This window comes from Cornus florida, unplaced genomic scaffold (assembly GCF_030987335.1).
Source record: "Cornus florida cultivar Cherokee Brave unplaced genomic scaffold, ASM3098733v1 CherokeeBrave_3.0.0_Hap2_Chr11, whole genome shotgun sequence".
Classification (NCBI taxonomy): domain Eukaryota; kingdom Viridiplantae; phylum Streptophyta; class Magnoliopsida; order Cornales; family Cornaceae; genus Cornus; species Cornus florida.
The window spans coordinates 28,941,300-29,013,388 of record NW_026775581.1 but is presented as its reverse complement, the minus strand read 5'-3'; the positions used below and the strand labels follow the sequence as shown (position 1 = coordinate 29,013,388).

The following is a 72,089-nucleotide window of genomic DNA, read 5'->3' as shown; positions in this document are numbered from 1 at the left end:
GTTGGATTATGTTTAACCTATAAATACATAAGATGGTCTGTAATAGGGTTTGAAAACCCTTATAGCAGCAGAGAGAGGGACGTGCGAATACAGAGAGTTCTAGAGAGAAACTGAGAGAGGGAGAATTAGGGTTTTGGCCAAAAAAAATTGGCTGAACCAAGGAGAGGTTATTGAAGCTTGCTCGTGGGTTGAACTAAGGGCAACAGAGGAGTTAAAAAACAGTCAAGGATTGCCGAAAAATTTAGGAAGACGACGTTGAGATTTTAGTCCGAAATCTTAAAGGCAAGTTCTTTCTCTTACTCCTTCCCTTAGACTTGTGTTCTTTACATGCGTAGATAATCTTCAGGCCCTCAAAAGAAGAAGCCTAACCCCAAAATGGCCTCCTCAAACCCCTAATCCTCAACTGATCTTTGTCCTCTACCTCTACTAGTATAGCTCGCTGAACAACATCTTTGTAAGTCCTCAAATCCAAAAGTGAAACCCGTGGCCTGATATCAAGATGCAAACCACCTTGAAACTCCATAGCCCTGGTCTAATCCGCCATCACTATATCCTCGGCGTAACGAGAAAAAGAAGTAAACTGAGTCTTGTAATCAATGACACTCATAGTGCCCTGATAGAGAGTGGCAAACTGAAACATCATCTCTCACTTCATAGGCCTTATAAAGAAACGGTCAAAGAAAATTCCTCTGAACTAAGCCCGTGTCATCATCCCTGGATCATGCGTATGGAAATTGAAGGTTGACTGGCGTGAGGCAGAAGCTGTGGGTAATGAGGCCTGATGTGTCCTAGCTGCTGGTGATGGTGACACACCAATCCTTGGGCAGGTTCAGAAAATAATGGAACCTTAGGTGCAAAACGAATTTGCTGCTGTGGTCCTTATGAGTGAGTATTGTCTCCGCCTCTAGCCCTCTTCGACTGACCCTCAAAAGAAGAAGCCTAACCCCAAAATGGCCTCCTCAAACCCCTGATCCTCAACTGATCTTTGTCCTCTACCTCTACTAGTATAGCTCGCTGAACAACATCTTTGTAAGTCCTCAAATCTAAAAGTGAAACCCGTGGCCTGATATCAAGATGCAAACCACTTTGAAACTTCGTAGCCCTGGTCTAATCCGCCATCACTATATCCTCGGCGTAACGAGAAAGAGAAGTAAACTGAGTCTCGTAGTCAATGACACTCATATGCCCTGATAGAGAGTGGCAAACTGAAGCCTCATCTCTCGCTTCATAGGCCTTGGAAAGAAACGGTCAAAGAAAATTCCTCTGAACTAAGCCCATGTCATCATCCCTGGATCATGCATATTGGTGATAGACCTCTACCAAATCTCTGTGTCACCCATGAACATGGAAGAGGTCAAAGAGATCCTCAACTTGTCCATAGGCACTACCATACTGTCTAGCATGCTGACCATAAGGTCGAGCCAAGCCTCCGAAACTAATAGATCCGATGCCTCATTGACTACTACAGGTATTGGATTCCGTATCCCCGCAAACTCTCTGCGAATCAACTCCTGAAGAGATATAGCAATCTCCTGAGTTACTCCTCGTGCAATCTGCTCTTCACCCATATGTGCCCGTAATGAATTAGCGTCCACACCCCGAGCACTAGCGCTAGTCCTCCTAGGAATGCCCCTGATGAGCTCAGTGTCGTCAACTTGCTCATCTCCAACGTGACGTGAAGACTCCCCATATGTTATAACCATGATCCTATAAGCACTAAGGGAATATATTAGCACAGATGTAAGTCACTAATCATCCCGTGCACATAAGACCACATGTAATTCACTTAATGAAGGCATAAAACAAAAGGCATGATAATGTAAACGAACATAGATGTAATGCTAAGGAAATAAGTAATGTTTCCAAACACTTAGTCACATAAACATGTAAACATGTGAGCACATTGAAGCATGTCAACAAGAATCATGTAATAAACCCAAAACTCGTCGTCCTAAGGTATTCAAACCCAGATGCTTTGATACCATGCTATGACGCCCCAAATTCATGGAATCTGGTGCATTAACTGAAGTAATGTGAAACCCGACCCAATAACAGATCTTAAATGCAGAAGCTAAGGTCATAAAGGTTCAAGCGGTACTTTTCGGCACCAATGACACTCAAAGAATAAGTACTAGGTCCAAATTAGGTCACACATGCCATGAAACAATCTATACTAGGTCAAAAGCATGAAATGAAAGTGATACAAGGATCCTACATGCAAAGCAAGTGACCAAACAAGGCTAGACAACCTGCAGACAAACCGGTCGACCAAAATCTATATCGGTCGACCAAAATGGGACTTTGACTACTGGTGGACCGAAAGTCTATAACAGTTTGCCAAATGTGGTCCCAACAATAAAATGGCTACTACCTGAACTTTGTAAATGGCACAAAAAGATACCGGTCAATCGAAATGGCTTGAAAACCTGCAGACACTCTACAGAAAACTAAAAAATGCAATGGTTCATGCATAAACCTCAAACCCTAACATAAAATGGTCTAACATGAATTTTAAAGGTACAGAGGTGTGTGAATACATACATGAGTGTTAAATACATACGAGAATGACATAAACAAGTGGCTCGAAAGCCTCATTACATATAATGATCCAAAGTACACACCATACATCCATGGTTACAAAATTATACAAAAAGATATGTTAAACACTTTGCATATGTACAAAACAAGGATGTCCATGACACCATATCCATAATAAGCGAAGAAAAGTGACCATCCATAAAGAGCATCTCTTTACCTAAAAAATATATAATCAACGGGTGTGAGCAATTTGAATTACTCTGTAGGAAAATGCATTATGAGGATAACCTAAGGTTTCATTGGCTTTGCAAGTAGAACAAAAATCATCACATGTGGAATATACCGCTTAACATCTAGTTAAAAGGTGAAACTAAGGGATCATCCTAGAACTAACATTGAAGCATCGTAAACCATATCCACATTCAAAATGCACTTTAACAATATTGGAATATCCAATAACAAAATCACAAGCTACAACTACATAAGACTGTCGACTTGGAATTGAATTACGAAATCACATAGTAGGAATATCTTAGACAACAACATCCAGTTATGTATCACAACCAAGACAAAATTAGCTCTTCCGGGATACTAACCAGCCGGGAACTACCCAAGTGGCCACTATAATTGGGGAAACCTCATACCTCCCTCACTAGAGCCAAACTATAGCTATCAATGTAACAATGTCCCAAGTGTTTCCCAAAATCAACAACATTTCCACAATATAATTATATGTATATAATGCATAAGTTTCACCTTCCATGCACACATAAGATGTGAAGATCAAACACTCCCTGTCCTAAGTCTTCAAAACTAGTATGACATGATATCAAGCAAATCATCTATATACCTATGCTAACATTGGAATATCAACATAAAAGATTAATTCATGCTAGCACTTTAAGTCTCAAATACATAACTACACATTTATACAAGTCTTTAGCAATTTATAATGGCAAGAAGAATATAAGAGTATAACAATTATATTTCAAGTAAATTAGTAATAATATAATCTTATACTAATTTAATAATGAGCTTACAAGAGAACATATATACTTGCTTTAAAAAAATATAAAAGCCTAAGTCATGAAGCAATTCACAATAAACCTCCCTACAACTCACACAACATGCATACAACATATTGTAAACTCCAAAACACAAGGAAATTCTAAGGTTACAACCATACTACACCCCCTACCTCAGTAGAGAAATCCTCTCTAGAATCCAAAGGAAAAGTGAGCAAAGAGGAAATCCAAAATAGTCCAAGGTGCAAGGAAATTTTTCTTCTTCTATTGTGAAGCCAAAAGGTGAGAGGAAGGTAGGTAGAACTAAGCTCTAAGGTTTGGTAACAATAAAGGTTGGAGAGAGAAACTGAGAGCAAGAAGATGAAGTTTAGTAGAAAAATGGAAAACTAAAGGTGTATATATCACTTAAAAAAGCTTAGCACTACCTCTCACACACACAAAACCATCCTAGCCCTCCACTTATCCTCATCACACTCCTCCACATATCCCACTTAAAGGCTAACACATGATCCAATCAAAAGATGACATTTTGCATATCTTCTCTAATTTGCACAAAAAGTCCCTCTAGTAAATATCTCTCAAAAATATTTTCACCAGGTCCCTGAACAAAAATATCTCCAAAAGATAATCGCACAAAGAACCCTAGAAATAAAAATGTCCCCGAAGAAATAAAGCACATATACCCCCATGAAAGCATAATACAATAATCATGCATCGTTACACAATTAAATTATACATTAATGATAAAATAAACTAAATTAAATACGTGAAGCGTCAGAAATCAATCCCAGACACCAAACCCTACCTCGGGTCCTCTAAAACCCTAAGGTAACAAGAAACGAAATAAAAATTAAATAATAAAATACAATAAATAATAATAATATAATAATAATGAATTAATAGTAATAAATAATAATAATGATTATTAAATAATAAATTTTTTAAAATAATTGTAATAAATAATAAAAATAAATAAAAATTTAAAATGTCTGAAAAAGAAAAGATGACGGGGTCATCACAACATTACTTCATGCATAGCATCAATTTACACCAAAAGCTATGACATGTTAGTATACACAAGACAAATCGAATTCCAAGCTTCACATGGCAACTTCAAGGATGAGATTAAAGAAACTTTCCCTCCATTTGTTCATCACCTGAAATGGTGTCAACGGGTGAGCTTAAATTTGCTCAATAGAGAGTGGCTAAATAACACTTCCTAAATTCTTGTAAGTCATGCTCACATAACACACAGTGAAACAAAGAAAAAGAGTTCATACTTTTGGGATAGAAATAAGAGTAGATATATAAGTTACCACAAATTCCAAAGAGTATCATAACGTTGGCATGCTGGTACTACAACATAATTCAAACAAAATAGCTTTAGGAACACCATTCAAACCATATACTAATGCACACTTATGCATCATAAAGTCCCCCCCCCCCCAGCCCCCCTCTCCCAATGTACTCACACACACAACACAACCTTGTGATTAAAAAACCAACACAAACACATGGATTGGTTCGCAACCGAATATGGGGTACCTTCCTATATCCCTACCATCGCTTCATGGGTTACTAGCCTGTCGGTAACAACACCCGCTTGGCCAAGTTTTGGGATTTTCAACCCTAGGGCCATGCCCTTCCTATTTCAACCACAACCAATCCCATTGTTCAAACCATTTTTCACAAACTTAGGGAAATCAGTATTATAAACTTATAGAAATTCAATAATCATGCTTGTATTCCACCACATGCACACTCTATGGAAAGTAATGTGATTAATAATTAAGGGATTATGCTAATACATGCTTCCAAAATAGGAAGCTAGTGAGAATGAATTCCTTGTAGATATTTTGATAAACACATAGCATGCTAACACATAACTACAACAATTGTACATGTTGAATCTAATTATAATGTTAAGATAGACCAATTCATCCATTCACATAATTCCCAAAACCTTCCTATAATTTTCAACACTTAAATATAACTTTTAGCACTTTATATAATTTCTAGTGCCTATATATAAAATATCCAGCACCTAAATAGGATTTTCCAGCAACTAATCTTAATTTCCAGTAATAAATCTTAATTTCCAGAATTTCTACGAACTAATATATATAATTTCCAGCTTGGATTTATAAGTTTAAGTCCTTAAACATCAATATGTATACATTTATATATATCTACCCTAGAATTTACAACATATGAGTATAGTATACAAATTAACTTACCAATCATGCTAGAACTCAAATAGGAAAGCTAATATACCAACTACATCACAATTAACATGAATTACAAGTATGATAATAAACCCATCAACATTATATGCTATAAATTGTCGACACTAGCATGCTAGGTAAGGAGAAAACATACAATCACTTGCATAAACCAAGGAAAATTGGTAGTTAGACACCCATACCTCACTTAGAAGAAAAAGCCCCAATCTTTCCCTAGCTAAAAATACTCCGAAATGAAATTCAAGACCATGAAAAGGTAGCTTAGGACTTGGTTTTCCTTTTTGTCAACTAGAGCTTATTCAAATTTTGAGTAGAACTAGATCAAACCCTAAGCTAATCTTTGCAAATATGGTAAAGAAAAGAAAATGAAAGAAAAAGAAGAAGAGGTGGGGGTTCGGCTGGCTGCAAATGAGGACTAAATGACATTTAATTAGTTCCCTTCTTAGTCTTATCTATATGTGTAGTACACAACACATAGATAGACACAAATGAATGGAGGATGGGTCCCTCCACTAAACACATAAAAATTCCATTTGTGCCTGCAAAATCTCTACACTATGCGCCAACATATATGTTTACAACATATAAAATTTAAATAACCAAACATGAAAATAAAATAATATAACAAAGTCAAAAAAATTCCCAAACTCTAAAATTAACCTGGGCTATATGGTGCCCACCCGACCCCACAGACCTGAAATATATAAAATGACATAAAATGCAATTTTAAGAGTTCGTGACTCGAAGAAATGTTCAAAAGAAATTTTGAAACCCTCGTAGCATGTACCCACACACAAAAGATATGCAATGCATGAAAAAAGAAAAAGATGCGATAAGACAGGAAAAAAAATAAAATAAAACTCGGTCCTCACAACTTCCCCAACTTAAAGGGATTTCGTCCCTGAAATCAAGTCGTACCTAAAGTCGAGAACAAATCTGGGTACTTAAAATGAACCTTCTGCTCCTGTTCTGAAGTGGTTTCCTCCATTCCGTGGTGCCTCTACAAAACCTTGATTAACAGAATAGTCTTACCCCGCAACACCTGCTCCCGAGTGTTAAGGATCTGTACTGTCCTCTCCTTGTAGGTAGTATCCTCATCCACCTCAATGTCAACCCAACTCAAGACGTGAGAAAGATCCGGCTCATACTTTCGCAACATAGAAACATGGAATACATTATGTGTTGTGTACTACACATATAAATAAGACTAAGAATGGAACTAAAGGCCATTTAGTCCTCATTTGCTGCCAGTCGAACCCCCACTTCTTCTTCTTCTTCTTTCCTTTTCTTTTCTTCACCATATTTGCAAGGATTAGTTTAGAGTTTCATCTAGTTTCACTCAAAATTTAATGAAGCTCTAGTTGAAAAAAAGGAAGACCAAGTCCTAAGCTACCTTTCTTTGGTCTTGAATTTCATTTTGGAGTATTTTCAGCTTGGAAAAGATTGGGGTTTTATCTTCTAAGTGAGGTAGGGGTGTTTAACTACCAATTTTCCTTGATTTATGTAAGTGATTGTATGTTTTCTCCTTACCTAGCATGCTAGTGTAGGCAATTTATAGCATATAATGTTGATTGGTTTATTATCATGCTTGCAATTCATGTTAATTGTGATGTAGTTGGTGTATCAGCTTTCCTATTTGAGTTCAAGGATGATTGGTAAGTTAATTTGTATACTAGTATACTCTTATTTTGTAAATTCTAGTGTAGACATATAAAAATGTATACATGTTGATGTTTAAGTGCTTAAACTTATAAATCCATGCTGGAAATTATATAGAGTAGTTACTCGAAATTCTGGAAATTAAGATTTATTGCTGAAAATTAAGATTAATTGTTGGAAAATCCCATTTAGGTGTTGGAAATTATATGTATAGGTGCTGGAAATTATATTAAAAGTGCTGAAAGTTATATTTAAGTGCTGGAAATTATAAGAAGGTGCTGGAAAATATAGGAAGGTTCTGGGTATTATGTAAATGGATGAATTGTTCTATCTTGACATTGTAATTGGATTCAATATGTACAATTGTTATAGTTATGTGCTAGCATGTTATGTGTTCGTCAAAATATCTATATAGAAGTCATTCTTACTGGTTGCCCATTTTGGATGCATGTATTAGCACAATCCCTTGATTATTACTCATATTGCATTGCATAGAGTGTGTGTGTGGTGGAATACAAGTGTAAGTATTGAATTTCCATAAGTTTATGGTGCTGATTTTCCTAAGTTTATGGAAAATGGTTTGAAAATGGGATTGGTTGTGGTAGAAATAGGAAGGTCATGACCCTAGGGTTGAAAACCTCAAAACTTGGCCAAGCGGGTGTCGTTACCGATGGGCTAGTAACCCGTGAAGCAAGGGTAGGGATATGGGAAGGTACCCCATCTTCGGTTGTAAACCAATCCATGTGTTTGTGTTAGTTTTTGGATCACAAGGTTATGTTATGGGTGTGAGTCTATGGGGGCGAACTTTATGATGCATAAGTGTGCATTAGTGTATGATTTGGATGGTGTTCCTGAAGCTATTTTGTTTGAATTATGTTGCAGTACCAGAATGCCAATGTTATGATACTTTTTGGAATTTGTGGTAACTTGTACATCTACTCTTACTTTTATCCCTAAAATATGAACCCTTTTTCTTTGTTTCACTGTGTGCTATGTGATCATGACTTACGAGACTTTATGAAGTGTTATTTAGCCACTCTCTACTAAGTAATTTTAAGCTCACCTGTTGACAACGTTTCAAGTGAAGAACAAGTGGACGGAAAGATTCCTCAATCTCATCTTGAAGTTGCCATGTAAAGCTTGGAATCCGTTTTGTCTTGTGCATACTAGCATATCATAGCTTTTGGTGTAAATTGATGTTATGCATGAACTAATGTCTATATATATTTTGTTGTGAGCATGTAATCTAATGATATAATTATGCTACAAGAGGAACGTGTACCACCTTTGATGTAAGACGTGTATGATATGTAACTAAGGCTATGGTTATCCAACTTGGTGCTTGTGCATATATGAAGTATGTATGATTTTGAAGCTCTAGCATTATAAATGGTGTTATGAGGACTTAAAATAGGTTTTGGGATATTTTAGGTAACCGCCATACTTATGTTCAATTAGGTGCCTAAGGACTGGGTTTATTTCTTTCATATTCACAGACCGGGTCCTATGGATTTAGGTCGTGACAAAGTTTATCATGTATTTTAGGTGTTGAATTATGTATCATTGAGGTTGTATTGTATGATACTGGAAGATTTTTTTATGTAATTGAGATTATTAATGTAATTATTGCTTTATGATATTTCAGGTCGTGACTCCGGATTTGCCATTATAGCTGTATATGTTGACGATCTAAATGTTCTGGGAACTCCTGAAGAGTTTACCACGATTGTTCATTATTTAAAGAAAGAATTTAAAATGGAAGATCTTGGTAAAACAAAATTTTGTCTCGGCATATAGATCGAGCATTTACCAAGTGGAATTCTTATCCATCAATCAACATACATTGAAAAAAGTTCTATGGACAAATCTCATCCCATGAGTTCTCCAATGATTTTCCGGTCGCTTTATGTTAAGAAAGATAAATTTTTTCCTCCAGAAGAAGTCAAAGAACTCCTTGGTTGTGATACCCCTCGGATCCGAGACACGGGTTGATCAGGCCCAGGCCCAAACCCGAGGGAATATCAAACAATTAATATTTTAAAACGAACACAGATGACAAAATGAATTTAATAAATAAAAGTTTAAAAGCTGAATAGAATACTAAAACATAATTCTTGAAATTAAATACTTAAAATCCCAAATAATAAGGTTATAATAATTCAACTCAAAAACCTCCAAGGGTACAACTCGGGAATCCATCCAATGGACCCCTAATAAGAAACCAAACTGAAATAAAACTAGAAGAAATCCATAATTAAATTATGGAGAGATTTCCTACGTCGTCAGAAGAATGAGTGACCGTCTCTGCTCAGCACGAACAAGCTCAAGCCTGGAACTGACGTACACTTGAAAAATAGGAGTGGGTCGGGCCCACGAACAAGTTATATCCTACTACAATCCAAGCAAAGACTTGATACGCATATACATTCTAACCAACTCAACAATAACTAAATAGTCCATAGATATATATATATATATATATTCACACTACAGGACTTTCACTAGACTACAGGCCCGTCTCAACCTGACTAGTAGGCACCATGCAAAGCACACCTGAGGTGGGCATGACTACCTAGACCTAGCAGGGTACACATCAAACCATCATAGCCAGCTATGCATCATAATGCATATACGCTCCCTTACCAACGACTCTGAGACTCAGGCTCATATCGTGGCACCATAAAAATATACTTAAATTCCATTCCAAAACAAAATGTCACTCAACTATTTAGTGATCTGACACAAAATACAGGTAGGACTTAACTTTTGTAATTAATCCATCCCTTAATCCAGAGTAGGTAGGAGTTAGCGTTTTTAAGCTAATCCCCCTAGTATGTCACCGTCCCAGACCGGTGCATACAATCCATCCATCCAGTGTTGATAATAAAAATGATAGTAAACATTTCCAATACCAACATATCCAATATAAGTATAACAAGAAGGTATAAATAGCATACTTGTTCAATACTACCAGTATATGATTCTCTACAATTTAAAATGCAAAGATATAACTACAACCATTCTGTAACCCACAATAAGCATAAATAGAAATATAGACTAACATGCTTACTCCAGTAACTGATAAGTCTAATTAATAAGACATATCAATTAATCCCATGATGAACATAAAATAAATAGATAAACTATCATGTTCATCCCATATCTCCGTTACAAATTATCCTACCCTAATCATGTAGGTAATTTGTCTCCTCATCTATATATCCATGATACGTATAATAAAACCATATTAATTATCATGTTTGTCCACTATTAATAACATCAAATAAAACAAATTTCCATTCCCAAAGAATAATTAAATAAAGGTTCAATTATTTAAACTTCCTCTGCACTGAAGTAAAACAATTTCTGTTGAGACTAACCATTGTTCAAGCTATAAACATCTACTGGTTTATCATTCATTAATCCATTCTCTGGAGTGTCAACAAGACTTAGAACATCTCTAAACACCCAAATATAGCTTCCTCCAGAATCTAAAAATCCTAAAATCCAAGCACCACAGACCAAACAGTCGCCCAAAAACCCAGAAAACTGAAGACTTGAGGAGAGCCTGCTCCAAACCAGTTAGAGCCGCCTCCAACCAAGATGGAGCCAGATCCAAACCACTTGGAGCCGCCTCCAAAGCACTTTGGAGCCACATCCTTCCTCTTGTCCCCCTATCGGCTTCTTCTCTTCAACTACATTTTATCCGGTGACATCTAATTTGATCAGTCCTCAACTCTAATGATTTTACCGAATAAAACTAAGTTCCAATGTCCCAAATATTGTTAAAAAAAAAAAAAACCATTAATCCTAGATCCACTTTAATTATAATAGAGTTCTACAAGAAAGAATTAAAATAAACAAAAAAAAAAAAAAAAAAATGAAACATATAAACATATACCGTTACAGACGAACCTAAACATGCAAACCAGATTAATACCTTCCAGTGTTACAAACTGATTTAACTCTGTTTATATCAATTCACATTCATTATACGTCCAGTTCTGTAAATTACATTATGAGTTAAACATGAAAGATCATAAAGCAAACAGTATAACTCATGGCTACGTTCAGTTTTAAAACAACAAAGACATGCAAACCAGTTTACTTTTAATCCTTATACGTTCCTGGAATTATGTTAGATATGCAAAGAACACGAGCCAAAGGGAGAGAGTTAGGAATAGAACTTGCCTATGAGTTTTCAGTTCAAAACCTCAGCGTCGTCTTCCTAAGTTTCTCAGGCGAACTACGGTAATCCCCCTCTGTTCCTTCTCTGCCTCCACTGTCATGAATAGGGTTTTTCTAAAAACCCTAAGCAGAACTTATTACATATATTTATAAGTTTATACAAAACCTAAACTCAATCCAAACCCTACAATGAATCCTAGCCGGCCCATAGAAAATCCTAATTAAAATCTACGTCGGCTACCAAGACTTGACTTCTAAAACAAAACCCTAAATTAAACGTTAACTAAACCCTAATGTAAAGCATTTAAAAGAATTAAAAATTGAAATACAAAAATACAATTTACTAAACAATTAAATAAATTAAAACACCATAGTTCAAACAAGTCACAATTAAGTCAAATATCAAGCAAATAAACAATTAAATAATTAACCATTAAAAATTGCAATTAAATAATTAATGAAATTCCAGGACTATCCTTTATAAAATTAGGGGTATTACATTCTTCCCCCCTAACAAAAGGAATTCTGTCCTTGGAATTCGCTCTTACCTTCTTCCAAAATATCAGGAAACTATGAGTGAATAACATCCTCCCCTTCCCAAGTGGACTCAGCCTCATTGTGGTGACTCCACTAAACACGGACCAATGGGATAACCTTATTACGAAGGATTTGATCCCGACAGTCGACAATACGACACGGTGGCTTCAAATAAGTTGCATCCGGCTGTAACTCAATCTCCCCAACATCGATATGCTGATACCGATCCTCATCTCACAGAAATTGCCGCAATATGGAAACATGGAACACATTATGGACGCGATCCAAATTATCCGGAAGTGCCAACCGATAAGCGACAGCTCCAACTCGATCCATAATCATGAATGGACCGACAAACCGCGGTGACAACTTCCCTTTCTTCCCAAAGCGCATTACACCCTTCATAGGCAACACTTTGAATAGAACCTGATCCCCAACCTGAAACTCCAGTGCATGTGTGCGATGATCAACATAGCTCTTCTGCCGACTCTAAGCAGTGCGCATTGCGATCTTTGATAAGAGCGATCTTCTTAGAAGTATCCTTGATGAACTCAGGAACCAAGAATCTACTCTCTCCAACCTCCATCTAACAAACAGGCGATCGACACAGTCGGTCGTATAACGCCTTAAATGGTGCCATCCTAATAGTCTTTTGGAAACTATTGTTATAAGCAAATTCCACAAGTGGCAAATAATCCTCCCAGTGGCCCTTAAAGTCAAGAACACAGGACCGAAGCATATCTTCCATGATCTGATTCACCCTCTCAGTCTGTCCATCAGTCTGAGGATGATAAGCAGTGCTAAGATGCAATTCGGTACCCAAAGCCTGCTGAAAACTCTTCCAAAATCCTGACACAAAGCTCGAATCCCTGTCCGATATAATAGACAACGGGATGCCATGTAGCTTCACAATCTCTGAAATGTAAAGCCTTGCTAACTGCTCTGATGTGTAGTCAGTGCAAATGGATAAGAAATGCGCTGATTTGATCAACCTATCCACAATGACCCAAATGGAGTTTTGACCTTTGAAAGAATTTGGTAACCCCTCTACAAAATCCATAGAAATGCTCTCCCATTTCCACTCCAGTATAGGTAGTGGCTATAGAGCCCCTGGTGGCCTCTGATGATCAATCTTAACCATCTTACAAGTACAACACTGAGAAACAAAAAGAGCAATGTCCCTCTTCATACCTGCCCACTAAAACTGCCGCTTCATATCCTGATACATCTTGTCTCATCCTAGATGAACAGAAAACTCAGAGTGATGAGTCTCAGTCATCACATCCTTCCTCAAATCATCAGCAGAAGGTCCTACTAAGCGTCCCTTATATCTCAAGCCTCCATCAGTCCTAACATAATAAAATGGAACTTCCCCAGCAGCTATCTCTGCAACTTTGTCAATACACTGTTGATCCGTGAGTTGTGCTTGCAGAACCTTACGAATGATGGAAGGTGTAACCACCATGTAAGCCATAAAAGCATCTGATAACTCATCCACATTCCTCAAAGCATTCCACTCAGTGGTGAATAAGGCAAAAAGACTACCAATAGGCCGGCGACTGAGTGCATCCGCCACCACATTCGTCTTTCCTGGATGGTACTGTATAAAAAACTGATAGTCCTTGACAAACTCCAACCATCTCCGCTGTCTCATATTCAGCTCCTGCTAAGTGAACAGATACTGCAGACTCTTGTGATCACTAAACAATCTGAAAGATTTACCCAACAGATAATGCCTCCAAATACGTAAGGTAAAGACCATTGCTACTGACGAGGCTACTTGATACATGCCAAAAAATGTAGTGAATGTGCGGTTTAAGAAAAGCCTTTTGGGTCAAGTTTAAATTTATAAAAATCACTACCAACACTACTACTAACGTAGCAAGGGTGAGTAGGGATTGTCCCAAGGGATTATGAGGGTCGAACAAGGTTGTGGAATTGCTATTAGGGCTAGTAGGTCGAGTGATCAAACAATTGGTTGGTTGGTTGATTAGACTAGAGAGCAACTAAATTAAACTAAGTAATAACAAAAGAATGCAACTAAGAGTAAGTAAGAGAGAAAGAAATCTTGGGGTTTAGAGATCACCACCAAACAATGCTTTTCTACACCCTTAACAAGTGATTAATGAGGGCAAATGGTGTATTGCAATATTGGTGTGTGTGTGTGTGTTTGGTTGATTCAACAAGCAAGGATGACTAGTTAAGCATGTATTGTCTAAACATCATGTGAAAGGCACAATATATCTAAGCAATGAAGCATATATTGTCTAAACAACATGTAAAAGGTACAATAGATCAAAACAAGTCATTAATCCTTTCATTAAGCTCACAATCCAAATACAACACAAGGTTAGAGACATATGCTACTTGCATTCAAAAGCTTGGATCATCAAACAACAAGCATGGATTGTCCTCCCATTTAACACTACATTACAACTACACTACATCTACACTACTAGCATGAAAATAAACTAGGGGAGAGGCACAATCCATCAAGGAATAAGTATGAACCATTAAGAAAATCACAAGAGCATTCCATTAAGCACTATGTTTTGACAATCTCTAAATCTATAGCATCAATACACATAAACATGCATCAATAACACAAGAAATAGAGGCAAGCACATGAACATCTATTTTAACATACATAAACATATGGATAGAATGAAATGATCAATTGAAAGCATTTAACCACATAAATCATTGAATAATCAGGATCTATATATATCAAAGTGTCAAAACATTAATTACAACACTAATCCCTTAATAATACACAAGATTAAGATAAAGAAAGCATGCTTGGGGCTAACTTTAGCCCCAAAATGATGTCTAGCCACTCATGGTAGTGCTTCTCCAACCCTTAAGGGCTAACTCCATGGTTGAGATTTGCTCCTTGGATGATAAAGAGTCTCCAATGGTGTCTCTAGCCTCCTCCTCTAAGCTTGCTCTCCAAGAGATGATATGAAAAATGATATTAGCCTTCCTCTCTAAAAAGCAATCCTTATCTTTATATAGGTAGGTCAAATGACACCCAAAATGAGCTGGGGTCGTGCACACAATATTCCCTAATGATTGGATAAAGGGCAACTTTCAATGAGCTGGAAATTTAACTTTTTCGCACTAGAGGAAGTTCGATCGATCGAACCTTGGACTTGGATCGATCGAACTTGGCTGAGATCCATCGAACTTAGGCTGGATCGATCTAACCGGTTGAACTTTTTGGGAAAAGACAAATCTGAGATATTTTGAAGATATTTTTGGCAAAAGGACAAAAGTGGTTAGTGGGTGGTACAGCTGTGGATAAGATCAATCATTTGAATAAGGAGTGTTCGATCGATTAAGGGGTGGTGTTGGATCGATCGAACTTTGGACTTTATGCTTTGGGTCAAGGTTTGGATCTATCTTGAAGTGCTGAGATCGATCAGTGTTCGATCGATCGAACCTTGAAGTTGGATCGATTGAACTTTGTTGCTTCCCACCTTTGGCTTCATTTGCTTCTTTCTTTCTCCACTTTGTTCCTTTCTTTTTTTAATCCCAGAATTGCTTTAATTAAGCTCTTATTTGGCTGAGTTAGCTTATTTTCGGGATAAGTGCCTGAAAATGGAAATATTACGAAATCAATCTAAAATGGTAAAGTAAGATACATAAAGATAGTAGAATGCCTAAGCTTAAGGGGTTTAAATACGCACTTTTCAGCGCTCATCAGCTGCCAACTCCAAATCATATGTTGGATAATTAAGCTCATGAGGCTTAAGCTTCCGAGATCTATAAGAAATCGGTCACTCTTCCTGCATCAAAACACATCTAAGACCCTGCAACGAAGCATCCGTGTAAACGAGATACTCGATCCCGCTCTGTGGAGTAGCCAGAACCAGTGCAGAAGTCAACTTCCTTTTCAGCTCATCAAAAGCTCGCTGACAGTGCTCATCCAACACGAACTGTACACCCTTCTTGGTCAAATGAGTGAGTGGTCCCGCTATCTTGGAAAACCCTTGGATGAACCTCCGATAATATCCCGCCAATCCGAGAAAACTCCGAATCTCGGTAGGTGAAGTAGGCTGTCCCCACTCAACCACCGCTAATACCTTGGCCGGATCCACAGCTATCCCCTTTTCTGACACCACGTGACCCAGAAACTTCACTTCCCTCTGCCAAAATTCACACTTCTCGAATTTGGCATATAACTGGTGTTCACGAAGCGTCTGCAAGACTATCCAAAGATGTCTCGCATGATCATCCTTAGAACTAGAAAACACCAAGATATCATCAATGAAAACAATGACAAACTGATCCAAATAAGCCCTGAAGACTCTGTTCATTAAGTCCATGAACACTGCTGGTGCGTTAGTCGTCCCAAACGGCATGACACGAAACTCATAAGAACCATATCTCGTGAGAAATGCTGTCTTAGGAACATCTTGCTCCCTAACCCTCAGCTGATGATACCCAGAATGTAGATCAATCTTGGAGAAATATGTGGCTCCCCTTAACTGATCAAACAAATCATCAATCCTAGGTAAAGTGTACTTGTTACGAATAGTAACCTTGTTCAACTCCCTGTAATCTATACACAGGCGAAGCGAACCATCCTTCTTCTTCACAAACAAAATCGGTGCTCCCCAGGGTGATGTACTCTTACGAATGAAACCCTGGCTAAGTAATTGCTGAATCTGATCCCTCAGCTCCTTCAGCTCCCTCATCTCCACTGGTGCCATCCTGTATGGTGCCCTAGCAATAAGCGTAGTGCCTGGAGCTAAGTCAATAACAAAGTCGATATCGCGACTAGGTGGCAACCCTGGAATCTCCTGAAAAACATCTAGGAAGTCCTATACAATCGGTATACGATCCAATGACACAGTAACATCTTCCTTTGTTTCCTTCTCCACATGGAACAAATAGGTGCTACCGCCCCCCTTATTACGTGGCATAGCAATAACATACATATCCTGACCAGGTATGGCAAACATAATAGACCTATCAAAATAATTAACTTGGGTATGGTAGTGAGATAACCAATCCATCCCAAGTATCACGTCATAAGTGTGCATGTCCAGGACTAGTAGATTAGTTAGAAATCTGAGTCTACCAATATCTAGTGCCACAGGCCCATCACTCTCATGTAAAATGGCTATATCACCCAATGGTGTAGAAATACCCTGAGGTCTAGTGCATACCCTCGTCCTCTGTGATACCCCCGGATTTCCGAATATGGGTTGGCCAGGCCCACGCCCGAATACCCAAGGATATCAAAATAAATTGATAATAAACGAACACAGAGTACAAAAGAATAAAGAAGAATAAATAAAATGCTGATAAGAAACTAAAATGATAATCTAATAATAAACCTCAGAATATATTTCCATTAGTTAATAAACTCTTCTGATACAACTGATCCTCCAAATACTCCAAAATACAACTCGGGAATCCATACTGTGTGGACCCCTAGAAAATCCAAACTAAACAAATGACAGCAATAACTGTCTAAATCAGGAAACTGAATCATAAAGGAACTCCTATGTAGTATCGGAAGAATGAAGTAGACTGATCCTCGCTCAGCACGAATAACTTCTACTCCTGACGACCACCTGAAAAATAATGGTGGGTCAGGCTCACAAACAAGTTCTACTCTACTACAGTCCAAGCAGAGATCCGATACACGTATACATCCTAGTCAATCCAACAGTAACTAGTAGTCCGTATATATATATACACACACACACACACTAAAGGAACCTCACTAGACTATAGGGTTGTCTCAACCTGAATAGTAGGCAACATGCAAAACGCACATATAGTGGGCATGAGTACCTAGACCTACCAGGGTACACAATTACACCATATCTAGTTACACATCCCTGGCGATATACACGCCCTAACCACTGATCTTGAGACTCAAGCTCATATCATGATACCATACTTATATATATATATATATATATATATATATATAATCTAGTAATCATCCTATCCAGTATAAATTAATCCTCCGCAAGTCATTCAACTTGTTCAGCTGACCTGACTTGAATATAAGTAGGACTTAACATTTTAGTTAATCGATTCCCTTATATAAAATAGGTAGGACTTAACTGATAAGTTAATCCGTCCTTAAAATGCCACCGTCCCATACCGGTGCATTAAATCACACAATCCAACAATTGATGTAACGATTAAGGAAATACATCAAACAATCCAGAAATAACTATGATAATATGATATCAAGTTATCACAAAATAAGAATGACTTATTATTTATTTAAGCTTCCTATATCATATGTCCTACACAAACTGAATCTTATACATGATGTTATTTTATTATACTGTCAAATAAGCATTCTCCATATCCAATTCATCCTACACATTTAATCTTAATTGCTAAAATATTTTAAAAGATTAAATCCATTCGTTTGTTTAAAGCATTCAAATAGTAAGCATCATTATGATTGAGTCTATTTAAATTTATTTAAACCCAAACCTAGTTCCTATTTAATGTTCAGGAATCCTAGGCATGTTTCTACGTTCCATCATTCCATAGATATGAAAAATACATAATGTAAACATATAAAAATTCACACCGGAAATCAAATCAAAATCATGCATTTATCAATTCATAACACAAGAATAGATATGAACCAATTTTATAAAACCTATGTTCTAATCCAATTAAACATGCATAATTATTTAATTTTATGTGTTTAATAAATCCTGGAATTTCCTAGGCATGCATAGAAACACGAATTAAAGGGAAAGAGATAGAAGAAGAACTTGCCTTAAACTTTCGGATCGAAAGTTAAACTTCTTCTTCCTTGATCTTCTCTCTACAGAGTTTTTTTCCTCCTTCCTTCATTTTCCTTCTTCCCTCTCTAACTCTCTCTCTCTAGAATATATCACGTAAATATTTCTACCCCCTTTTACAACCTATAGCTATATATTTATAGGTTAAATAAAATAGCCCTAACCCTTTTCCCAATCCAAGTCAACTTAAAAAAAATAAATATTAAAATATTAAAAAGGTAAGTAAAATATGTTACGTATATAATTTATGTATATGTTTATTAAATAAATAAATTATACACATTCCATTATTTATTAATGAATTATCCAATAATACTTAAGTTACCATAATATTATAAAGTAATTTAAAACATAACACGTATCAAATTTATGTATATTTTTATTATTTAAATATAAAACATATACATAAGATTAAATATTATTACCCAAGTTACCATAAAAGTAATTAATAGATTACTTTCCTTTATATATATATTAAAAAGGTAAGTAAAATATGTTACGTATATAATTTATGTATATGTTTATTAAATAAATAAATTATACACATTCCATTATTTATTAATGGATTATCCAATAATACTTAAGTTACCATAATATTATAAAGAACATAACACGTATCAAATCTATGTATATTTTTATTATTTAAATATAAAACATATACATCAGATTAAATATTACTACTCAAGTTACCATAAAAGTAATTAATAAATTACTTTCCTTTTTATATATGTATATAATATATATCTATATATATACATACACAACTATCCATGGGTAATAATCCACACACATCCAACCTTCTATCCAAGTAGTCCATGTGACCCAATTGGTTGGCCCATTACTACTAACCATAACCATAAAAGAAAAATAAAATAAATAATAAAAGAAAAGAAAATATTTAATTTACAATTAATCAAAACACCATTTAAGCACATAATCTAATTAAACAATTAACACATAGACAAATACAAATAATACATAGACACATAATCAAATAATTAAGAAATACCTAATTCAATTAAACACATAAGTAATTAGTCAAATAATCAATTAAATAATTAACAATACAATTAAAACAAATAAATAAATACTGAGACTATCCTTTTAAAATTAGGGGTATTACATCCTCATTCCAGATAAAGTAACAAAAGTTCTAGCTACAAATGAGTGTGTAACAACCGTATCAAATAAAACACGTCCATGCAAGCCATAAATAGGAAACTTACTCTCAACAGCCTAGGGTTCCTGAACATCCTGTGGCATGGGATGGTACACCCTGCCATAGTGCAACTGCTGCGATGCTTGTCCCTAAGTCTGCGGCGGTGCCAGTAAAGCCAGATGTGTCTGTCCCTAAATCCGTGGAACTTGTGGAGCTGGTAGAGGCACTGGCGCCCTCTGCCCCTGCTACACATGCTATCTCGGTCCCTGTTTCTGTCCCTGTCTTACTGTAGGACACTATCTGGAAGTGTGACCATACTCCCCACAAGTATAGCAACTACCCTGGAAAGTACCGAATGGCCTCCTCTGTTGGTTAGCCTGTGGCTGACCATGTCCTACCTGTGGTCCCCCATTCTGCTGTTGCTGAACAGGTGCCATATCCTTGGGAGCATCTGATCCACCTTTGTGCTTCTTCCAAGGCTGCTGTCCCTGGAACTTGCCCTTGTCATTCTGTCGGTGACTGTTCCCATTCCCTTTCTTAGCTGACTGATTAGCAAAGTCTCTGTCACCCCGCTTCTCACCCTTAACCTGTCTGATATCCATGGTCAACTGGTACTGCTGTAGAGCGGCGTCTACCACCTGAGCATAGGTAGTATAGGCTGGACTACCTGTGATAGCTCTCTTGATAGACCATATCAGTCCCTTAACGAAACTGTTGCGCTTCTTCTCCTCTGTATCCACCTCCTCTGGTGCAAAGAGAGACAAGCGTGTGAACTGCTGCTCATACTCTGCCATTGTCATGTTCCCCTGCTGCATATTAAGAAACTCAGTCTTCATAGCTGCCCTGACTGCATAAGGGAAATACTTCTCCTCAAAGCGTGCACTGAACTCATCATAAGTCAATGTCATCCTCTCCTCTATGGTGGTAACTGACTCCCACCACTGTAGGGCATCCCCAACTAGCTTGAATGTAGTAAGCATCTGCTTCTGAACCTCCGTGCACTGAACCAAGCGAAGATGTCGCTAGATGTCCTGTTTTCACTGGTGAGCTTCTCTCGCATCGGTGGAGCTTGCGAACTCAGGTGGGCTCCCCTTTGTGAAAGAACTCCTGACCTTCTCCCAAGTATTAGTTTGAACAACCGGTGCTGGTAACGGTGCCGGCTGTACCTGAGGCTGATTCTGAAGTGTAGCGGTTATCCCAACTTCTATAGCCCGAACGATGAGGTCGTTGATGTGAGGAGGATACTCTGAATCTACTCCCTGATCCCGAGTTTGTTGAACTGCCTCCTGTAACTGACCATCATTATCCTGAAACCCAAGCCTTTGCTGCTCTTCCTCCATTTGCTGACGCCGTAGGAGATATTATTGCCTACGTGCCGCTCTCCTTTCCTTCCTAGTTCCTTGCATGTTCTGTCCGTTTCTAGCGTTAACCATCTGCTAACACGGAAAGACAAACATCAGTATCATTTCTAAATGAACCGTAAGGAATACAATGAATCATAAACTTAAGCTCTAATCAATAAAAAACGCTACGCGGATGTCTTAATACGAAATATCCTAGAGACACTTGAACCTGGAGTGCTCTGATACCAACTGTGATACCCCTCGGATCACAAACCCAAGGGAATATCAAACAATTAATATTTTAAAACGAACACAGATGACAAAATAAATTTAATAAATAAAAGTTTAAAAGCTGAATAGAATACTAAAACATAATCCTTAAAATTAAATACATAAAATCCCAAATAATAAGGTTATAATAATCTAACTCAAAAACCTCCAAGGGTACAACTCGGGAATCCATCCAGTGGACCCCTAATAAGAAAACCAAACTGAAATAAAACCAGAAGAAATCCATAATTAAATCATGGAGAGAGATCCTACGTCGTCGGAAGAATGAGTGACCGTCTCTGCTCAACACGAACAAGCTCAAGCCTGGAACTAACGTACACCTGAAAAATAGGGATGAGTCAGGCCCACGAACAAGTTCTATCCTACTACAATCCAAGCAGAGACTTGATACGCATATACATTCTAACCAACTCAACAATAACTAAATAATTCGTAGATATATATATATATATATATATATATATATATATATATATATATATATTCACACTACAGGACTTTCACTAGACTACAGGCCCATCACAACCTGACTAGTAGGCACCATGCAAAGTGCACCTGAGGTGGGCATGACTACCTAGACCTAGCAGGGTACACATCAAACCATCATAGCCAACTATGCATCACAATGCATATACGCTCCCTTACCAACGACTCTGAGACTCAGGCTCATATTGTGGCACCATAAAAATATACTTAAATTCCATTCCAAAACAAAATGTCACTCAACTATTTAGTGATCTGACACAAAATACAGGTAGGACTTAACTTTTATAATTAATCCATCCCTTAATCCAGAGTAGGTAGGACTTAGCGTTTTTGAGCTAATCCCCCTAGTATGTCACCATCCCATACCGGCGCATACAATCCATCCATCCAGTGTTGATAATAAAAATGACAGTAAACATTTCCAATACCAATATATCCAATATAAGTATAACAAGAAGGTATAAATAACATACTTGTTCAATACTACCAGTATATGATTCTCTATAATTTAAAACGCAGAGATATAACTACAACCATTCTGTAACCCACAATAAGCATAAATAGAAATATAGACTAACATGCTTACTCCAGTAACTGATAAGTCTAATTAATAAGACATATCAATTAATCCCATGATGAACATAAAATAAATAGATAAGCTATCATGTTCATCCCATATCTCCGTTCCAATTATCTTACCCTGAGCATGCAGGTAATTTGTCTCCTCATCCATATATCCATGATAAGTATAATAAAACCATATTAATTATCATGCTTGTCCACTATTAATAACATCAAATAAAACAAATTTCCATTCCTAGAGAATGATTAAATAAAGGTTCAATTATTTAAACTTCCTCTGCACTGAAGTAAAACAATTTCTGTCGAGACTAACCACTGTTCAAGCTATTCTCTGGAGTGTTAACAAGACTTAGAACATCTCTAAACACCCAAATATAGCTTCCACTGAAAATCCTAAAATCCAAGCACCACAGCCCAAACAGTCGCCCAAAAACCCAGAAAACTGAAGACTTGAGGAGAACCTGCTCCAAACCAGTTGGAGCCGCCTCCAACCAAGATGGAGCCGCCTCCAAACCACTTGGAGCCGCCTCCAAAGCACTTTGAGCCGGCTCCAAAACACTTTGGAGCCACCTCCAAAACACTTTGGAGCCGCCTCCTTCATCCTCTCCCCCTATCTGCTTATTCTCTTCAACTATATCTTCTCCGGTGACGTCTAGTTTGATCAACCCTCAACTCTAATGATTTTACTGAATAAAACTAAGTTCCAATGTCCCAGATATTGTAAAAAAAAACATTAATCCTAGATCCACTCTAATTAGAACATAGTTCCACAAGAAAGAATTAAAATAAAAATAAAAAATAAAAAAATGAAACATATAAACATATACCGTTACAGACGAACATAAACATGCAAACCAGATTAATACCTTCCAGTGTTACAAACTGATTTAACTCTGTTTATATCAATTCACATTCATTATACATCCAGTTCTGTGAATTACTTTATGAGTTAAACACGAAAGATCATAAAGCAAACAGTATAACTCATGGCTACGTTCAGTTTTAAAACAACAGAGACATGCAAACTAGTTTACTTTTAATCCTTATACATTCCTGGAATTGTGTTAAATATGCAAAGAACATGAGCCAAAGGGAGAGAGTTAGGAATAGAACTTGCCTGTGAATTTTCAGTTCAAAACCTCAACGTCGTCTTCGTAAGTTTCTCCGGCGAACTACGGTAATCCTCATCTGTTCCTTCTCTGCCTCCACTATCGTGAATAGGGTTTTTCTAAAAACCCTAAGCAGAACTTATTACGTATATTTATAAGTTTATACAAAACCTAAACTCAATCCAAACCCTACAATGAATCCTAGCCGGCCCATAGAAAATCCTAATTAAAATCTACGTCGGCTACCAAGACTTGACTTCTAAAACAAAACCCTAAATTAAACGTTAACTAAACATTAATGTAAAGCATTTAAAAGAATTAAAAATTAAAATACAAAAATACAATTTACTAAACAATTAAATAAATTAAAACACCATAGTTCAAACAAGTCACAATTAAGTCAAATATCAAGCAAATAAACAATTAAATAATTAACCATTAAAAATTACAATTAAATAATTAATGAAATTCCAGGACTATCCTTTATAAAATTAGAGGTATTACATTGGTCCTAAAGTACCATCTCTCAGTGGAATCGATGCCCTTATGTACCTTACAAATTGCATTAGATCTGATATAGCATTTGCAATAAATTTATTAGCTTGCTATAATCTGCGCCAACTCGGAGACATTGGAATAAGATTAAGAATGTTATGTGTTACCTTTATGGAACAACTGATATAAAATTGTTTTATTCAAAAAGATTAAAGCCCTTGTTAATTGGGTACACAGACACAAGTTATCTTTTCACCCATATAAATGCTCGATCGCAAACAGAATACGTGTTTACTTACGGTAACATCGTTATATCATGGCGATCTATGAAGTAGACAACGACTGCAACTTAATCAAATCACTCTAAAATATTTTCAATTCATGACGCAAGCCGAGAGTGCATTTGTTTGAGATCTATGGTATAACATATTCAAGAATCATGTGGGCTCTCTTCAATCAAAGATAGCCCAATAGTAATATATGAAGATAATGATGTGTGTGCATTACACAGATAAAAGGAGGTTACATCAAAGGCGACTGCACCAAACACATTTCACCAAAATTATTTTTTACACACGAGCTCCAAAAGAATCATTATATTGACTTTCAATAGATATGTTCGAGTGATAATTTAATAGATTTATTCACTAAAGCACTTTTAATCACAACATTCAAAAAGTTGGTGTATAATATTGGGATGCGTCGACTTAATGATCTTTAATGCTGAATGATGGGGAGCAATTGAATTGAAAAGGTTTGGAAGGACTGTTTGTAATGGGCTTGTCAGTCTCTACTATTGAGGCATTGTTTTGATTTATACTTTTCATTGTTTTTCTCAGTTCCTTTACCATCCATGGTTCGGTTTTACTAAAGGACTTATGTTCCTCATATATCTCTGTATTTCTTGTTGAGGTTTCGGGTATGCCCTGAACTCTCTTTCTTCTTTTTTTGTGATCTTTGAGGAAGATCACTCTCCTTGTACTATATTGTCTATATTTTTTAAATTTTCCACATCTAGGAAAAAAAATAAATAAATTGAAAAGATATTGCCATACTGTATTATTTTTTATTCGCTAAGGCTTTTTCCTATTGGATTTACCTGATAAGGTTTTGATAAGGTTTTAATAAAGTAGTTTTAACAATGCAATACTATTTTCAAATATACAAAAATATTGTATTTTTCTTTTTTCGTTAAGTTTTTATCCATTATCCAATTGAGTGCATTTGATAAAGTAATTTGAATATCACTAAAAAAAGATAAGTGCAATTTAAAATAAGATAAAAATTTAAGTTTCACGCTTAAAAATTTCACTACTTATTTTTCAGTTTTAAACAGAAGTCAAAAGAGAAATAGTATGGTTTGTGTGTGTATAGACGTGAATTGTGAACAAGAATTGAGGAAAAAGAATTGTGAACTGTAAGTAAAATGCTGCCTATAAGTAAGCATGTATTTTTAATTTTTTTTTTTTAAAGATTAAACAGACTCACATCTACGCCCAAACTCGAATCCGATCACCCCATTTGAAATGAAAAAGTCCCGTAAAACTCCAATAGAAGAAAATCCATTGTGTCCTATATTTCCTGTTCAGTATTTTGTCCTATAACAAATCTATTAATTTAAAATCTAATTGGAATATATATATATATATTTTCATTCTCATTTTAATTATTCACGGCTGCTTTCCTATAGTTTTATAACATTCATTTAGTTTTAATTTTTATTCATATTCTCTTTAGCCTGAGCCTCCCCCAATGCGCAATAGAGAGGAATCAAACAAAACAGAAACCAAACACACACTGTTGGAACCACAAAATGCAAAAAGTTCAAACGAACAAAAACTCAGTTGATGTTTGAACACGTTGTTAGCTTGTTGTGATGGCAATGGAATCAAAATCCATAGCCAACGACACTCGTCTCTGCTGCCATCACAGAAATTTGTCTACACGCTCTTCGATTTTTCAGACACCAAATGCATTTTCTTCGATCCGTAAGTATATTAATCAAATTATTATTTTTATTCGTCTTCTTAATCTTTTGGGTTATTGCTTGGTTTCTATTAGGTCTTTGAATTCTAACAAATTCAAATTGTTCGAGTTTATTTCTTGGAGTTTCACTAGGGTTTTCCATTGGTTGTTGAGTATGATTTTTTTATTTTTTATTTTTTTCTTTTCAATCATTGTTTTATTTATTTATTTTTCCAGAAAGATCTCTTGGATCCATGGAGAAGAAGTTCAAGGAGAGACTTTGATTTTCTGGAAACAAAATCTATAAAGTTGGATTTTCTGATTTTTGAGTTCTTTTCTTTGCCATCTTTTTCTGGTTTCTCAATTTCAATTCTACACCATTAGAGAAACCAATGTAGTTATGAACTTCTTTTTGAGTTGATTATAAAATGGCATTAACAGTGCTGAGATTAGTGAACTTGAAACAGACCTAATGTTGGTATTATTTTGCACAAAATAACTGTTCTCACGATTGTCAGCCCAAGTGTTAACAATTGAGTTGATTATATACTATTTATTTCTTCTCTCTATTTGCTGGAATGTAGATTGCAGAATTAAGTCCGTCTATTGTTGGGTTATTTCAGGTTTGCTGGACTTCTCTTCCTAGTGCCTGCTTGTAGGCTTCTAACAGTTTCTTAATGGCAGACTCTAGCTCGGTCGACCTCATCCTAGACTTTCTGCAAAGGAACAAATTTACAAGGGCTGAGGCTGCTTTGCGCAGCGAGCTCAGTAACCACCCTGATACAAATGGATTCATTCGAAAACTTACCGTTGAAGAAAAGGACTCAGTGAAGTTGTTGAGAGAAGAGGATGGTGACAAAACAGATGTGGAAAACCAAGGAACAAGCTCTCAGAACAGTGAAGTTTCTAGGGAACTTATTGTTACAGAGATTGGGTGTGGGACTGTGAGAAATGGGTCCAAGACCAATTGGAAAAGTGCTGGCCCTTTTGCAGACAGAAATAAACTTATTGAATCTGTCGGTACAACCGAGAAGCACCTTGCTTTCTCTAAAGATTTAGAGGATAGTGTGATTGATTTGTGTTTATGGAAGTTAAATCCCAGCAATGGGCTGGTTGATCCTTGCCAGATTGATAGTGACACTATTACAAACAACTTTTCAGAGTTTCAGGTTTCTGAACAGCTAAGGGTTCATTCCCCTGATTCTTCTGATAAGGGTAAAGCCAAAGTGAAATCCAGAGAAGAAACAAAATTTTCTGCTGAAAAGAGAACATCATGGCTTGGGACTGACGTTAAAGCCAATGTGGAATGTAAGCATGAGAGGAATGAAATTAGTGAGCTTAAAGAACTTGATCAGCAACATAAGATTAGTGGTACCCACTCTAAAGACGATTTTGTGGATAAACCTTGGTCAAGGACTGATGCACCGGCACATTCATCATCGGACCTTTGGGAAGATTGTTCGGTCAAAACCATCTTCCCATTTTCCAAAGGAAATATGTCAACTACTTATGATACTGCTTGTGGGTCTGGTGATAAAAAAGAAGGAAAGAGAAAAACTGAGACCAGTGACAATACGGCAGCAAGCAAAGAGCAAGTGGATCATGTGGGAAGACCTTTGTACTTTGGAAACACTCTAGGGAGTTATGAGTGTAACCGTACCAGCAGTTTAGAATTTCCAGTTGTATCTGAGAATCAGAAAGAAGACTTACCTAGGTTGGCACGTGTTAAACTCAAGTTGGAGGACAAATCAATAAATATTAATTGGGATGAAAAACTTGAGCATGATGGATCTGGTTTGAAGCTTACTAATGCTGACAATACCTTTCTTATGGGGTCATTTTTGGATGTTCCTGTCGGACAAGAAATCAACTCTGAAGGTTTGTCTGCATGATAATTATCTCTTTACATGATTATTGTCCACTCAAAAGGATTCTCAATTTGTATTCTAAACTAGCAAGCACAGCAATCTGTATATCACATGGAATCCAGTAATTCTAGTCATTGCATATTGTTGACCATTCATTTGATTTTTCGTTTTTAGCTTTTAGTGATTGTAAGGTACCCCCATCTTGTTTCTGTTCTTGATCTGTCTTTTCTGGTATCTAGTTTCTGGTATTCTTCTGTCTTTCATGAAGGCATATGTATAACTTTTGTTATTTTCTTGAGATAGTTATGCATGTTCACCTTTTAATTTATCTTCTCATCATATTTCCTCTTCTCTCTGCACACAGGGACGGAGCCACTGCCAGCTGCCCCCACTCATTTTTTTTTTTTTTTTTAAATTTGATTTTATATACACATCTTTTCATAGTTCTAAAACCACCCTTTCTTAAACTTGTCAAAAACATAAACTGCCCCACTCAATTTTTTTATTTAATATATTTTTTTATTTTGTGTACAGATCTTTTCGTAATTCTAAAATCGCCCCTTCTTATAATTATCGAAAACCCTTTTATTGTAACACCCTTTCTCAAAATACACCCATCTACCTAGTCTTTTTCTTTGATTTCTGAATCTCTCTCTTCTTTTTATAGTTAAGCTACATCACAACCAAACTCAAACACACATACCCTAAGGGGACTTGAACCCTCGCTTTCACTTGAAAACAGAAGAAGATACAACTTGGGCCAAATACTTAGTGGCAACTCTATGTTCCTTTGAAGAAAGAAACGTGACGGGAGAGGAATTTAAAAAACTCTCTTTCATTTCATATCTTAACACTCAATCAGAACACAAGAATCCAAATCCCCTTTCTTCAAGGAGTGAGGTTATCATGCAATGTTTTGAAAACGTGAAAATTTATCGAGTACAATTGTAAATGCACTGAATGAAAAAGTGCTAGTCATTATTTAAGGTTTTTTTTTTTCTATTTTTTTATTTTATTTTTTATTTTTTTATTTTTAAGTTAATTTTTTTTCCCTCTTATTAGTGTCCAATGTTGCCCCTACTAAAACAAATTCTTGGCTCCTTCACTGACTGCACATGACCCATTTATATGGTGGTGTATGATTCATCATCTATTGATGTGAAGTGAATTATTTCTCTTGACACCTAGTATTAAGACAATCTCTATATAATTAGGTATTAAGAGCTTCTTGGGTGAGGTTGTAACTGGCGTTAGTGCGAATATGTGGTGTGGCAGTGTGGGTCAGTGGTTAGTTTACAAGTCAATTAGTTCAGTTGGAACCTTTCATTCCATCTCATATCTTTTTAAAAATGTCTTACATTGCTTCTGCATTCTTCATCAATAGAGTGGTCTGGAATGTAGGAAATGAGAAAAAAAAAAAAAAAAAAAACACTTGGTAATGAAGTTGTCATCTTTTGGTTTATAAAAACAATTGTTCGGTTTGGTCATTAATGATGACTTCCAGTAATTTCAAGTAAAAAAATGAGAAAGATATTTTCAAGCCAATTTCAAAGTAAAGAAGATGAAAACTTCAAGAGATTTCAGTACTCTTATCTGGTTGAAAATTCTGCAATGTGTTTGAGATAGAAAGTTCAAAAACAAAAGCCACAAACCTTAGCCACAATTTCAAAAAGCAAAATTCCAAATAGTTATGTTGTTACAGATGAAATAAAAATTGAATACATTGCCAAAAGTGAGATTCTACAGAGGCATCATGACAATTCTGAACAAGTCAAGGATCAATTAATGAACCCCAATCAATCTGTTCCTTAGCCGTGTTTCAGAGGCTCTCTCTCTTAGCTGAATAGTGAAAGATTGTCAAAGCATCTGTTTCGGTTGTTTTGAAGAAGGGCAATAATATTTCGGCCTTGTAAGAGACTCTTTGAGCAAAGCCTGCAGCGCTAGTTACCCGCTTGCCAGCTGCTTGCACTGGCTTGGCACCAAAGGCTATCTCGATCTCCACTGCAACTCCACGGGAGCTCTGCTCCTCGAAGCCCAGTCCAAAGCTAAAATCCACCACTTAAGTGACTTCTGTCCAACTCCACATATCAGAGCTCTTGCACCATCTGTAGACTATAGCTTGCCAATTCACAAACACACCAAGTTCAGCTGCGGTGGCATTAGTATTGGTTTGGGGATATCCCATGCTGTGATTGAGTGCATTTCACTTTCTTGTCAAGTGGGAAAAATTGCTCGCAGCGAGAGAGAATTTGCAGAGTAACAGAGAGGGAAGAGAGAGAGAGAGAGAGAGAGAAGAGAGAGATAGAGTAGAGAGGTACACAGAGAGAGAGATAGCCGGTCAAAGTTTTTTTTTTTTTTTTTTGATAAATAAGAGTATATTAGAAAGTGTTCAAAAGGGGAATGCATCCCGGGCACTGTACAAGGCCGAAGCCAAAGAAAGGGTCATATGGAGGGTGGCTCCCTCATGTATTGGTGGTGCTTATGGAGGGAGCGGAATAGGTGATCCTTTGATGGGGAGGAGACTCCTATTGGAACATTGAAATTCTATATTATTAGCTCTCTTTTTTGTTGGGTTCGTGAGGGAAATTGTAAATCTTTAGGGGACTTAGTTGATTTTTTGGGTTCATTGAACATTTAAAACCCTATTTGGTCCTTGTGTAGCTTCTCTGGGATGGGTTTCCCCTTTGAACTCTTTCTAATTCAATCTTACTTATCAAAAAATATATATATATCTGCAACTAAAGAGGGAGGCATTTTTGGAACACCGTTAGGGTATTTTGGAGATTTTGCTTCCATTTTTGGTCACAGGACATGTACATGGTGTACTTATTTTATGCAATTTACCCTATGTTAGTATTTAAGGAATATGTTATGAAAACTGAAGCTTAAACCAGTCCATGTTTCCTGATCATGTTGCAGTTGAAAAATGTAAACAAATAATGTTCTTTTTCATTTTCTATTCTTTTATATATTCGTTTGTGTGTGATATTCTTGTGCATCTAATATGTACATAACGAATAACACTTTATTAAGTTTTAGCAGGACGCGGCTTGTGAGAAGGGTAAAAGTACATGTTTGGTAATCATAATAGCCTTAATAGGTGCTTGGCTGCTTACGGTGGTGAATTTTTATAACTTAAGTTTTAGCAGGATGCAACTTGTACAAGGAATGTGATTGATTTGTGAAACAAAAGCATGCAAAAACATCGCTTCTTGAGACAAGTTGGATTCCTTCCAGAAAGGTTACAAATTTGTAGAATCTCAGTTCTGTATTTGGTGCTAGAATTTATGTTTAATCCGTTTCTTGATTTCTTGTTTTCCGTAGGATTTTTCATTTATATATTCACGTTTTCCCTTCTCATATGTAGTAGTCAGCATTAATTTCTGAAATATTTATCTAGGTGGAAGAAGGACTGGAGGAGGCAGTTGGCTATCTGTAAGTCAGGGGATTGTGGAGGACACTTCTGATCTTGTTTCTGGTTTTGCAACTATTGGTGATGGATTGAGTGAATCTGTTGAATATCTGAATGAGTATTGGGACTCTGATGAATATGATGATGACGATGATGTTGGCTACATGAGACAACCTATTGAAGATGAGACCTGGTTTCTGGCTCATGAAATTGATTATCCAAGTGACAATGAGAAGGGAACAGGGAATGGGAGTGTTCCGGACCTCCAAGAAAGATGTCCAACCAAAGATGAGGATAATGATCAATCATTTGCTGAGGAGGATTCTTACTTTTCTGGGGAACGACACTTCCAGTCCAAAAATGTCAATCCAGTTGCAGCTTCAGATGAGTCAGTGAACAAAATATATAGGAGAACTAATGAAAATAATTTGATAGCTCAGTCTAATGGAAAGTTGATCAATGAAGAGGAACTGAATTCGATGCGTGCGGAGCCTGTCTGGCATGGCTTTGTCTCTCAGACAGATGAACTAATCATGCTAGGAGATGGGAAAGTTCTGAATGAGTGTCGAAGGCCTCAACTTGATGATGTTTATGTGGATGATGATCAGCATGGTTCAGTTAGATCTATTGGTGTGGGTATCAACAGTGACGCTGCTGATATTGGCAGCGAAGTGCGGGAAAGTTTGGTTGGAGGTGGTAGTGTGGGAGACTTGGAGTACTTTCATGATAATGATGTTGGTATTGTTGGGTCCAGGCATTCAAATTATGACTCAGATAAGAAATATTATGACATGTCAAACATGGATAGAAAGAGAACAAAGAAACATGATTCTGATAAGTATGTAGCGGGGAATGATAAAGATGCACATACACAGTCAAAAGATCACACAGATGGTGGATTTTTGTTTCCCCCTCCTAGAGATGGGCAATTGGTGCAGACAGGTTCTGATAATTCTTTATGTTCAAATAAGTGCAATGCTGTTTTCAGAAAGGAAACAGGTGATTGTTTGAATACTTTGATGGAAACTGATGACATGGTTTCTTCATGGAGGCGGAAAAGCAGTGACTATTCACTGGTCCAATGTTCAAGGGATGAAAACAATGCCGATGCTGTTGGATCAGCAAATTCTAACCTTTCACTTACAAATTATGGTTATGCTGAAAGCGATCATGTCAAGAAAAAAGAGGTTGAAAAAAGTGTTGGTGCAAGAGAAGAAAATCCAGGGGTATTGCTGGAGGATGAAGAAGCAGCTGCTGTGCAAGAGCAAATAAAGCAGATAAAGGCTCAGGAGGAGGAATTTGAAACCTTCGATCTTAAGATTGTGCATAGGAAAAACAGGCACGAATTCTTTAATCTATAGACATTTGAATTATGAAATAATTACTGCTCATCATTTGCTGAGGAATTTTTATATTGGGCTTAGAACTTCTACCTTTTGCAAGATTCAAAAACCACCTGCATAAATGTACAAAATAGTTTGCCAGGACTTCCGAAGTTGCGATCTTAGTTTCTTTTTGTTTGTAAACATGGTAAATTTACACCAAAATACTATAAACTCAAAGATGCTAATTGTTTTATAGTGGACAAATTTTCATATTGCACTTGGGGTGGCTGCCACTTAAAAAAAATCATGTTTTTATCTACTGAAAATTAGTTTGTGAGGGCTTCTAAAATTGTGAACTTTATTCCATTTTTTTCCTTTTAAATGTAATTATTGCTTCATTCAATGGTAAAAACTCTGGCTGTTAAATGTGATAAAGCTTAGGAAGCCACATTTTGTTGAAAAATCTGGAGAGTAGGTTTATCCTTTATACACAATTCACTGCTCACAACACCATGAAAACCATCCTGGTAGTGGCTAAGAAATTTATATATGCATAAAGTCATTAACATTTTTTGGTAGGTAAGATGCACACCTAACTCTCTCACACACACACATTTGCCTTGCTGCTTGCTACTCATATTTCTCAGCCATCGACTCAAATCTGACTCCAACCCTATTGTCATCTTGTTCAGTTACTGCCTCAAATATCAACAATTTACTTATAAATATAAACCCAAACCAACAAAGCCTTTTCACAACTATTTGGGATCGGCTACATGAAGTTTGTTTCACCATTCCCTCTATTTAAGTCACCGTCTCAGTTAAACCACATGCTATCATATCTTTCCTAATAAGCTCAATCCATGCAGTTTTTGTCTTTCACATTACCTATCGTTAATAAGGACCACGCCACCTAGTCTAACTGGTGCACTTATTTGCCGTTGCTGCATATGGCCAAACCATCTTAATCAATTCTCTCTTATTTTATCTCACAAAATATGTTCTTTCTAATTTTATCCTTTGACTTGCCACACATCTATCTCGACATTTGCATTTCTGGCACTCGTTCTACAAATAATTTTTTTTAGCTGTTGTTCCGTTAAGGGTTGGTCTAATAACAGTTTTATAAAAATTTACTTTTCAATTTTATGGGTATATGCTGATCAATATAAAGATGTCAGAAGCACTCTTCCATTTCAGCTGTGTTGCTTAAATTCTATGATTGACATTGTCCTCAATTTGTCTCTCTATGTGCATAATTGTGCCCCGGAAACAAAAATATGTGTTTTTTGGTACCTCTTGACCCTTGATCTTCACTACATCCTAATTTTTATATCTAGTTATCCTAAAGTTACACTTCGTACATTCAATTTTACTGCTACCTAACTTAAACCATCTTGAATCTAGAGTTTCTGTCCAAATCTTTAGTTTTTCAAAACAATGTCATCAGCAATAAGCAGATACTAAGGGATCTCATCTTAAATGTGTTTTTGTAGTTGATTAATAGTTAAGGCAAAGGGTAAACCTACAATAATTGAGAATTCACTTGTTTCTTCTACAATTTATACTATAGTCACTGTTTCACAATACATGTCTTTTAGCACATCATTATATATCTAAAACCCACCATTTTATGTAACGTGGGACCATTGTAGGCTTTCATTAAATCTCTATAAACTAGTGTAGATCTTTCTTTTTTTCTTCGTGCCTTTCTATTAGTCTTCTCAATAAATAGATAGCTTCCCTTGTGACCTTGTCAACATAAATTCAATTTTATTGTCCAACACCCTGGTTTCATGCCTTAGTCATTGTACAGCAACTCTCCGCAAAGGTTAATAAGATGACTCATTAATTTGATACCACGATAAGTTGGTAACTTTGAATATCCCCTCTATTTTTTTATGGGTACTAAAATACTTTAAAGTAATTCATAGCGCATTTTAAATTTAAATCATTTTTTAACTCATTAAGCATTTTTGGTCTCTTTGAGAGTTTAGAGGCCCTATTAGGCCTTGTGTATCTTCTAAGGGATGCGTTCCCCTTTTGACCGCTTCTTTTATACAAATTTTAGTTATCAAAAAAAAAAAAAAAAAAAAAAAATCATTATTATTTTATTTAACAGTTTTGTTAGCCAAAATACACCATCATCACCTAAACCCTTCCAAGCTGCATTCCGAATACTATAAGGTTCTAAAGCCCCCCCTTTTTTTTCATCTTATTCAGTGCCTTTTTCACCTTTCATATGCTGATCCAGCTATAAGTTTTCTCTAATCTCCCAGGGTAACCGTATTTTGCGAAACCTACTCTTCCTATATGATTTTCATTCAACAGCGCTTCACTTTTGTAGGTTTTCTTTCTTTCTCTAATTTCATCATCATTCACTAAAACCTTTACATTCTTACTCCTTAGCTTTCTTTCTTTCTCTAATTTCATTATCGTTCACTAAAACCTTTACATTATTATTTATTTATTTATTTTGGTAATTTTTAAATTCTTACTGTTGATGCACTTAATATCGTTAAATCTCTAGCCTTATCTCTTTACACAGCCGGTCTCAAAACTGGAAAAAGGAGAATGAACATAAGTAGCTTGATAGCTAATGTAAGACTTTCGTCATTTCTATAGGAACATTAATTTACTTAAAAACAGAGTTTAGCTAATTAGTAAGACTTATTTTTGATAAGATTTCATTAAAGGCGCTCAAGAGGGGAGTGCTTCCAAGAGAATACACAAAAAGCTGAGTTTAGCTAATCAGTAAGATCAAACCACAAATCAATTGACTTCAATTTAAAATAAGATTAATTTGATTTTAGAATGGACTTCTGATTTCATTTGTGAGGTCTTCTCGATTTATTGATTAATCAGACTTTTGGTTATGCGATTGGCAAAGAGAAAATAACATTGCCTGCTGCTGCTGCTACCAATGCAGGGTACTGGGATTGATATTGATCTTGGCGTTGAGTGTAAATTGGCTGCTCTCGTCGTTGGACTAGAAGTCATGTCATATTAGGAGATTCTTCTCTCTCAAATACTGATCAGTTACTATGATTCACTGTAATAATATCATCAGTTGGTAAAGTAATTGAATGGTGACAATTATTGTGCTAAAAGAGTAATTAGCAGGACTCATTGGATTTTCCTTGTTTAAGCTGATAATAGCTAATCAATCTTTTTTCTTCTCTTAAAATTTGAAGATGGGATTTTGGAAGATTGCGAGTAGTTTGGTCTCTCTTTTAGATTCTTAGAAGCAAATTGAATTTCAATTCTAGGATGTGTTTTAGAGAGGTTCTTTATTTATCATTTGGTATAAGAATTCATTTTCCCAGAGGAAAATTGTGATGTGTGGTTATTGGGGGCAAGCTTGGTGAGCTTGTGGTATACTACAAAAGTTGGATATGATTCTAGGTTGGCCTTGATGATGTTTCATTGGAATGTCAGCATCTGAAGGTTTTGTTTTTCCCTACCTTTTGTTTTTCTTACTTTAATAAATTATAAAATTTGCTTAAATAAAAAAAGTTCATTCTGTAAGTGGCAGAAACTACCTCATAAGTTCAACTTCCCTTAGTATAAATTTGGTTCTTGGAGTGCCTCCAGTATATGCTTGAGACTTGCTTCCAATCAGTGGTGGAGCCAGAATATTTCTTCAGTTGGGTCGACCCTGAATAATAGTATGATTAAATATTTTTTTTGAATCAAATAATGAATACAAATATATAAATGTCAAATACCATATAGCATTGATAAAGTGGTTATCGTATGGAGATTTCAGAACATAAAAATTCATTGAATATGAAATATGTAATATCAAATATGAAATTGTTATGGTACTTGTTGTGGTAAAGAGAACTAAAAGAAAAAGTCTAGAAAAGAAAACAAGCCATTAGAAACCTAGTTGCTAAGGTGATATTTTATAAAACTAAAAATTAATACTTAAAATTTTTTCATGGTAAGATTAATACTTAAAATTTTAAGAGCTGAATTTTTAAACATTTAAGTTATAAATGCTATCTAGAATTTTCTTTATACTAAGTGTTTAGTGCTTAAAAATAAGCAAAGTCTCAATCACTTAAATTTGAAAAGAAATTTATTTATTTTTAAGTGGTAATAAATTGTGTTATAAAATGTACTTAATCAAATAATATTTAACTTATTCAAACTTGAGTGAGGAATTGAGTTATTAGACAACACCTAAGTTGCATCCTTTTTTTTATTTTGCTTCCGTCTTTGCCTTAAGATTTTCTATTGGGGCATCTTTACCAGTACCAAAAAATATTCATGCAACGTTAAAAGAAGAAAAGAGTTGAGTTGGCGCAGCTGGCCCATGGTACATGGACTCACATACGTGTGTCGGGTACGGGTACGTATCCATGCGTCGGACGTGTCAGATTACCAAATAGAAGCCACATGGACACTGCTAAATATTTATTTTATTTTCTAGAGTAAAGTAATGTTTTAATGTAAGGTAGAGTTCAATATTGACATTTAACTCATTTTAAAGTAATAATAAAATTGAATGAATGGATATGCTTTTTAAGTACATGTCTAACGAAAAGCGTCTGACACACATCTCATACCCATGTCCAAGCAATATGTGTCTGACACGGGGACATTTACTACATTTGAAGAGTCCATGTAACATAGCAGCTACCTCAACTGGACTCAACGTGGCTCTGCCACTGCTTCCAAAAGAAAGCTCCTAGTTTCAGCTTCTCTTCTCCTCTGATTTTTCTGTTGGAAACTTAAGCTTGCTTTGTTGCCTGAGCTTCTGTTTGTTGTTCAGAACTGGCTTTGAGGAGGACAAGAATTTCCATGTTGTTTTAAATTCAGTCATAGCTGGGCGCTATCATGTTACCGAGTATCTTGGATCAGCTGCATTCAGCAAAGCAATTCAAGCACATGATCTTCATACTGGCATGGATGTGTGTGTGAAGATTATAAAGAACAACAAAGATTTTTTTGATCAGAGCCTTGATGAGATAAAGCTTCTGAAGTTTATCAACAAGCATGATCCTGCTGACAAATTCCATCTTCTCCGACTGTATGATTACTTCTATTACAGAGTAAGTTGATCTATTATATGATGTGTTACTCAATCTTGGTTATTAAGTCGTCATTGTTTTAAAACAAACCCATTTAGGGAAAAAAATGTTTTGATTTTCTAATGTTACTGTTATTTACTTTCCCACGTTGTTGTACTTGTATGATATGTAGTAGGTCCATTTCCTTTTCCTTCTCCTACCAGGCACTTAATTTAGGGTGAGGGGCATATCATACTTGTACTCTTTCAATTAACTAACTTATTATGAGAGGTATATAAGTAATATAATTTATTCTCTATTTAATAATCACTATCAGAACTAATATCAAATAAACTCATGCATTAAATTATCTAAGAAAGTATAATCATCAGATAATTTTTTTTTAACTGAATCTAATTGCTTAATATCCATAATTCTACTTGTAGATCAATTCTCTATATTGAGTAACATGCTCTGATACCAATTATGGGATTAGAGGACTGTCATTACCCAAGGCTCTGATAACAATTGTAAAATATGAGATTCTGACCCAAGGGCTCTGATATGTCAAAGTACGCATGGTTAATTAGACCTAGGGTGGGGTGAATAATTTTAATGAATGCCAATTTCCCACTGACCTTTTAAAATATGGTTAATGTTTATTTAATTTCAATTAATTAGTTCGATTGGTGTTTCAAATGACATAAACACATATAACTCAAAATAAAGTAGAGCCATGAGATTTTTTACTTTGATGAGGCTTTTGAGACAGATAAGGGTTGAGTGTCAGGCGGAAATTGCTGAGCTTGCTTTATTGGAGGAAATTTCGTGGAGGCAGAAATCAAGGGCATTGTGGCTTAAGGAAGGGGACAGAAATACGAAATTCTTTCATCGGTTGGCGAATGCTCATATAAGGGGTAGCCATATTGGGAGAATTACGGTGGATGGGTTGCTTCTTTCCAAGGAGGAAGACATTTGTAGGAGTTTCCTCTTATTATCAGAGTTTGTTCATGGAGACAGAGGATTGGCGTCCTTTGCTAGGGGGATTGTATTTTGATTCTATTTCTGAGTTGGACGGTATCGGTCTGGAAAGGCCATTCTCTGAAGAGGAAGTTTTTAGGGCCTTGAAGAGTTGCAACGGGGACAAAGCCCCAGGTCCGGATGGGTTCTCTATGAGATTTCTTCTTGACAGTTGGGAGATGATGAGGGGGGAGGTTATGGGCACTTTCTCTGCTTTTCACTCACAGGGGCATTTTGAAAAGAGTTTGAATGCGACGTTTATTGCCCTCATTCCAAAGAAGGGGGGAGCGTCAGACGTCAAGGATTTTAGACCTATCAGTTTGGTGAGGAGCATTTATAAGTTGATTGCTAAGGTTCTGGCCTCGAGATTGAGGGAGGTGTTGGACTCATTTCAGATTCTCAGAATGCTTTTGTAGGAGGCTGTCAGATTCTTGATTCTGTCCTTATTGCTGGCAAGTGCGTGGATTCTAGACTCAATTATGGGGTGCCTGGTGTTCTTTGTAAATTGGACATAGAGAAGGCTTATGACCACGTTCGTTGGAGTTTCCTTATCTACCTTTTGGAGAGGATGGGGTTTGGAGAGAAATGGAGGAAATGGATTGAGTTTTGCATTTCTAGTGCTCGGTTTGCTTTCCTTGTGAATGGAGCTTCGATAGGCTTCTTTGGCAGTTCGAGAGGGCTAAGACAGGGGGATCCGTTGTCTCCTTTCCTTTTCCTTATTGTGATGGAGGCCTTTAGCAGAATGATGTCAAGGGTAGTTGACTTGGGTTTCTTGAGAGGCTTCAGGGTGGGCAGGGATGCTGCGAGTCAGTTGGCGAATTCCCATTTGATGTTTGCAGACAACACGCTGGTTTTTTGTGATGCGGATGTGTCTTAGATGAGATACTTGAGTCTGATTTGGTTTCAAGTCGTCTCTGGTTTGAAGGTTAATGTAGGAAAAAGTGTTCTATTGCCGGTTGGGGAGGTCCCTGATATTTCTTATTTGGCTCTTGTCTTGGGATGCAGCACTGGCTCTTTACCTATTTCTTATTTGGGTCTGCCTCTTGGGGCCTCATCCAAGAGTGTGGGAAGTTGGGATCCGGTGGTGGAGAGATATGAGAAACGACTGGCTGGTTGGAAGAAGCAGTACCTTTCCAAAGGGGGGAGGATCATTCTCTTGAAGAGCACTTTGTCGAGTCTTCCTACGTACCTCCTTTCTTTATTCCCGATTCCCTCATCATTGGCAGAAAGGATTGAGAGGCTGCAGAGAAATTTCTTATGGGGTGGTAAAGGGGAGTAGTTCAAGTATCATTTGGTGAATTGGGAGAGGGTTTGCACTCCAATTTGAAAAGGAGGATTGGGAATCAGGAGACTGGTGCCTTTTAACAAGGCCTTACTGGGAAAATGGCTTGGATATTTGGGGTGGAGAGGCACAAACTGTTAGAAATATGTCTAAAATTCATTTATGACATGGCAAGTGTGATGGTGAAGCTTCCAAAGGAAGCTTTGAAATTATTAGGCAGCAAGTGTCATTTGGCTTCCAAAGGAAGCTTTGAAATATACTTGGACACCAAGTATTTTTGGGCTATATATAGCCTTGCACACATTTGATGAAGGCATCTGAGAGGCATCCAAGAGTAAGACAATATTCGGATCAAAAAAGTATATTGGTTTTGTATATGTGAGAAAATCCTTTTGTGTGTACAATCTTCAAGAGAGAGTTGAAGTTTGTATTTGGGTGGGTTTTTCTCTTTGTGTAAACTATATACTATTTGGGGTATTTCTTGAGTGTTGAGTGAGTCTTCTTTGTTGGTGAGTGAGTGGAGTGAGAAGAGAGATTTTTGTGAGGAAGAACCAAAACGTTCTTCAGTTTATAATCTTCTTCTTTATAGTGATACGAATCATTATCGTCTGTGGGTGTAACCCTATTTGTGAGGGTGAAACACGTATAAATCCTTGTCTCGTTTGTGTGTGCCTATTTATTTTTTTTGTCATTTATTTTTCTCTTGTTCTCATAAGTTCCTATTCGATCCTTTTTACATAACAAACTGGTATCAGAGCTCGGGTTCGTGTATTGTGTACAGATACTGTTCACACATACTGTACTGTTCACAAATACTATTCGGGTACTGTTCACAAATACGGTACTATTCACCGAGTAATTTTTTGGGGAGTTTTTTGAGATGTCGACCAGATACGAGATTGAGAAATTTGATGGCAAGATTAGCTTCAGTCTTTGGCGCATTAAGATGCAGGCCCTGCTGACTCAACAAGGTTTAAAGAAGGTGTTGTTCGGGAAGGACAAGTTGCCAACAACTATGTCCGATGAAGACAAGGATGAGGTCGATGAAAAGGCGCATAGTGCAATTATTTTGAATCTAGCTGATGAGGTGCTGCGTGAAGTTATTGATGAAGACACGGTGGCAAAGTTGTGGCTGAAATTGGAGAGTTTGTATATGACGAAATCTCTCACCAACAAACTTTACCTGAAACAGAGACTCTACACCCTTCATATGAAGGAAGGTATGCCTCTTAAGGAGCATATTGATAATTTCAATTCTATTATTATGGATTTGAAAAATACTGATATTAAAATTGATGACGAGGATCAAGCCCTTATTTTGTTGTGTTCTTTGCCTCCTTTATATGAGCATTTTGTTACCACACTGCTCTATGGAAAAGACACTATTAGTATGGAAGATGTTAAATCCTCATTGAACTCTCAGGAGTTGAGGAAAAAGGTGTCTGAGAATATTGGAGATGAGCAGGCCGAGGGTCTATTTGTAAGAGGCAAAGGTGGGACAAAGGGTTCTGCTAGTAGGGGCAAATCTAGATCTCATAAAAATGTGGAATGTTACTACTGTCACGAGATAGGGCACATCATCAAGCACTGTCCCAAACTAAAGGCAAAGAATGGGAATGGCAAAGAGAAGGTTTAGGAAGCAGCTTCTTTGGCAACTGCTACAACGAGTGATTCAGAAAGTGACGATTATGTTCTTATGATAACCTTGTGTTTAGGTATGTCATTTAATGACAGTTGGATTCTTGATTCTAGTTGTTCCGTTCATATATGTTCCAGTAGGGATTATTTCTCTTCCTATAAAGAGGTGAAAGGAGGTTCGATTTTGACGGCGGTCAGGAAAGCTTTCAAAATTTTGGGAATTGGAATAGTCAAGATCAAGACGTACAATGGGTTGGTGAGAACATTGTCAGATGTGGGACATGTACCGGATCTGAAGATGAATCTTATTTCAATAGGTGTGCTAGACTCCAAAGTTTACAAGGTTGTAACAGAAGGTGGAGCAATGATGGTCGTGATGGATTCTCTTGTGGTGCTACAGGGCACCAAGGTTAAAAATTTGTATCTTCTCCAAGGGAATACAGTAATAGGTGGAGCTTCTACAGGGTCTTCTACAGTTAGCAGAAATCTGCGTTCGGGTCTTGGCAAAAGAAGAGTTAGAAAGAGGAGTTATGATTCTAGTTCTCAAAAGGGTAGTGAGGGGACTACACAACATGGTGGGAGAATGAAATCCGTTTTCAGATGGCAACCGAACAGCAGTCCTTACAGGGAGGCAGACCCATGAGGACAGGTGTGATATGGACTTGCAATAATCTTGGTGGCAATGAGATAGTCTATTTGAGTGCCATTAAGATGCGTGGGAGGCAAGTAGTTGGTCACAATAGAGATGCGAGGAAAAGTCAAGGACGTCGTATTCTCCACAAGGGTGAGAAGATGACTTTTCATTACCAGCCGGTGGTTTGTGGGCGGTTGGAGAAGGTTGCTAAAGGAGATGTCAAACTTGGAATTTCTGAGGGTGTCTTTGATAAACGCTTAGAGTTTGGCAAAAATACTGAAAGTATGCTTGTGGTTGCGCAAGACATGCATGGGTTGAACAATGAGAGCCCGAGGGTTAAGTTTGAGGATGACTCAAACTTAAGTAAAATTCTTAATTAATTTGTTTTGTGTTGGAGATGATGATGGCGTTATTTTTATTACTCACATTGTGTTGAAGGAAGACTCTTTATGATGTTGTCTTATCATTTCTGCTAAGGCGGAGAAATTTTGCCAAGGATGGAGTTTTGTGGCTCATTTGAAATTTTTGCCAAGGTGGAGAATTTTAGTCAAGGTGGAGATTTGTTAGAAATATGTCTAAAATTCATTTATGACATGGCAAGTGTGATGGTGAAGCTTCCAAATTAGCTTCCAAAGGAAGCTTTGAAATTCTTGGGCAGCAAGTGTCATTTGGCTTCCAAAGGAAGCTTTGAAATATACTTGGACACCAAGTATTTTTGGGCTATATATAGCCTTGCACACATTTGATGCAGGCATCCGAGAGGCATCCAAGAGTAAGACAATATTCGGATCAAGAGAGTATATTGGTTTTACATGTGTGAGAAAATCCTTTTGTGTGTATAATCTTCAAGAGAGAGTTAAAGTTTGTACTTGGGTGGGTTTTTCTCTTTGTGTAAACCATATACTATTTGGGGTATTTCTTGAGTGTTGAGTGAGTCTTCTTTGTTGGTGAGTGAGTGGTGTGAGAAGAGAGATTTTTGTGAGGAAGAACCAAAATGTTCTTCAGTTTGTAATCTTTTTCTTTATAGTGATACGAATCATCATCACCCGTGGACATAATCCTATTTGTGAGGGTAAAACACGTATAAATCCTTGTCTCGTTTGTGTGTGCCTATTTATTTTTCTTGTCATTTATTTTTCTCTTGTTCTCATAAACTCCTATTCGATCCTTTTTACATAACACAAACTATGGAGGAGGGTGATTGAGTAGGCATAGGGAGGCGCATGGAGGATGGTACTCCCATGAGGTGAGATTCCCATATGGGGTCTGAATTTGGAAACACATTCGGAAGGGTTGGGACGAATTCTCTAAGCACAGTACGTTTCGCGTTAGAAGTTTACGTTTTTGGGAGGACATTTGGTGTGGTGACCGGTCCCTTGCTGTCACTTTCCCTAGACTTTATCGGATTGCTACTGATAGTAATGCAATCAGCTATGAAAGAGAACAAATAAATCTGAAGAAGGGAAAAACAGAGAGCAAGATTAAGGTAACGAATATCTTAAACACCCACAACTCAATCCCAAAGAAAGGGAGAGGTAAAAAGCTGCTACAGCAGACTAAATATATTGATAATACGTAAAAGGCTGCTGAATACAACTTGGAAAACCCTTTTATAAGGCCCAAGGGATGCCCTAGCAAAGATTTAATCCTAACCCTTCTTATAAATATAATCTAACGGCTACTATTCTGTCCAGCAGAATAAAAGATGTTAAAATTGACAAAGCAGCCCTTAAGTGGTCACATGACTCACTTAATAGGCACGTGACTCATTATATAGAAGCGAAATGACAAAATATCCCAACTAAGGCTTAAGGAAAACATTAAACAGAAAATTAAGACAGATTTATGATTTAACTAAATGACTTAAACCTAGTAATCAATGCTGCCTCTATTAATGCGATCTGAGTCTAGTCTTCTTAGGATCTTCAACTGTTTGAAGAAAATCCTATTCCATCTGCACTGCATCAGATAGGCATACCATGGTGGTTGACTGCTATCATCTTGACTCTTGATAGTGGAAGAACGTCGTGGGATGTACGCTTCAAGAGACTGTTTCAGGATTGGGGAGATAGAGGATGCTTTAGGCTTTTTGGAGCTGTTATACCGTCAGGAGATAGCGGAGGAGGATTCTGATTTGTGCATTTGGAGTCCATCTACATATGGACGTTTTGATGTTCTGTCGTTTTATTGTTGTCTTGTGGATGCTCTTGGACCGTCGTTCCCATGGAGGGAAATTTGGCGTACAAGGGCTTCTCTCAAAGTAGCGTTTTTGCATGGACATCTATTTTGGGAATGATTTTGACCCAAGGCAATATCTAGAGAAGGTGGCAGATCGTGGTCAACTGGTGTTTTATGTGCAAAAATGACGAGGAAACGGTTGGCTTTAGTATTTGGGTTTGTTTGGGATTCACTGGATTATGCAACGGTGTACTAGAGCCTTGATTGAGGCTTCGAGAGGTTGTATTGTGGGGGCTCAAGTTCGAGATTCTTGGAGGGCTATTCCGTTGTGCATTTGGTGGTGTCTCAGGCTTGAAAGAAATCGGAGATCCTTTGAAGGAAAGGAAAACAATATTGGATCGTTGAAGTTCTCATTCTTAGCACCCTTTTTTGTTGGATTCTTGGGAGAAATTGTAAATCCTTGGAGGAGCTTGTAGAGTTTTTGAATTTTTTGAGGGTTTAGAGATCCTATTTGGCCTTGTGTTGTTTTTGAGGGACGTGTTCCCCTTTTGAACGCTTTTAATGAATTCTTACTCATCAAAAAAAAAAAAAAAAAAAAAAAAAAATAGGGGGGGGGGGGGGGGGGGGGGTGGGGGGTGGGGTGGGGTGGGAATCGCGAAACCTAAACCTCGTCCAAGCATTAACAAACTGCTATGAGAAGAAGTTTTACAACCTGGTACCAGATTTGCATTCTAGAATTCCCTATTTTTACCTCTTGACGCAAACTTTTGACAAACTCTCCACTTGATTCTTCAATCTGCTGTTCCATCAACAAATTTGCTCCTCACCAATCTTTCTTCTCCGTGGTTGTTAAATCCAGATCTTTAAATCACAAACTTGGTTGAATTGCTTTTATTTTGTTGTCTCTGATGTGCTTCTTGCTCTGAATTCCTCAATCACATATAGAGTATGAATCTGTGGTAAACCCTAGATTGAACTTCAAAGCTTTCTCTCTCGAAAAATGTAAATTCTCTCTCACTAGATTGTGTACAGACTCAATGCATAACCTTAGACTGATTACAACTCCATATTTATAGTCAATACAGGATTCATGTGTAAAACAGGAAATTAAATTCTTTTACAAATCTGTTTTGACGGAGTTACCAACAACAGGTTTCTGCGCAGGTCTATTGATAGAGTCTTCAATCGAGCTATTTTAAACTAAAATAATTATTTTGGGGAAATTGTTGATCAATCAAGATATACTGTTTATGTAAAAATTCCTAAATCTAAAAGTCATTTCAATTTTTTAAGAAATCTTGGGATCAAAACCCTAATTTTGGACGATTTGTTTGAAGATCATACTTAGGTAATAAATAGTCTCTATGATCTCAACCTACCTTCGCTTAGATATGTGATTGAGCTTGAGAGATTTCCAGTGTGTTTTATGCTGATCTTTATCTCCATCATGTTTTTGTGGTTGCAGCTTATGACACTTTGACGTACCTTCAACCAATATTTTGAGTAGAATTTTGGAACTCATGACTCAATCTCTTAACAAAACTGAAGATATTCCATTACATTTATAAATGCTTATGTTCATCTAATGAGAGATAAAGAATGTATACAGAGACTTATCATGCACAAATTGTGCACTTAATCCAAGTGAAAACCTAATAATGAATGAGAGAGGATTTAGAAGAATGATTGAAACTCAAAAGAAACACGTATCAATCAAACTAGAGAGTAATCCCCCTTAATTGTAAACAGCATGACTCAAAAACTCAGTTCTTTTTAATGAATGGAAAGCAAAACTCAAGGATGATATTTTGCAATCCTTAAAAGTTCAAATTGTTTTCAAGAAAAAAGTTCATGTCATAAGCAACTAGTTTTTTCAGCACAAAATTAAATTGAAAGTTCATCACGTATACTTGTCTTTAAGGTAAAGTTTATCTCAGTTAACAACATTAGTAAATTTTTATTAAGGCTCCTTTGGGTATCAAATGAAGTAATTGTTAAGCGGTTTTGGTCTTCATCCATTAGTGTGACTTCATGCACATGATGATTGTAAGGTTTCTCCATTATATGAATATAGAGCAAAACCATTTTTGAAAGAAATTCAAGTGAACATATATCAATGCATACCTTTGAATTCTTTTCTTAATTATTTGATCTTGGCAGCTTTAACACTATTGGGGCAGCCATCTCTTTCTCACGACATTTCTTATTTTTTTTATGCATAATTACTTGTATTGGTACTTTTGACATATTCCATAGGTACCTATTTCCAGATGTTAGATTTAGCATCAACATTGATTGTACTTTTTTATTCTTTTCAAAGTGGTACTTCCCCCGCCTCTATTTTATTAATTTTTTCATTTTTTTTCAGTTGCAAAATTTTCACAACCCCCCCCCCGTGGCCCTCTTTTTTTTTTTTTGGTCATTCTATTCTTGTACTGGCGTTAGTTCAAGACTGTCAAATTATGTACACCAAAATAGTGATAGTTTTCTGAAGTGTGACTAATAACTTGTATGAATCTTCCACTAACTCAAAGTAAGTGAAATAGATTCTGTTTAAACAATATATGACCAATTACCGATTTGGTCTCAATCATCCATGTTTGGTAACTTTAGTTTAGGGTTCCAAAAATTATTTGAAATCAATTAAATTTTTTAATTACATCCATAAACACAGACAAGAGACTTGAGACCCCCCAAAAAATAAATAAGTAAAGACTCATGATAAGTTTCCAGCAAATGGCAAATACATCCTTACTGACTTTCCTTTACACATTACAGGAGCATTTGTTAATTGTATGTGAACTTCTGAAGGCAAATTTATATGAATTTCATAAATTTAATAGAGAATCTGGAGGGGAGGTCTACTTCACAATGCCAAGATTGCAGGTTTGTTGTGTGCCAATCTTTAAAGGCTTTTAATACCATTGAGATGCTGGTTAAGGACTTGCTTTTAAATTGATCTGTGCAGTCAATTACTATTCAGTGTTTGGAGGCACTTCAATTCTTGCACGGTCTTGGCCTTATACATTGTGATTTGAAGCCGGAAAATATATTGGTGAAAAGTTACAGTAGATGTGAAGTGAAGGTCATTGATCTTGGAAGTAGTTGTTTTCAAACAGATCATCTCTGCTCATATGTTCAATCTAGGTCTTATCGTGCACCTGAAGTTATCTTGGGACTTCCATATGATAAAAAGATTGATATCTGGTCACTTGGCTGCATTCTCGCAGAGCTTTGTACTGGCAATGTAAGTTATTTCCTTCCACAACTATTTATATATTTATTATTTTAACTTTTTTTGCATGGTGCATGAGCTGTAACCTGTATTTGAAGTTTTCTTTTCCTTTTTGCTATGTAAGATGCATCAGAAGTTATTATTGTGCATCGATTTTGTTTTTCCTTACATTATTTATATTGCTAACGTATCATGAAGCTTATCAGCTGCAAAATTTAGCAAAGGACCTATTAATGCAATACAAAAATAAACGTGTGAAAAAATCATAAAAGGGGTTAACCCATTGTGGTCCTGTTAATCAAGGGAATTTCCAGGGCATCATTCTTCTGACCCTTTTTACCAGTACTGCATTTTTAGTAATTTGGTTTTCTAAATTCTTTGCAGAGGTAGTCAATCACCAAATGTGAAAGATTAGATTCTTCATGATACTGTTATTTTTGCTATGCCCTTTCATATTTAGCCACTGAGCAAGTCTGTCAATGTAAAATGCAGAAATGTGAAAGCCTTACAACCCGGTAGCAATGATTCTTTGTTGAAATTAGAGTGGGACTGGTTCATCTGTTGGTAATGAAATTATATATGAAGGTACAAAAGCTATTAGATTACATACGTTCAATAGTCAGTTTGCTCTGTCGTATTAAAATGATAAAAATATTTCAAAGAAAAAGAAAAAATAAAAAGCAAAATCAGAAGACACCTCAACACTTTGGGACGATATCCAAAAATTTTATACTAAAAGTACTTCCTTCATCCCTTTTTAACATAATGAATCTGTCCACTCATGACACCTTGTCTTAATCCTGTATTATTAAAGCCTGTAAAATCTTGAGGTTTAAACTCCTCTCTACCCACTCCAGATGAAGTTATTTTGTTGTTTTCTCAAATTTATCATTCAAACTGAGACTGCCATGGATAATAGAATTTATGGCAAAGGCACCCGTCTTTGTCAGCAGGTTACTTTGCCTAATCAACATGTTTGTTTTCTCTGAAAAATAATTATGATTTTGTTTTCTTTTATTTTTATTTTTCTGGTAAGTAAGAAAATTTTAAAAACAAACCATTATACGAGTATAGAGAGTGGCATATCTCCCATTTACAATCAGAGTAAGCAGATACGATACCGGAACAGGTTCATCTTCGAAGTATTTTTCCCTTCACTGAAACAAAACAGCTTAACATTAAAGCAAAGGGGTTCTAAGGGCAACACAAAAGAGGATAAAGGAAGCCCAAATCTCGAAGAGAGGCTGAAGCATAATAGCCTCGATCTCCTGTAATATCCACTCCACCCAGAAGAGCCTACCTCTTTGGATGGGTGGATGCACAGCTTCATCTTTAGCTAAGCCCTCCCTCCTATCTCCCAAATTGGTCCAACCCAGATGCCCATGTAGAGAAAAGCAAGCGATAAACTCAAAAAAGTAAATTGGGCCACCGTTGTGGGACACCAGTAGAAGGTGGCCATAATATCTCTCATTTTCCCTGAAATAGCATGAGCTGTAAGAAATTAGGAATTTGTACAAGATAATTAATTATACTTGTTATTTGTTTGTTTTTCTAGCAACCCTAAATTATACATTATTTAATTTTAGTCACTTCTCATTGCCTTGACTTTTCTTCCCATATTGGGCTCTAATCTTCCAATTTCTCTTTGGCTCCCTCTTTTGTTTCCGAAACCACTTGACTTGATGCTGGTTGCTTGTTATGATACTGAAATTGGGGATTTAGATGATAACCTAATAAAAGTAAAAGTCTTTAGTAACACGCAATTAGGAAATTCCATAAATCATAAACTTTGAGTTGTTAAAAGTTTTAACTGAGAAGAAATTATAATTTTAAAAGATTATAGTGCGTCAACCGGTTATCTTCCAATAATCCTTTTGATATCAGAAGTCCTCTTTGATATGGAACTTGAGATGATACGTGGCCTCAGAAATGAAACCCATCGTGGGTTTCTCTTCCCCATCAACCAACCTAAGGAAATGTTATTTGGCCACTATTTACTTGTCAATTTTAAACTCACCCGTTGATAAATTTCAGGTGAAGAGCAGATGGAGGGAAAGATTCCTCAATCTCATCCTTGAAGTTGCTATGTGGAGCTCGGAACCCGCTTTGTCTTGTGCATACTAGCATGTCATAGCTTTTGGTGTAAATTGATGTTATGCATGAAGTTATGTCTACATGACAAGAAATTGTGGCGACCTATGTGGGCGGGTCCGATGAATTGGCAGGCTACCATACTTGGCGAGCTATAGGTGCACAATCCCACATTGTCTGGGTGTGGAAAAGGTAAGTGTTATATGTTGATTCAACACCCTTCTATGACACAACGCGTTTTAAAGCCATGATGGTAGTGAACCTAGCGGAACTCCTGAGTTAAGCGTGCTTAACTTGGAGTAGTACCGGGATGGGTGACCTCCTGGGAAGTTTATGGTCCGGGGAAGCAAAAAGCGGACAATATTATGTTTGGATAGGGTGGGGGTTGTTAAAAATGGTATCAGAGCTTGACCCAGCTGGAAGTGTGCCAGCGGGAACGTCAGTCCTTGAAGGGGGGTGGAATTGTGTGGCTCGGTGGGCGGGAGCAGGCTGTAAGAGGCAAGGTGTAACAGTTCTCACCCTACCCGACACAATATTATCTGCTTTTGGCTCCCCCGAACTAGAGACTTTCCGCGAAGTCACCCATCCTAGTATTACTCCAGGTTAAGCACGCTTAACTCTGGAGTTCTGATAGGTTCACGACCGTCACTGCTTTAAAACGCGTTATGACATAGAAGGGTTATGAACTTAAATATAGCACTTCACTTTTTCGCACCCAGTCGATGTGGGAATTGTGAGCACACGTAGCTTGCACTAGAGCCTTGCCTCTTATAGGCCTCCTCCCGCCCATCGAGCCTCATAATTCCACCCCCCTTGGGAGCCCGACGTCTCCGTCGGCACACTTTCGATTGGGTCAAGCGCTTATACCATTTGTAACGGCTCTCACTCTAACCGATACAATATTGTTCGCTTTTGTCTCTCTCGAACCAGAGACTTCCCAGGAGGTCACCTATCTTGGTACTAGTCCAGGTTAAGCACGCTTAACTCCAGATTTCTAATAGGTTCACGACCATCACGGCTTTAAAATGCGTTGTGATATAAAAGGGTTATGAACCTACATATAGCATTTCACCACACCTAGGCGATGTGGGAATTGTGAGCACACGTAGCTCGCACCAGAGCCTTGCTTCTCAGAGGCCTGCTCCCACCCACCGAGCTTCACACAAGGCTCTGGTGCGAGCTATGTATGCTCACAATTCCCCACATCGCTTGGGTGTGGAAAAGTGAAGTGCTATATGTAGGTTCATTACCTTTCTATGACATAATGTGTTTTAAAGCCGTGTTGGCTGTGAACCCATCAGAACTCCGTAGGTAAGCGTGCTTAACATAGAGTAGTACTTAGGATGGGTGACCCTCTGGCGGGGGAGCCAAAAGTGGACGATATTGTGTTTGGATAGGGTGAGGGTTGTTACAAATGGTATCAGAGCCTGACCCAAATGGAAGTGTGGCCAACGGGGACTTTGGGCCCCAAAGGGGGGGTGATTGTGGCGACCTATGTGGGTGGGTGGGCGTGGGCCGGTGCGAGGCAATCAATGGCGGATCCAGGGGGGGGGGGGGGGGCTTGGGTGGGTTTGAGCCCCCCCCCCCCCCCCCCCACCAAAATTTATTTTATTTTATTTTAGTATAGGTATATTTAGCCCAATGTTTTAAAAAAGAAAAAAATTAGTAGTAGTATTAGCTCCCCCAATTTAACCCATCCAAACAAGCCCAATATCTAAGCCACAATTTTAAAACAAAGGCCAAACCAAATAGGTCCAAGCCAAACAAGTCCTAAACATTCACTAAGCCAAAGCACAGAGAACTTCTAAATTCCTATTCTTGCACAAATCAGAGAACTCACTCCTTCTCTCCCCCTAAAGTCTAACCCTAATTCCTCTAAAATTTTCCAACTCTTTAATCTTTCGATCCCCAATTTCCCTTGTTTAATATTAGCCCCCCTATTAACAATTCTTTGATTCGCCCCTGGAGGCAATGGCAGGCTACCAAACTGGGCGAGCTACAGGTGCACAATCCCACATCGCGTAGTTAAGGAGAAGGCAAGTGCTATATGTTAATTCAACACCCTTTTACGACACTACGTTTTAAAGCCGTGATGGCTGTGAACCTATCGGAACTCTGGAGTTGAGTGGGCTTAACCTAGAGTAGTACTAGGATGGGTGACCTTTTGGGAAGTCTCTGGTCCGGGGGAGCCAAAAGCGGACAATATTGTGTCTGGATAGGGTGAGGGTTGTTACACCCAAAAGGTATTTGAACTTGAGACAGAGGTGATGGATTGAGTATATGGAAGACTACGATTTTATTTTGTAGTATCATCCGGGGAGCCAAAAACGGACAATATTGTGTCTGGGTAGGGTGGGGGTTGTTACAATTTTAATCAGTGTTCTTGCACTATCAATATTTCATTGGCCTTCTTCCAAAATTCCCTGCCAATGATAATATTCTTAACAGTATATTTATTATGGGTCTTTGACTTCCCCCCACCTAGAATTGTTTCATAAGATTAGTAACTAGTAAAATAGAAACAAGAGTAAAAATGTATTTATTTATTTATTTTTTTTTCACATACATAAAAAGATTTAGGATCATAATCCTTACTTGGAAATTTTCCATGACAACGTAAACACTGCCCTCAACATGACAATGTTCTTGAAGGCATTGAAACTGGTGGCAAAACGAGTGATGTTTGGAAGAAGCAACTCTCTCTCATTGGTGAATGTCCTCATAAAGTTGTGGACCCAACCATGATCATAAATAAAATGTGATTTGCTGCACCTGATCAAAGACAATGGCAAGATTGACTTTCTTCAACATGTCACGTAGCATGAGATTGATTGTGTGATCTGCACAACCTGTCCCATATAAATGCTCTCTCTTCCTCATCAAAGTTCTCCCAGCAACTTTTATTGCACGCTCATTATCCATTACAATTTGAACCACATATTGTTCATCAATGTGTGATGCATCATATGATTTTCGGAAGAAAGTGATCTTAATTCAATAAAATAAGAAAGTTTTTCCTGTCATTCATACTGTTCCACCCATCACAACTAATGGTACCTCCCCTCTCATGAAAAGAAGGCTTAAAATCATTGATTGACCTCTTCATCTCTTGATATGCCTCTCTGGTAAGTATTTTTCGGCAATTCCTTAGTTCTGGGAGGCCCACAATCAACAACAATACCAAACATAGGCCGAGTGTAATCGGACCAGTGCTGTGAAATGTTATATGATTAAAAAAAATACCAAATGGGTATCGCCTTTCCTATTCTCTCCCTCAGCTCTTTTTGGCGCCCTTGGTCAATCCTAGTTTGTTTAGCTGTTTTGCTCTCTCAAGCATGGGATCCATGGTCCTCAATCTCACTTCCGATGCACCCACTGTTGCCTACTCCCAATGCTCTCCCTGTCCCAATCCTGGTCCCACGGCTCCTCAATGAGGATTCTCATCAGATTCATGTGCATGACGTGATGTTTTATCACCATGCCAAATAAATTGGTAATCCCCTTCCCCAGGCTGCCCATACCCCCACTATGACCACGACTCCAACTACTCCCTCCTACCTCATGCTGACTAGTAACCATTCCATGACATTGTCTCCAAAGCCACCCCTCCTGGGACCTTAAGCTCTCTCTACGGGCAATGGTCATATCCACATCATCATCTCAATCATTCCCAAGTTTTAAGAAACTGATGAATCCCCTCATCACTGTTTCCCCTCAATTGTGCTTGTACTTCTTTTCTCCTTTCTTTCCCCCTATTAAATGTTGCATAATTTTTTCTCACTTTTGTGTTCACTGGTGTACACCCTGCCACATATCCTTTCTTATAAGACAAATGCTCTTTAAAATGTGTAATTCAGCTATTGATAACTCTACCATATAAGAAAATCTTACTATATTCCTATGATAGTCTACTGTGACACCAAAACCCGATCAGCCCTAGTCTGACTCCCACTCTCACACTTGCAGGAAGTATCGACACTATCACTATCACTACCACTACAACCCTCACCCTCTCCAACTCCAGATCCTTGAATTTTCAAATTTCTGCAAAGAAATAAAACTAATCTCTTATTGAAATTTTCTCACATAACATATATAGCATGTGTATCACCAAAAAGTAACCATTTTCAAGTGAGAACTAAAAAACAGAAAATAGAAATAGAAAAATAAATATGAAAACTAAAATAAATTAGAAAAGAATATAAATCAAATAAAAAATACCAAGAAAATTTTGAATCATAAATATATAGCATGTATATCGCAAGAAGTTACTATTTACAATTGAATTTTTTTAAAAAGGAAAACAATAAATCTGAAAATTTTAAAAATTTGTAAAAACTAAAATACAAGTCAAAAGCTTTGAGAAAATAACGAATCATAAGTTCATTAACACATACAAGTATATCACATGAAGATTACAAGCAAATGAAATTAAAACAGAAAAAAAATCAATAATTAAAGAAAAAATTAAAAATTAAAATTCAAGTCAAAAAAAGTTTTGAAAAAATTATGGCTTATAATATAAATAGTATATGTAAAATGATTTCAGCAAATAAATTATTATTTATAATATTTCATTAAAGATAAGTGCTTACCACTTTAAAAAGAGGCGCCAAAAGTTTGAACAATGGCTAGATCCAAAAGTTTGATTAGTAGTTTCAAAGAAATAACATGTTAAAGTTAGATCTAACCATACACACACGAAAAAAAAAAAAAAAAAAAAAAAAAAAGAAAAAGAAAAAGAAAAGAAAAGATAGAAAATACAAAAAAGTTCAAATATTTTGAAACTCACTGATTATTTCAAACTTTAGAAGTCCAAGATTCAACTTTTGAGCTTAGATCTCACTTTTTTGCTAGATTTGGCCTTTAGAACCAATAAAGAAGTAAATTGACCCTGTTGCAGTTTTTTTTTTTAAAACGAAAAAAAATGTGAATAATAGGCCATAAATCAATTTTGTTGCAATTGGTTAGTTGGTTCAGGAACCGGTCGAATTGTCATAAAAAATGAGCCGGGCCAGTTGTCCTTGCACCAGCAAGTTCACTAACGTTATTCTCATGTACCAGTTTTATTTTGGAAGGTTATGCAAACTCACACACCCATGTGTCCACCGAGGCTCGAACCCCCGACCTCCCCTTTGGAGAGGTGGGTTTGTACCCGCTGGGTTATTGCCCGTTAGGTTTCTCATGAACCAGTTGCGCACACGCAAACTGGGAATTCTCTGGCCAAACTGGTCTGTTCTTCGGAATGCCCAAATCGCCTTTGACTTGGCTGCTTCTCTAGTGAACTGGCCGGTTCCCTCGTGAATTTTATGCTAACCAATAAATTTGGTTAGAATTGGACTAGGGAACAACTGAGTCCATGGTAACTTGGGGCGTGCCATCCAAAATCGCTGTGATGGATGAACATGGATAGAACAAATCTATCTCGACATAGTGACTAATAAATTCGTGCCGTATTTGTTGATTGATTAATCGATGTATTTCCTTTTTTTTTTATTTTTTTTGATAGATAAGAAAGATTTCATGAAAATGCTTAAAAGGCGAGTGCTCCCAAAGAAGACAACCGCCGTCCATGACGACACTATAGCTTTAAGCTATCAACAAAATCCAAAAGACAATCCATTGAATTACAATCCCGCCCATTTACCCAAAAGAATAAAGAAGAAAGTATACTATACTTTAGAGCCCAAATAGGAGACTCCTCTCCCTCAAAGTATCTCCTATTTCTCTCGCGCCACAAACCCCACCATATACAAAGGGGAGTAGTCCTCCAAGCATCTCTGACTCGGCTCTCCACTGTACAACCTCTCCAAGAATGGAAAATGTTCTGATTTCTAAGGATCATCAAGACTATGCAATAATGAATATAAATTGTGCAATAAGAAAGATATGAATATAATCAAAGTAAGTACAATTTAAATGAGTTAAGGGAAGAGAAAATTAAACACAATTGACTGGCAATTTAGCAAAGTTCGGAACTCCTACTCCTCGGCTCAAGATCGCTCTTGAAACTTTCCAAAATCCACTATGACTTTTCCTTTCGGGTGGAGAGCAAACTTTTAAAAGAAACTAACTAGCTCCTCCTTCCTTCTTGCTAAGAGAACCACCTTCTCTTACACTTTGGGTCAAACCAACCCTTTGGGTCACACCAATCCTTAAAATAGAGTTGTAGGAAGAATGTAGTATAATGTATATCTCTTCAAAGATAGATTTCTCAAATCAAAGCTCACAAGACTAGAGTATTAATGGATCTCAAATTGAAGCTCAAGTCTATTGAATGAGTGAGAGAATGAAGAGTATATTTATGCTCAAAGGAATGCTCTTAATATCTAATAAATGTTTCTCACAACTTGTATATTCATTCATACATGCCCCAACCATATATGTAGAGAGATAATGCAGAAAATAGCGCTATTGGAGGTAGTTGGGGATGCATTAAATGCAAAACTAGCCGTTTGAATTCAAACTTGGCATACACCAGTTGGCTGGTTTGGAGTACCAATTGGCTGATACAATGTATCAGTCGTCTGAAATGCTTCTCCAATCAATTCTCAATTCTTTGGATGAACCAGCTGGCTCAAATTAGTCAACCAGTCGGCTGGTTGAGCTTAGACATTAGAAAATAGACCCTTTGAAGGTATCTTTGGCCTTGGAATTGATTTAGGTCTTTGTATGTGTATTAATGAAGTTCAAGATCTATTTCTAGGTTGTATAAGGATCAAATATTAAGTTTGAATGCTTATGCATGGTCCTATAGATGTGAGCTTCAGGGAAAGATTCAAAAATACGGTGACATTGAATCCTAAACACTCTTCTTTTTTTTTGATAAATAAAATGTATTAGAAAGCATTCAAGAGGGGAACGCATCCCAAGAATAAACAAAAACCAAAGAAAAATACAAGAAATCCAAACATAGAGTCCTACGGACCCAAAGAACCCAAAAAGTCCACTATCTCATCTAGAGATACATAATTTCTTCCCATTACCCAACAAAAAAGGGAACTAATAATAGAAAATTTCAGCATCCCAATGGGGGTTTCCCCCCCCCCTTCAAAAGATCTTTTGTTACGCTCTTTCCAAATGCTCCACCAAACACAAAGGGGAATCACCTTCCAACAGTCCCGAGCATGAGCCACCGAGGCATAACCCAATAAATACCAAACAAACCAAAAATAAGGTTCCAACAATCATAAGCCAAAGGACAATGCAAAAGAAGGTGATCATCAGATTCTCCATCCTTCTTACACATAGACTATGATCTGTCTTTTCTTTCTCAAATTGTCCAGAGTTAAAATTTTTCCCAAAGCCATAGTCCAAACAAAAAATGCCACCCTGAGAGGAGCCTTAGAACGTCAAACCGTCTTTCACGGGAAACTAGTTCCTTGAAAACCAACGAGGCACAGAAAAAAAGAGCGAACATCAAACCTCCCCTGAGGAGAAGGCTTCCAAACCAAGGAATCAAGCCCTTTACCATCCACATCCTGTCTATACAAAAGATCAAACAAGCCAAGGACATCCTCAAGTTCCCAATCCTGGAAAGATTGCCGAAAATGCACATCCCACGTAAGCCTACCGCTATCAAGCTGATAACAGTCAGCTACCATAGCATGTCTATCCACAGCTATGCTAAATAGTCTTGGAAACAACCGGGACATGGGGACATCCCCACACCAAAAATCCTCCCAGAACCTAACATCCCTACCCTCCCTAACTTTGAATCTAATATGCTTAGACAGTTCATCCCAACCCTTACAAATAGTTTTCCAAACTCCCACGCTGGCAACAGATCTCACCGGCCTGGAAGACCATCCCCCTCTCCTCTCCCCAAAGCGACACTCTATAACCCTCCTCCATAAATGATGTCTTTCACTACCAAATCTCTATAACCACTTCCCAAGAAGCGCCCTATTAAAAGGGATCATCCTCCTAAGACCAAGGCCCCCCAAATGAAACGGCCTACAAACATGTTCTCACCTAACAAGATGATACTTGTACTCATCACCCCTTCCACCCCAAAGAAAATTCCGTTGGAGATTCTCTAATCTATCAGCAACAGTGCACGGGATTTGAAAGAGGGATAGAAAATATGTTGGGAGACTATACAAGGTGCTCCTTATCAAAGTGACCTTTCCCCCCTTCGACATATATTGTTTCTTCCATCTGGCCAATCTATTCTTGAAATGCTGAATCGCTGAATCCCAAACCTCCACCCTCCTAATCGAAGCACCCAAAGGTAACCCTAGATAAGAAATCGTAAAGGAACTCACCCCACATCCTAGAACTGCCGCAAGCGAATTCACCTCCGAAACCTCCCCCTCAGGGACAAGCACACTTTTACCCACATTGACTTTTAGCCCTGACAAGGCCTGAAAGCAGACCAACACACACCTTAAATGACGGAGTTGGGACACATCTGCATCACAGAAAACCAAAGTATCATCCACAAAAAGTAAATGAGAAATATCCATCTGCTGCCCTGAATCCGGTCCCATTTTGAAACCCCTTATAACCCAAATCCACTGCTCTTCCCATCAATCTGCTAAGGGCCTCCATAACAATAAGAATTAAGAAAGGAGAAAGGGGATCCCCTTGTCTTAATCCTCGAGAGCTTCCAAAAAAACCTGATAGGGACCCATTCACCAGAACAAAGAATTTAACAGTAGAGATACACATCTCAATCTACTACCTCCATTTCTCCCTAAAACCCATCCTCCCTAACAAATATAATAGGAAATTCCAATTGACATGATCGTAAGCTTTCTCAATATCGAGCTTGCATAGGACTCTTGGCCTACTGCTACTCAACCTAAGACAAATGCATTTTGAGACTCTGAGATGACATCGTCTAGAACCTCCTTTAATCTCAAGGCGAGAACTTTAGCAATAAGCTTATAAATGCAACCCAATAAACTTATAGGTCTAAAGTCCTTAACATCGGATACAACCCCTTTCTTAGGGATGAGAGCAATGAAAAATGCATTCAACGACTTTTCGAACCTCCCAGTAGAATGGAACTCATAAAAGGTACCCATCACCTCATATCTCACCACCTCCCAACTATCCGACAAAAATCTCATAGTAAATCCGTCCGAGCCCAGAGCCTTGTCACCATTGCAACTCTTCAACGCTCTCAAGACCTCCTCTTCTGAAAAAGGAACTTCCAAACCATCCCTATCAAATGGAGAAATAGAGTCAAAGTGAAGGTCATCAAGACGAGGTCTCCACTGTAACGGCTCCACGTAGAGTCTCTGGTAAAAATAATCAATCCCCGTATGCACCTCCTTCTCTGTACACAACTCCACTCCATCCACCTGAATCCTCCCAAGGAATATACCCCATTCTTCATGCTTTGGCATTGATCTTTGATCTTTGAGGCTTCTTCCTTGTTCATTGAGATGCATTCTTGATTATTGTCAACTGTGAATGCTTCAAGCTTTGACATTTGCATCTTCAAGTCGTTTCTATGTCCATTGCTTGACCATTGATGTCTTCATGTGCATTGGAACATTTGGAACATGTCTTTGCTTCATTGAGGGCTAACTTGAAAATGTGATCATCTAGCACAACACTCAATGTAGACATTAGTGCCTAAACACCATTAATAATTTGTAATCATCAAAATTACTAGATTGCCCTTAGGTCAACAGGTATTATATACAAACATGGACATATACTGTGTTCTTTCTTTCGCTTTGTTTATGGACCAATGCATTTATCGATTTTTATGAATTTAGGATTCAACGTAAGCTACGATTTTAATGTTACAATTACAAAATATTTGATTAACTTATCCTAGTCAAACAATTTATATATATAAAACATATGTTCTTGTTATATGTTTAGGCTTTTTGTATCAACAAATTTGTGTCATGTTGTATCCGTGTCCTCATTGTCCTTGCTTCAAAGTTACCCCATGATGAAAATGCATTTGTTTTGTTTTTAGAATGTACCATTTTGAAAACAGAAGTCGATTTACTGCCATGTGAGCAAGTTTTTGCTCAATACCGCTGAAGCTATGTTGATGTAACAGCCTACGCTATTGTGTGGCATTTCCAAACACCCAAGGCAATGATGAGAGGCAAAGTTTCAACGGGTAGAATTTAAGAAGTGATGCCTGAGATGTAGCATGCAGATCTTGGATTTTTCACTTAATTGTTATTAATTGTATGTTAATTTGTCATGCATCAAACTTACTGTGATGTAGTATTTCTTTGAATGACATGCTGATAAAAATTGTACTTGTTTTGATTGTTCATTTATTTCAAATGACCATCTAAATGGGCATTGAGTTTCTCCATTTGTTCTCTCTTTATTGTTTGCTTGAAAGGATTTTTTTTCATCGCCTGATGTGCATGATATATAGAGAATCTTTTGAATGACCTTGCATTTTTTTATGATAATTTTCCCTGCCTTTGGCATTCATGGCCCCCGCTGCAAAAATCATAAATGAAGATTCTTGTGGTGTAGGTCCTCTTCCAAAATGATTCACCCGCTACATTACTTGCTCGGATAATTGGAATAATAGGTTCTATTGACCAAGATATGCTTGCCAAAGGTCGAGATACGTACAAATACTTCACCAAAAATCACATGCTTTATGAACGGAACCAGGTAATAATCTATCTCTATTTTTTTTATCTTTCTATCTTCCTTCCTATATATATATACACACACATATATTGGAAAAAAAAAATTATATTTTGTGACTGTTAAGGAGTTAACAACCTAGCTTTTTCAATGCATTTGATGTGAATTTTTGTGTTATATTCTACCATTGCTATGCAACAAGGACATTACTTGTGATTTGGTGTCCAACAAGAGAACTGCAAACCTGATTAAATTGCATGTTACTTATTTCTTTTTGCATATTTTCTATGTTTTTTTTTAATTTACTTTAAATTTGTTTAATTACTTTGCTGTCTACAATAGCCCCTTTAACGTATGTATACATGTCTGCACACTCAAGTTTGATACTTTGATGTAGTAATGCTGTCAGCTGCATTATTGGTCAACTTTTTTTGGTGAGATTTCTTTTTTTTCATTTCTTCTGCATGTTGTCTAGTGACTGATGTAACAGTTTTCAACTCAACTCAACTAAACAAAGCCTTTTTCCAACTACTTGGTTTGGCTACATATATTCTACAATTCTTGTTTATATTGATGGAGCAATCTTGATATGTTTATAAGATACACATTTGTTGTATTAGCCCCTTTTTATAGCTATAGATTGCGGCATTTTTACATTTCAAAAACTTTTAAGGCATGAGAGTTGTGGTTCATTTTGGGTACTTTATCTTTTTACATTGGTCTGATTAGCATGATATTTAGTAAAATACCAAATGTCATTCTTTTCATTTCTATGGCCAGTTTTTTCTTCCTCTTAATAAGTTAATAGGTGAATTTCACTAGAGCAAGAGGGGGTCCAACCCCTGTTGTAGGAGCATTCTAATCCACATCTCCTTTAAGCCCTCCAATGAGTACAATTCTTCAGAAATTGTCAGATCAATGTTGTAACCTATCCAATATTCTCTAATATTTTCACATGTTTTGGAACCAGCAACAAATTTGGGATATTTTAGAATTACATCCACCCGCCCCAATAGTCTTTTTCAGAATTTTTAGTTTTCCATGACGGCATGACAATTGATGCACTTAAACAATCACTAGTGGAATAATGTACTTCCTATTGCAGCCTTAGTTTCTGCACTTAAAGTCTTAAACATTTCATGTGCACCAGGAGACACAATGTATGATTGAAATCTTTTACCAAATGGGTATTTCTTTAGTTCTACTAGTTAAAATTTGGATCTAAATATCTAATTGGATAAATGCCGACGTTTTGTTAATAGGATTTTATATTTTCTCCGATATTTTCAGTTCCATTCGTGTTTCCATCATTTCCAGTACACAGGTCAACTGTGTGAAGCAAATGCATTAATATTTGTTCTACTAGTATCTGTAGGCATATTTTTTCTCTTTAATTAAAAATGGTGCATGTTTCTTACCATCTTCAGGAAACCAACAAACTGGAATATCTAATTCCCAAAAAATCATCCTTAAGGCACCGGTTACCAATGGGGGACCAGGGTTTCATCGACTTTGCTGTTCATCTACTTGAAATAAACCCAGAGAATCGTCCTTCAGCAGCGGAGGCCTTAAAACACCCATGGCTGTCATACCCATATGAACCCATATCATCTTGAACCATCAAAGGATTCCTTTTTTAAGACAACCTGCTGCAGTTCATGGGTGTGATTGGATTTGGTTCATCTGATGAGGGGTAGGAACTTCAATTGACTGACCAAAACTGCTTTTAATTAAAACTGTTCGTCAGTGGGATTTACCCGTTCCAGTGCCTGCACAAGTTGTTTGAAGGTATGTTTTATTGCTGATATCCTCCACACCTTTACCAAGTTATATTTCCATCTACCATAACCGAGAATGCGATCTTCCATGCATACTACAGTTCTCTGGGGTTACATCTGGTTTATTTGGCCTGGTGGAAAGGGGAATCTGTAATTGTACATGATATGTGATAATTCTTTTATGTTATGTAATAGCTTGTGAAATAGTTGCTTATCCAATTTTGGTTGGCTTGTGACTCATCTGCTGCACTATTGGCTTGGAGCAAGCGCAGTGATAAGGTTTTTATTTTTTATTTTTGTAATGGTTTTGAAGTGTTGTTCCATGTAACCAGGTAATCGAATTTCTTTATATTCGGGGGCATGCAATGGTCATGACCCAATTGAATTTGGGTAAAAAGGTCTCTCTGTGTGTTTTGAAGTGTTGTTCCATGCAATGTGGTGGCATAATGTCAAAAGGTCAAAAGGTAGTGTTGATCAGCATGTTAACAGTCAAAAAGTAGTGTAACAGGTACTCTGGTTTTCTTTATAACCAGGCACTCAACTTTCAGGTAATGTTGGCCGGCATGTTTACGGTCAAAAGGCCTCTTATGCTTCATTTCACAAACAAATTGGCACAAAAAAAGCCAAGAACTAGAGATAATAGGTACGGTAAAGTTCCATTTTCAGAGATTACATTGGTGCCCTTTAGGTGCCACTGAGTATCTATAGGTACTAAAGGTTGCTGCTATTTTTGTAGTCCCGGAACCCATGTGCCATTTGGTTGTCCATTTGCTTGCTAATTATTTCTTTGTTGTTTGAACACTTTGTGCGAGAGTCCAAATGATTCGAGCATGGGACATTGGAAGAATTGTTATTCCTGTGCGATCGATCTTGGAGTTGTTAGGTAGTAAGAAATTATCCATTTGTTGAGATTCGTCTTCCTAGGGAGAAAAAATAAAATGAAGTAGCAGCCGAGTGCATGAGGTTCCTGCTAGTGCGTGGTTTGGGGAGGGCCTCTATTGCGGAAAGACTTTTCAGTTTCCAAGCAATGGAGAGAGAACCAAGGACTCTGCCACTTCTATAGTTACTCTCTGATAGTCATCTACTTCGTCATTGCTGGTTGTCTAATGGCCGGTCACTTTGATGCCTTTAATCATGATCTCTGGTAGTTGGCATATTCTTAGGGCACTTGAACATTTTCAAATGTTTATAACCTACTTTTGACCGTTATGTGGGAGAAGTCCCATTTGTAACATTCTCTCCGACCCGAACCCAAGCAACGTCGTCGTTGCGGTCGGACCACCTTAGCTACCTGGGCCAGACCCGGAGGGCTGCTTGGCATGATACCGAATTAAAGACTGAGTCTGATTCTGATACCAACTATAACAAGTGGACTCTGATACTAACTAAAACGAGTGGACGTTTGCCCATTTATCCATCCCATTTAATATTGTTCTCAATACCTTCAATCTTTACCTCAACGCCATTTAATCATATTCTCAGCACCCTTTAATCTTGTTCTCAACACCTTTAATCTTTACCTCTACGCTATTTAATTTTGTACTCAATACCTTTAATCTTTATCTCAATATCATTTAATCTTGTTTTCCATGCCATTTAGTTTTGCTCTCAACACATTTTAATTTTATTCTCGACACCTTTAATCCCATTTAATCTTATTCTCAACACAAGTTAATCTTTACCTCAATTCTTTTTGATCTTTACCTCAACACCTTTTAATCTTGTTCTAAACATCATTAATTTTGTTCTTAATATCTCTTAATCTTATTCTCAACATCTTTTTAAAATAAAACTAAAATATCTAACCTTAAAATATGAGTCCTTACAATTGAAAATATTTACTCAGTGTTTAGCCCTAAAATCTTACCAAAGATGAATAATATGTGTCATGACACACTTACCTTTTCTAATCTGTCATTCTCACCGAATTGGAGTATATTGACACGTTACTAGTACTTCAATTCCGCTTCCGAATTTGAAACTCAAAATAAAAAATAAAAGTACAACTCAATCGGACTTGTTTTGACACTGAAATTTGCCAATTACAAAATTTTTATCTCACATTCTCAACACTTTTAATCTTTATCTTAACGTCTTTTAATTTTACTCTTAATAACTTTAATTTTTTCCTCAAAATTTTTATTCTATACCTAAACACCTTTTAATCTTGTTTTCAACACATTTTAATCTTTACCTCAACAACTTTTAATCTTGTTATCAATTATTTTTAATTTTTATCTGAATGCTTTTTAGTCTTTGCATGTTTTTCTTTATTTTTGAACGAAATGTAAAGAAACAACGACAATATCTATAAAATTACACTCTGTCAGTTATTGTTACCATGTTGCTCATAAATATCTTTTTCATCTTCTTCTTGGGATTGCTCAAAAACTAATATCTAGAATGAGTATGGGTAATGGATATCTAAATAGGATTCCAAATTAAATGGAACCAATGATGATGAGAAGGATATATATGACTATTGTGACTCCGAACAATAATACAATATAGCTGATTTCTCTGAAAATTATACCGATATGGATGTCAAGTTCTCCATCATTTAGTCCTATAGCGAGGATGATGTGCCCAAGAGCATCAAGTACAATGTGTGGGCTAGCACACCGAATGGCAATAAAAAGCCTGATGCAGCATATCAAGTGGCTGCCCTGTTTTTCTTTTCTCCTCTTCTCCAAGCATTCTGATACAGCTAGTTTTCATAGGATGACATTTTCCCAATTGTGTGCTTGGTTTTTAAGCTATTTGTTTTGAATTGTTGTCCAGGTCAATGCTAGTGAGCAATTTGTTGGTGTTGCAGAGATGTTGGGGCCAGTTCATTTCCACAAGAATGTTGAATACATGCAACAAGACAAATGGAATGGTAACTTCTCTGTTAAGTGGCACATTGTTAAAGATGTACCCAACAGTTTGTTGAAGCATTTTACCCTAGAGAACAATGATAGCAAACCTGTGACTAATAGTAGGGACACTCAAGAGGTATGTTTCCCTGCCGCGGCAAGTCCCTTCGTTTAGTTCTTTTCTCTGGCTTCAAATACTAAAAACATTCGAAGAGTTTACCAGCAAAACTTGCATCTTGGATGATTTTGGTTTTTATGAGGGTCGGCAGAAGACCGTTCAAGAGAAGAAGAAGGTTAAACAACAACGAAGCAGGCAAGATATAACTTTTGCCTTAACCATATTATTCAGTATTGTTCACTTTAATTTTAGGCGCTCAGAAATACCTGGCACACAACGTTGTGTATTTTGACTTTAGAGGGCCGAGAGCGAAGGACCGAAGGATTTATGAGGGAGACCGCAAAAGAGAGTGTGTATTTTGATTTTTTATTTTTAAAATAATTTACCATTAACAACGTTGGTTACTCCGTTTCATTCTTAAATTACCTTTTTAATAAACATACCTCGACGTTATTTATACTACAACAGAGGCATAACATGACCCGTTTACATTACAGGATCATAGTCCACCTAAAGTGTAGAGTATAGCAGGGTTTATTTATAGCAAGGAGGATTCCAACTCTAAACTTTTGTAGTAAAAAAGATAACACCAATAAATGAAATAGTGTGACCCTAACATCACTAACTTCATCAAGTTTTCAACCAAAGAGATTATCAACTCTCAAATCATTTCATATCTCAAGTCCAAGTTTTACCATTTCCAAAGAAAAATCCAATTTTTGGTCCATTATTTGAGTACTTAATTTCCTTCTCAATTTGATGAGACGGTTTTGACCATGAATGGTAATGTATATAATTGAGCAGTAGTGAGGGACCATCATGAGGGGTTCCAAAGACTAGGGCCAACTTCGTGAGGAAAAAGTAAGAGTCTTTTTTGAGCAAAATGTTGACAATTTGCCACTTTCCACATAATTGTATAGTTTTTTTAAAACCTTATAATGAATTTGAGGTGACAGTTAATTGGATACATATATAGGCTAAATGGTTTTGTTCTACACCAACATTAGTTCCCTATTATTGCTAAAATGCTCAACAATTGATGTTCTATTTCTTGATTGCATAAAGATCAGCAAAATACTTTGTGATCCATCCTTCAATGATCTTGATTTCTATCTGTCGTTGGTTGACCAACCAATTTGGATCGGTTTCCTTTGCTCCAAGTATGTCTAAACAATGAGATCCTGCAAATTAAGTAGATAGTGTAAGTCTTTTGAAATATTAGTACTATTTTTACTTAGATGGGTAAGTATTCATGCATATATATATATATATATACACACATAATTGTTCACTTGCTTCCTGGTGTGCAGAAAATGTATGCAGATCTCAAGTATTAACCGTTAAATTCTATTGGACAGTTAAAAAGGTTGTTTATTCTTTTATATCCAACGGTTAAGATTTAATTCGTGCATAAATTCCTTGCACACCCGTGAACAGGTAAACAAGCATATATATATATATATATATATATATATATACACACACACACACACAAAGTGATGGATATCATCTGGATCTTCTCTTTGTGTATTAATTATGCATGCAAGCCCTATAAATTGTTTGGTCTGATTGATAGTGTCCATATATACCATTCGCTGTATAGATGGCAAGGAGAGAGTCAGATATGTCCTCCAATACCCTGTGATGGATCAGAGAAGAGAAAATAAGCATATTAGGTCAATTAGACTAATTGATTGATATTATTTTTTAATTAACGAAAAAAAATGAAAAATAAAAATGTCTTTTTCAAATACCCGGCACTACTATACGGATCTCTCAGTCCATTAGAAAAAATGATGTTGCTGGCAAACCTTTGGAGAACCAATTTTATATCCTACAATGAGCCATGGAAATGCATATCATACCTTCTAATACTTATTTAATAAGTCTATAATTAATTAAGAAAAAATCAAACAAAAGTACATACATGGCCTCCATAATAGGTTGTGACCCAATGAGGTCTTGGTGGGACACCATATGAATCCTTGCACTCGTTGATGAAGTCATTTAAATTGAAAGGTGAAGGTTGGAACATAGTATCATTGCTATCACGACCAATGGGCATCACCATTTCACTACATGTCTAAATGCACCAGCCAATAATTTAAAAAGCATCACCATTTCATTAGATATCTAAATACACCAAATAATAATTCAATAAAAGATAAATTGTAAGTTGTCTTGAATCTGTTTGGTTCAATTTTCTGATAACTATATTTCGATTTCTGATAATTGAAAATTTTAGTCCCGATGCAACTTACTTGCCATCTCCACCCCACACTTGTTTGACTAGGGGTTACAGTGGTATTATAGCATGATCGATTCCCTCTATAAGCAACGACACCGGCAAAGATCCGGCCAAGAATATCAGTTTCCTCAGATGCTCCATCAATGCCACCGCAGACAACGGTAACCGGATATGTTGGTGGATGATTATATTGAGCTGCACCATCATAAATGGTTTCTAAGTATTCCTTGAGCTCAAGCGATCTCTTTAACTGCCTGAACCAATATGAAAGTTATTCATTTTTTTGACAAGAAAATTATACAACTAATTAGTGGAAAAAGGGTTAATGAAAGACTATATATATATATATATGGTATATATTTACGAGCAAGTCTTGAATTTCTGACTAAGAATTGAAAGACCATTCGGCTGAGAAGCGACTTTATCAATTTCAGACCATGATTTTAGTATAGTTTGATAGCAACTCTCACTGACTTCCTGCAACACTTGAGCATGCCAAAATCACTTGAATGGCTCACGGTTGAAATTAAGAAAATAAACAATAGTGAGATTTAATTTTAATTAATACCTTGAAATCCTTTGTGACAATTGCATAATACCCGTTTTGTGGAGTGATATCATCGAAGTAAAGGATAGGTGCTGATGAAGCCAGAGCTCCGAGGGCGATGTGAGGATACTTGAGCCGAAACCACGATGCAAGCACTAAAAATTTTGAATTAGAAAATGGTATATAGTACGGGAATAAAGAGAAAAAATGACGTGTGTGTGTGTGTATATATATAACGTAGTTAATATTATCATAGCTGCTTACTTCCTCCATAAGATCCTCCGAGGACAATAACAGGAGACTCCTGAGCAGAGAATTTGTTCTTGAGGTATATGATTATCTTTGCATAATCTGTTATTGCTTGAACTGAGTTGAAATAACCGCGAGTACTATCATTTTTCATCGCTTCTTCCATTGATCCGAATGGAATTGATATTCCATAATAACGATGCTGGTCATGACCAATATTGTCACACAGTTTAATAAATATATATATATATATATTCACACTAAAAATAGTTTTATGATAAAGAGGTGATGGATTAAGTAGTCTACCTCTATATAGATCAAGAGAGCTTTAAAATGAGGGGCATTATCAGTTAGGAAGCCAATTGCAGGTATGTCACCATCCAATGGAGCCTCGGCGCCAAAATAAACGAAGATTGGCGCGCGCTCCTTGGCGCCACCCCAATGCTGAGAATTGATCACATATTTTTGTTTGAAAGTGGCATAGCTTTCGGGTCTGTAATTGAAGTGATCCAGTGTTTGGTCGTAAAAAAAGGTTTCGAAGTCTTCTGGGATTGGTGGTGGTTGTGTATCAGGTTCTTGTAGGGTTACACCGAGCCCTGGTATCTTATATGGTGTAGTTGAAGATACAACGGTGGTGGACGAGGAGATTATAAAGGAAATTAACAAACAAATCATTTGAAACAGAAGTGAAAGCAAGGTCATTGTTATGTGTTGAGAGCTATCTAGCTACGAATGTTTCATAAAGGTTCTCTACTATGTAGATTTATATTCTATTCCTACCCACTCGACTGATTTGGATTGGATTACGTTATCTAGAAGAAGTGGAACTAATTATATTTGGTTTCACTAACAACCTAAACTACATTATGTGGACTTAGTCTTCATTTGAATACTTATTCATACAACTAATTTATTCATTGGCTTTTATAGTTGCTTGTTCTCAATGTCCTTATTAGGCACATCAATAGGCTGAAATATTGCAATTTTTAACAATATTTTGGGATTGGATTTTATTGCCTGCAGTCACAGAATTCATTTGATTTTCATAATCTTCCCTTAGTATAAACTACACTTTGTAAATTAATAAAAAATCAAATACACAGAAAAATTTAGTTGCACCCATTGCACACTGATCTAATTGTTCATTGTCGCGAATACACGCTTACACGTATAATCCAAATATGCCTGTTACACGTTACACCGGCTGCAACTAAATTTTTCTTCAAATACACCATTATTTTTCAACTCTCTTCATTATTTTTTAATTTATTTATCAGATTTATTTTAACCAAAATAAATAAAAAACTTTATTTATCAGTCCTTATTAAGAGGACGGCCATTTGGAAACCATTAATCAGATATGAGATATGATTAATTAGATATACTCAGACCATTCTAATCCTAATCAAGTGGGATAAAATATTCCACTAATGAAGTGTTGTTCCCTCCACACTTTGCTCACTTAATCTTTTTTTTTCTCCCTAAATATCTAGCGCATTTATTTCAACATGCATGATAGTCATTAGGCCAACGTTATGTATATCTATATACATATACATTTATTTTCCCCCTCAATTTCAGGGTAAAGACAGTTGAGCACATATTTATTTTATTATTAGAATATTTATTTTATTTATTATTGTTATAATTATTTTTTATGATATTGTAAATCCAAATGAGTGGCAAATTTATTTTATGTCAATTACAGGACACTTGATTTCCATAACATCATTATGTTCCACAAAGTATGAGAACATTGGTCACCATAGAAATTGTCCATGTCATTCACCACCGAGAAATGTCTTTGATAGTATCATTCATTTTTTTCGTAAAACATTGGTCAGCATTAGTCATTGAGCACGTATAGTCATAATTTTGATTTATAAAGTTCATATAGAGTAGTATGAGTTATATATGACCAAATGCTAATTATTAAAATTTGATTGGCCCCCCTTTTTTTATTTTTTATTTTTTTAATTTTTATTTCCAATATCGTTTTCATGTTCAATAATAATTGTCAAAGAGAAAAGAAAATTTGTGATACACATTCCTGGTCCAGCTTCTTATCACGCGCAAAGACTAAAAAGAGAATATCACTTATATATATATATATATATACACACCCACGCACGCGTCTTATTCACATTGCAAGTCTTGATGACTATCAACTGAAAATAATAATAATAAATAAATAGTCAAATCATCAATTTGATGGTCTTAGAAAGAGAATACCAAGTTGATCGAAGCAGTTTGATTAACAACAGATTTGCAAAAGGGTTTATAATTTTAGATTACAAGTGAAGCAATATCGTAAAATTTAAGCTGGAATTAATAATCAAGTTGTCATTTGTTTGCAACAAAACCTGGACTCTCTCGGATTATCACACGTGTCAAGAACAGCAACATAAGAATACAATACAGGGAGAGTATGAGTAGATACAAGTGGTCATGTTTACCCATTGGGTAGTATTTCAATGGCGTATCGTGAAGAGTAATTGATGAGAAAAATATATGCGTTTGTCAAAGATAGGGAAACGAGTTTTCAAAAAATTCTAGCGGTTCAAAAGCCCGTTTAGAGAAAGCTAAGAAAACTTGCTTTTTTAATGACTCTTTGGGAGGCAAGACCCATTTTAAGTAATAAATACCAAACTTCATATTTTGTCCCTGCATATTTTGTTCATTTCTCAATATTAACCTTATTTTCAAAATTAATTACAAATCATGTTTCTCAATTTAGACCTTCAGATTCATGTTCTGATAGAAACACCATTGTCATAATCATTTCTCTGATCGTTATTGATCTCATGTTTCTCCTGTGGCATCACAAAGTACCGTATGTGAATACGATTATTGTTTCTGTGGGTAAAGAATTAAAGATGATCATTTTTTGAATGTTGTGTTTCATCGGGGGGTGGTGGGGGCGGTTATGGTGGAGGGCCTGAGCTAGGCTGTTAGGGTATGGTGGTAACGGTCTCGTTACTATAGGGAAAGCGGTGCATCAGATCGGAGGAATTTTCATTTTTTTTTTTTAATCTGGGTCGATGATCATAATCCGCAACATGCGAATTTGGTGGCATATGCTGCTGAAAGGGTGAAATGCTGCTTGTGATATCTAATGAAGTAAAAAATGATATATATGTGTAAATTTTACACACATAAGAAACTAACTATGCTGTGAACTATTGCCATTCCATTATATATAACATATAACGATTATGATTATATTTTAATTAAAAAAATTCAAGTGACCATAGTGTCACAGACTTAGACCTTTCCAAGCTCACGTGCAGCGTTAGACATTTTCAAGCCCCCTTGAAGCGCTAAGTCAGCCTACCCGAGTGTGCTAGCTTAGTGAAGACTAAAGCTAGATAAGTGTGTTGCTTACTTTGGTGTGTAGAAAGAGATTAGGCAAGTGAGCAAGAGAGTTTGGGAATATATAGAACTTGTATTACTTGAGCGGAGAAGATTACAACTTGGTTGCTTGGTGAGGAGCAAATGAACTCCCACCTCCTATTTATAGGCCTTTGGCCTTACAAGAACATTTTAAATGTGTACAAATGTGTGGTCTAGAATAAGTGTCTAGAATCATCCAAAG

General features: G+C 36.7%; 2 protein-coding genes and 1 pseudogene across 4 annotated transcripts; 2 read left to right on the top strand and 1 right to left on the bottom strand.

Annotated features, from left to right (window-relative positions):
- The first annotated feature begins 26,135 nt into the window (after positions 1 to 26,135).
- On the top strand, positions 26,136 to 62,874 carry LOC132285968 (uncharacterized). 3 transcript variants are annotated; one of them, XR_009472642.1, is made up of 8 exons: positions 26,136 to 26,434; positions 27,096 to 28,289; positions 31,680 to 33,030; positions 37,797 to 38,076; positions 47,565 to 47,672; positions 47,755 to 48,033; positions 48,514 to 48,606; positions 60,580 to 60,712. XR_009472642.1 is itself a non-coding variant. In XM_059788211.1 (8 exons), exons 1-8 carry the CDS (start codon positions 26,323 to 26,325, stop codon positions 62,313 to 62,315), a joined length of 3,657 nt encoding a protein of 1,218 aa, XP_059644194.1. In that variant the 5' UTR covers positions 26,141 to 26,322; the 3' UTR covers positions 62,316 to 62,874. The 3 variants fall into 3 exon arrangements, 2 of the variants coding, with proteins under 2 accessions (XP_059644194.1, XP_059644195.1); XM_059788211.1 differs by lacking the exon at positions 48,514 to 48,606 and adding an exon at positions 62,127 to 62,874 and having other exon boundaries at positions 26,141 to 26,434; positions 60,580 to 60,723; XM_059788212.1 differs by lacking the exon at positions 48,514 to 48,606 and adding an exon at positions 62,127 to 62,874 and having other exon boundaries at positions 26,305 to 26,434; positions 27,035 to 28,289; positions 60,580 to 60,723.
- Positions 62,875 to 65,014: 2,140 nt separating this feature from the next.
- On the top strand, positions 65,015 to 65,883 carry LOC132280923 (YTH domain-containing protein ECT4-like; annotated as a pseudogene).
- Positions 65,884 to 66,263: 380 nt separating this feature from the next.
- Positions 66,264 to 69,301, bottom strand: LOC132285736 (uncharacterized). The gene is made up of 9 exons (XM_059787932.1): positions 68,801 to 69,301; positions 68,510 to 68,696; positions 68,267 to 68,400; positions 68,063 to 68,175; positions 67,712 to 67,952; positions 67,378 to 67,533; positions 67,205 to 67,284; positions 67,040 to 67,089; positions 66,264 to 66,631 (listed from the first exon to the last, which is right to left on the bottom strand). Exons 1-9 carry the CDS (start codon positions 69,194 to 69,196, stop codon positions 66,495 to 66,497), a joined length of 1,494 nt encoding a protein of 497 aa, XP_059643915.1. The 5' UTR covers positions 69,197 to 69,301; the 3' UTR covers positions 66,264 to 66,494.
- Between the last annotated feature and the right edge of the window lie 2,788 nt (positions 69,302 to 72,089).

What these genes read in the sequence shown, in the direction of transcription:
- LOC132285736 (XM_059787932.1), bottom strand. Translation starts at nt 69,196, where the DNA reads ATGACCTTGCTTTCACTTCTGTTTCAAATGATTTGTTTGTTAATTTCC. An exon ending in CAGAAATTCAAGACTTGCTC is followed by an intron (nt 67,953 to 68,062) that starts GTAAATATATAC and finishes ATATTGGTTCAG; the next exon opens with GCAGTTAAAGAGATCGCTTG. An exon ending in CAACCTATTATGGAGGCCAT is followed by an intron (nt 67,285 to 67,377) that starts GTATGTACTTTT and finishes GGCTCATTGTAG; the next exon opens with GATATAAAATTGGTTCTCCA.
- LOC132285968 (XM_059788211.1), top strand. Translation starts at nt 26,323, where the DNA reads ATGGCAATGGAATCAAAATCCATAGCCAACGACACTCGTCTCTGCTGC. An exon ending in AAATGCATTTTCTTCGATCC is followed by an intron (nt 26,435 to 27,095) that starts GTAAGTATATTA and finishes TCTTAATGGCAG; the next exon opens with ACTCTAGCTCGGTCGACCTC. An exon ending in ATTGTGCATAGGAAAAACAG is followed by an intron (nt 33,031 to 37,796) that starts GCACGAATTCTT and finishes TTTGTTGTTCAG; the next exon opens with AACTGGCTTTGAGGAGGACA.